A 72,089-nucleotide genomic window follows, 5' to 3' on the forward strand; every position below is an offset into this window, starting at 1 on the left:
GGAGGTATAAGGTCGATGGATTTCAAAGTAAAACAAATTCAGTTTACGAATTTCATGGATGTTACTATACGGGGGTTTAAACTGTTATCCTACACTACGACACGTGTCCCTAGATTCTACCTCTAAGCAAGGTACATCGCTACAAGATCGGTATGAAAACACCACCACAAAAATAGCATTTCTTAAAAAATTAAATCTGAATGTCATTGAAATGTGGGAATGTGAATGGGACCACATGGTAAAAAATGACAAAAAATTACAACAGTTTATTCAAACACAGTGTCATGATCTTGTTGATCATTTGGTACCTAAAGATAGTTTTCATGGTGGGCGTACAGAATGTTTTAATGCCTTGTACAAATGTACCAGCGAAGAGTTTGTGTCATATTATGATGTTACCAGTCTTTACCCCTGGGTGATGGCACGTAAGCCATTGCCTATAGGTAAACCTATAATATACAAGGGACCTGACTTTCCAGAAGTGCAAAGTATTCATGGATTAGTTAAATGTAGTATCTTACCTCCCAAAGACTTATATTTTCAAATTTTACCATATACATGTAATGAACGCCTTTTGTTTGAGTTATGTCGTACGTGTATGGAACAAAGTGACAACAATTGCATGCATAATGATGCCGAGCGTGTCCTTACTGGTACATACTGTACTCCTGAACTTCATGTAGCTTTAGATCTCGGATACAAAATTCTACAAATTATCGAGATTTCGGAATTCAAATTATCTGGATCAGAAGATAATCTGTTTAAAGATTATGTCAATTCCTTCTTAAAAATGAAACAGGAGTCTTCAGGATTTCCTAACTGGTGTAAAACTAAACAAGATCAAGAGAAATATATTGCAGACTATTATGTTCATGAATGCATTCAGTTAACGGAAAATAACATTGAATCAAATCCTGGTCTAAGATATATTTCCAAAATATTTCTCAATTCCTTATACGGTAAATGGGGACAGCGAACACATTTATCTCAATCTGTAATTGTAGATATTCCAGAAAAATATTTAAGTTATCTATGGGCACCACAATATGAGGTACAAACTGTATTGCCTATTGGAGAGCAACATCTCAATGTATCATATAAAAACAATGAGAACAAAAACAAACCATGGAAATTTTCCAATGTTGTCCTTGCAGCCTTCATCACCTCGTGGGCGCGTCTAAAACTTAACGAGTTACTAACAGCTATAGATCCTGATCGTGTATTGTATTGTGACACAGACAGTATTATGTTTGTACAACAACGTAATGAAAAGCCTCCACTTTTTTGGGTTCCTATTTGGGTCAGTTAACTAATGAAGTTCCTGATGGGTGAGAAATTGATGCATTTATAGGCTTAGGGCCAAAAAATTATGCCTATAGAATGAAAGAAGTTCAAACAGGTAAAGTAGATTATGTATTTAAAATTAGAGGAATAACTTCAAATCATCGTACACAACAAGAAATTAACTTTGATCATTTTTATCAACTAGTTCGGGATAAAGCTGAGAAAAAACAGTTACACAATCCAGGAAGAATTGTTCGTAAGCCAGGGTTTGTCATCGTATCCAAGTCTGAAACTAAAACACATCAGAAAGTTCAAAATAAAAGACGACGATTAAATCATAACACTATTACTGACTATAGAACATTGCCATATGGTTATCAAAGTATTAAGTGTGTTAAATGATTGGTATTCTGTATAAATAGAAGTAAATATGTAAATAGTAGACTGTCTAAAGGTGTCATGATGGAGTAACATGGTCATAATATCCTCAAATATGTCCATAAGTTTTCACAAGACCTATCTGTTGATACTTCTACGTATATATAATGCAAATATGGGAATAAGTTATGAAGAATATTCTAAGTGTAGTAAATATCTTATTTAAATATATCTATATATGTATATAAATATGCCAATATTATCAGTAGAATATTGTAGACTATATAAATACAATAAAGCGTTACAATTTACAATAATATGTTTTATTCCTATGAGTATATCCAAACAAATATTTATATATTACGAAGTATCTGTATTCTATATAAGATAAAGGAAGAATACGTATGCTTCATATAAGGTTATTTATACATATTTATCATATTTTATGTTCCTACAATAAATCATCCTAAGTTGGAAACCATATTGACGCTGTAATGTCTTCTACAAGGTAAACAAGCATCTTAGAAGTAAGTAAAGGTATCAATAAATGTCATTACAATACTGTAGTGAAAAGATATCTATAAGTAAATGGCTTATACCACAATGATATCCTTTGTGCTTCAAATACCACTAGGACATGTCTAACAAGCATCTACGTACGTAAAAATCACAATATATTCATCCTAACATGGTATTCAAGGTAATCTAAAACACTTATATACATAAGGAGTCACAATATAAGTCTACAATATAATCCAATATTAATATAATACAATCAGTTCAGGCGTTTGCATTCACCTAGCATATCACCAAAACAAAATATACAGCTCTACATTACGATAAAATAAGGCTACAATCCAATATTAATACAATACAACCAAGAGGTACAAGCTATCCATACTGCCATAGCGCTTAAAGCCACGCAACTAACAACACATGCTTAAAACACTTACATGAAAACAAAAGATAATATGTCTACAATATGATACATATATTCCTGTCCAGATATCAAAACCAATATACATACATACATGTACCCATTTAAAAACTAATCACATATTCATATATACATGTAATTTGTCATTCGTCTAAGCTTCGTACACCATTAGACCCATACAGTATCCAAAAGATGATATTCTATGTTAAAATCCCATATCAGCTACACATACATGTACCCACTTACAAACTAATCACATATTCATATATACATGTAATTTGTTATTCGTCTAAGCTTCGTACACCATTAGACCCATACAGTATCCAAAAGATGATATTCTATGCTAAAATCCCATATCAGCTACTGAAAATACCATATCAATACATAAAATACGTTTCTTAGAGTTGCGCCCATTTCCTCCCACATTATCTCATACATTTATGTACAATATGTACTGCTCTATATTACATATATCCCAATATACCTCTAAAACATACGCAAAACACAAAAAATCATTCTTTCTAACCCCTTTCGTTACCACCTCATTAATATTCATTACCATCTCATTAATATTCATAAATAATTAATTCAATAATCTAGTTTTTAAAAGGATAAAATCATTTATGCGGAAATACCTTAAAGAAATCTTGTTTGAAGACTTCTTCCAAAAAACAAAAAGGGAAAGTTGTCTTGCGTAAAAATTTCATTCAGTCTTTTTCCCCTTTCAAACTCAGGTAAGAAGGGTCACTCTTTCTTTCCCTCTATGTGGCAAGGTCCTTAAAAATGCGTAACAAGTCGCACGCCAATTTAAAAAAGTGGTCCTTTGCTCAAAAGGAGACCACAGCTCCCCTCCAATCTTATGTCTGCTCCAACAGTAGGGGCAATACAATAACTTTTTACAAAATGACATGTAACATTTAACCCGATGTTTCTTAAAATCTCTGTCCTTCAGAATAATGAGTTCTATTTCTTTTTTTTCACATATTTTCAGTCTTCATAGGGTAGAAGTCTCAGCCCAAATTAAACAAGGTCTTTTATTCCAAAGGAGAGCACACTTCGCCTCCCCAACACCCTGGGCCACACACACACACACACACACACACACACACACATACAAGCAGGTGCCTCTCTCTCCTTTCTTTACTTCCCACCAAAGGATTTTCTCCATCTTTTGACTCTTAGCTAACATTTAGCTGTGCTTTTAACAATTGTTCTTTATCGACATTTCCCATGTTTTCTAAATACATAAAAACTAAGTTATTTGACATGTCTGTCTGACTTCCTGCTGTTAGACTATTCTCATACACCTATATGTCACTTTTAAGTGACACTTCTTCTTTTGTAATAATGACAGAAGGTTCAAATTATATCAGTGTTACACAAAAAGCCTCTGTTACACATTCTAACCTTTCCTATTGTGTCTTCCTCTCCTCGTTTTGGTTACAAATTCCAATAAGTCTACTTTTTAACCTTTGTTTTCCCCTTCCCCCTTTAGTTACCTCATGTTACAACTTTCCATTCTTTCATTATGTGTGTCTTCTTTCTATAGAATTAGTTTCTTGAAGACCAAGACCAACTGTGTTCAAGATTAACAAAAAAGACCTCTGTGAACATGTTCTGAAGTTCCTTCAGTTATTTTTTCACCACTTGAGCGAGGAGTAAGAAAGGAAGAAACAAGTTTCTTAAAGGCTTCGGGAAAAACGATAAGTAATCAGCATAAATTGAATAAATCAACATAAATTGTATTAAAATATATGATAAAACATATGAAAGGAAATTTACACCTATTTTTATGAGAAATTTGCACTGTTGACCAATTTTTTTTTTGTGAAAATGAAGGAAATTTGTACCAGTTTTCGTGAGAATTTTACACTATACACTAATTCTCGTGAAAAATGAGGGGAATTTGAAGCAATTCTGGTGAGATTTTGGGTATCTCTGTAAATTTTGGTATAAAATGGCGGATTTTAGGCCCATTTTGGTGAGATTTCCGGTCTCTGGGTGAATTTTGGTACAAAATGGCGGATTTTAGGCCCATTTTGGTGAGAAATTCGGAGCAAGTTGGTGAGATCTACGTGCTATACTACTAGCTACGGATACGATCTTGTCCACCGCAAACTTATTTGGCCAGGGATCGAAACAATAAGGACCCCACGCGCCAAAGTAAGAGGTCTACCATTAGCCACCGCGCCCAAGAAGAACAAGAAAATTGGAAGTTACTAGGAAACATTTTAAAAAGCAATATCTTTCAATGGTAAAGACCACTGCCCGATGATCGTCTTTTAATAACTTCATGAGGAGAAAGCCTTGATAAGTCCCTCTCCTATATTGTCTTTTTCAAACCACATACTTTATCTGGATATTATCCTTTATTCGTCATCCGGATGTAATCAGTTACCCGAATGTTCTATTATCCAGATATTATCCGTTATCTTAATTTTGTAAATTATCCGGATAAATCCATTATCCGGACATTATCCGACATCCGGATAACATCCCTTATCCGGATCTTATCCGTCATCCGTTATCCATCATGCGGATAGTATCCGTTATCTATATTATCCGTCATTCGCTATCCGGATATTATCCGTCATCCATTATCCTGATATTATCCGTTATCCGTCATCCGTTTTGTTGTCCGTCAACCGGATATTGCAAATCCGGATAAGTTTCTATCCGATATCAGTATAAAAATTATCCAGATGTTACAATCCTTAATCACCATCGCAGGAGCATACACGAGCTAAATATCTTCAAAGTCTGCTTCACAAGAGCGGGGGCGGATCCAGTGGGCGATCATGGCGATTGCCTCCCAGAAAGGGAATATTTGTTATTTTATATATAAATAAAACCCATTCCAGAGTTTGGAGCTCTTAAAAGTAGCTCTAAATAGGAGTAATACCAACCACCGAGCCCCCAGAAGTCCATCGTAGATCCACCTCTGGACAAGAGAATGGGAAACATTTATTATTCACACTCAGTTTGCGCATCTCAACAAATAAACAATATTTTCTTTCACTTCTGCATTCTACTACTGCATTCAACTGAACTGTACTGCCTTTCATGTTTAAAAATAATTATTCATTTTTCAATAATTGTCAATAAGTTCAGTAATTCACCATAAATAGAGTCAACTAGAAGTGTTTTTGTAACGAAGAAATAACAACATGAGCTGTGAAATATCTTCTCACAAACTGTCGAGAGTTGAGAGTCAACAAACTTTGCTCTTTCGTTTACCGATTACCTCGAAACCGCGGTAGCCAGAATTAGCCCAGGATAGGGGACTTATATTAAGATAATGAAAATCTTAGGAAAATGCAGAAGTCTTTTAGTCTGAGGAAAAAAGGAATGAAATCTTTAATTTCTAGTTCTGTTAGTCTTGTAGCTCTTAGACCGTACCAAAGTACTGATAGAAATATGGCCAATGAATTACGACTATTTTTTAGAACATTCCACTTTAATATCGCAGGAAATTCATCTTCCGGCTTGCTTGGTTGTGAAAAGTTATAGAGTGTATTGGTATACTATGTAAAGTATGTGTACTGTCGCTGATTTGTGATAACAACCAGAAACAAAAGTAAAAGGTAAATTACAGTAATAGTTTTCTGTTAATTTTTGTATTCAAGGGGAGACGGAAAACCTACTTTTATCTTAACATTTGTTTTTCTTAAAATTTCTATTCGGGTTCACACCCTTCCCACTCAACATTGAATACGGAAATGGAGAACAGAAAAGCTAGAGACAACAAATACAATCTCCTTGTGTCTGTTTTTCTTCTTTAAATAATAACCTATTTTGTTAGTGAACGTTAAACCAAACACATTTGCAGAGAAAAGATGGCAATACTTTATATAGAATTCAATATCTAGCTACAGTCTCAATATATCAGTTTGCAATTCCAGTGCAACTAGCTCTTTTATCTTGATCTTTATCTTTTGTTATACATCTGTTAAAAAATTAAATCTTTTTTCCACCTTACTGATACTGACTTTTTGTGACAGACAAAACTAGTTTTCATGCGAATAATTCGATAACTAACTAAATGGAACAGGTGTTCGCTACTGTTCGAGATTTGAGTTCTTGTATTTCACAATAATCAAGCAATTCATGCTGGGATTTGTTTACCCACTTGCTTTAGCACTGTCCATGTGACATTTAATTAATGCAACCTTAACATGATTTATGAATGTAGTATTCAAATAGAAGGTCAGTTTAGTAAATTTAACTACCATGATCATGCAGTAAGTTTCCAACAATAAATATGTATTTTAAATAATACCGTTATGAACATTTTGCCACTCACAGTTAGAAACAGCAGTGTCGTTATCGTTCATGTGAAGCATGGGCAAAATTTCGAGAAATTAGTCCCTTGACATACAGAGAAATTGGATAATTAATTTGCAAATTAGGATCTCCAATAATCACATAGAAACGGTTTATGCAGAAGATATGAATGAATAGTCTTGAAATAATTTTGAACGCGCCCACACCGAAAAAGAAAAGAAAGGAAGAAAAATGGAAACATGTCAAGTGCTGAAGTTTCACCATGAGCACTGACACATATGCCGGGTTTTACGCAGAAAACAGACTTTATAGTTTGCTGAATATTTTCAGTCCCCCAAAGTTTAAATCTGTGTCCACACGGCGCAACCTTTTCCAAATACGTGGAACCACTACTTCCTCAACACCAGCGGATTCACTACCTCCACACTCTGATACGCCACTTTATTCGTCAGTGTCGTAAGCATCCGGATCAGAAACGTACACAATTTTCACGATTCTATCTTCACTTAGCGTCAATATCCACAAATTACATTGTTTCTGCACGATAATTTTAATTGTTGAAGGAACATTTATTTCTAATATCCCAAAATTACCAAAGAAAAATACGAGAAACAACTCGATCGCGGCATCATGAAAACTGATAGCGCCCTCAAACATCACATATGAACAATATACATACTCACAAGAAGAACAAAAATAAGAGTAGAAATTGGAGTTTTTATTTGTCATATTTCTTCATGAGAACGTGATCTGACTGTGCATACACACACACACACACACACACACACACACACACACAAAATTAGAACGCATTTCGCTTACATGACGAAAATTGAAGACTAAACAGAACACATAGACATATTGGGCCTTATGCAGAGTCGTTTTGACGTGTGATTAGTGACATGCTAAAGAGTTCGACTAACATATGTTTCCTGCAGTAGTCAGGCCTTTAGTATGACACTAATCATATGTCAAAACGACTCTGCATAAGGCGGATTGTTGCTTCTTTACGACTCAGAAAGAAAACAGAAAGCGATTACAAGTCGAGCTGGCTTCAAGGCCGTCACGAACTTTCCCCCTTTAATTTTTAAAGGTCTCGTTATATATATGACGATCGGATTCAACGCCATTTAAAAGTTGTCATAAATACACCGTATATTTCAATTAGATCGAACATGTTAAAATTGAATTCTAGGGAAAATGTAACTTCAATTTTAGATATACAGTACTTGTCAATACGAATTGAATGACACACAATTCGTCCTAGTTCACAACTCTCCCACCCAGGGGCGGATCCAGGACGGACTTCTAGGGGGGCGGTGGGTTGTAATATTGCTACTTAGAGCTACTTTTAAGAGCGTCAAAAAATAAACTATATATTTGATTTATATATAAAATAAAAAAGTATGCTCTTCTGGGGGGGCGTTCGCCCCGATCGCCCCCTGGATCCGCCACTGCCCCTCCTTGCTCGAAATCTCGAACTTTTAATAATTTTCTTCGTTAAAATTGAATTTTCGAGAAATGTTATATCAATTTTTGATCTATTATTTAATGAGATTCGCCCCAGTCGAAACGAGGTCAACATTGACCAAAATCCCGAAATTCTATTAAAAGTTCGAAAAAAAAGTAATATCAACTTTTGGTGTATTCGTCAATACAAACTGAATGCATCCAATTCTTTTCAGTCGACAATTGGTCCGCGTTTCCCAAAATATCGGATTCTTATTAATTTTCTGAGTTAAAATTGAACTAGCGGAAAAATGCCATGCCGATTCTTGATTCTCTTGTTAACAAATCGAAAGATCATTTCGTCCCAGTAGGAAGCTGGTCCGCTTTGCCGAAGAAGTCCCTACATCGCAGCCAAGTAGAGAAAATGGTCTTTCTCTCGGATTTTATGATATGCACACTTCTTCTGCAACTTCTCTCCTTGCATTCTAGAACCGTTAACCATAATTAACTATTTTAAATGCAAATATTGTTTATTATATTTTTCGATGTATGAAATAGCAAAATAAGCACCTTCAGTACAACGTACTTCGGACGTCAACTCGATTTCAAATTCGCCTGCCACCTAGCGATAAAGTCCAATACTATTGTTCAATGTTCAAGTGGTAGACGAAGTATACAATTTTGTGCACTGTTTAAATAAGTTTAAATTTTATTGTGGAAGTGAAACTTAGGACTTAATATACAGCAGAGCGACCTTCTAAGAATTTCTGCTTATGTAAAGTACAACATTGATTTAGATGTTATTCAAAGATCTTTAGAGGGACTCATAAAATGTTTAAAACATTGTTACTTTCTTGTAACGAAATTGTATTAAACTGGAGTTGTATTTCAACTCTAAATTACTGTAGCTTCAAAAGGTTTTGTCAAGAAAACTATGGAGAAGACCAAAGAAAACATTACCGAGAAACACACACGAGAGAAAACGGATGAAGAATCAACATGAAGGAAATACTTGAAATCGGAAAGTTTTTGTTGTCTTGTACAAAGTAAAAATGTTTTCCATCAAGAAAAGTAAGTATTAATATAATGCCAATGTTGTTAAGAGGTAAATATTTAATATGTACCTTCGTTTTCCCACATTTAGATATCCATAGGGGCAGTTCTATTTGCTACTTTATGAAATATTTTTAGAGTTCCTTCGTGGCTATGCTGTAGGCTTACGGGCGTTTGGTGCGTGATGTCCGATTCAAAGTGAGAGATCATATGCGGATTCTTCATTAAGCTATAAATCAATGTCTCGTATAGCATCGGTGTTGAAAGGGACGGTGAACTCGTATCACCTTTCTGCAGCACTACTATTAATGAGCAAATGTAAAGTACGAGATATATATTTTAAGTATGCTGACAGAAAGAACTATGTTTATGCACATTGTATGATGGAACCTAGATTCTTAATCTGTACCGTATTCTTTGTTGATTGAGTGATAATATCCACGATATTCACATCCTTTCGAGGAAGGAGGCTAGCGATGTCCTTTACGCAGGGTTGCCCAAATTAGTAGAACGCGATGTACGGGTAAATTTTAACAAACTTAGGATAAAATATTGAACGAGAATGGAATGAACCAGTAGTTTTAATTGATAATAGGTATTAAAATTGTTTTACAGCATAAGAATTTTTTCAAAACAATGCTGTCAAGAATAATTGATTTTTGGAACTCATTGTGAGGGAATAACAAAAGTTGTTTTCGTAAACGATAAATAAAGTTACACGTATATTTACAATCTTCTACAAATAAATAGAACCTCTAGTTTATTTCACTTATATCGTATGTGCAGTACGTTCTCAGCAAATAATTTTACTCATTATGATCAATGGATGACACGAAAATTAAGATTAATTTCGAAATAGGTTTCAGGGATAATTAGAGATATTTTTCGTTACGGTGTGCTTGTAATGCGCCAGAGAGTGAATTGAGATTGCTTTGTTTATATTATACGAGTTAATCGAATTATAATCATTAGTTTTCTAAAATAGAGATAGTTGAAACAATAATGTCTTGTGTGGACAACCCTGCGGAGAAATAGTTCCTGACATCTGTCGGGATATTGTGGATAAGATCGCCAACGTACGGTGGCTGTCTGCAGCAAAGGCGGTAGGAGGTAAGCGTTTAATGTCGAGAAACTCATAATATTTTAAATATGTCCATGATTTAACCTGTGAACGGTTTTGTAAATCAGAAGTCGTAGTTCTATTATCCAAATAAAAAGGAGATTTAAAATCTAAGAGGTAAGTTTATAGTGAGGGAAATCCATTCTTTCTGGTACTGGCAACGATGATTCTAGTTGATAGTGTACACAGATTTAGGCCTAACTGTCATTAGGTTGGTAGGAGGTAAGTGTGAAGAAATCTTGATTAACAACACTTGTGAAATGTGGAATAGTGCACTCTTTTGAGATGCAAGTGTTTTGTCTTTAGTATTTCTTAAATTAATGATATACATCTATGGTTGATATATTTTTTACGTGCATTGTCTGTATTCTATGATGGTGGAACTGGAAATAGTTGGTTCACACTTGGTGGAAATAATTCTCTCATGTCTTTTGCATTATTATTGTTATTATTTTACTAACACTATGATCCTTTTCATCACCTATAGCATACGTGAGTCTAAACTTTAAGAAGGGGTCCGAACCACAATGATGTAGGAAATGCTTTTATGATGCTCTCCTACCGGAAATCAGACCTGGGACGGTATGGAGAAAAAGCACAGTCGCTAGCTAGCTGCGTGACAAGCGCGAAGGGACTACATCCTTTCATTGTGCGTGCATGCATATACTCCACTTGAAACAGGCAAAGTTGAGCACCGCCAGAAATAATGGCATTAGTGCTCTATCGCCGGACTACACGAAAAATCGAAAAAAAGTCCCAAATTAGATTAGATTAGGTTAGACCTTTACAACAGAGGCTGTAAACTTTAACAAAAAATCTAAAATGAGATATTCAGTGTCTCTCCAAGTTACTTGCTAGTGCCTCTGGCTTCGGAGTCATCGATGGGGGCGAGGACTTGAATTCCGCTGTACAGAATCACTTCAGGACGACTTCAACGTACCTTACGCAATAAGAACTATTGTGCAAAAGACACTAACAAACTAATGCTAGGTGACGCTGTCTGAGGCAGGGCAGGAGCACAGCATGGAGACGGGGTGAGTCCGTATGAAGCAGGCGTGCCGGTGACGGTGGGTATACACATAAAGATAGCGCAAAACATAGTATATGGCATAAAACACCTCATGTATGGATTTGGGGATATACTAATATTTCTTCTACGGTGAACATTTAAACAAAAGGGTTAACTGTTGCAAATGACATCCCCGAAATACAAAATATACGGAAAAATTAACCGAATCAGTCGACATATTGTCATGAGAGTAGCAAAAAGTAATGAAGATCCTCAATGTAGGATGATTAATTAAAACCTACTTAAGTTCTGGAACTAAGAGTTTCCGTATTCATGCAATGTTAGGTAAACAAGCAATGGAGCGTAGAGCATGTGGCAGTGTTTTCATCTCACTATCTCATTAACTAGCCTTGATCGTATATGCTGCAGTAATGGACGGAGTACAGAAAGGAAGAACAAGAGCTAATAAAAGGGTAGTTGTATCTGAAACAAATGTGGTGAAATTGATTTAAAATTTTGGTGTTATTCCTTTTTATGTGGTTGTAAAGTTATAAAATACAGTGTGTGATCATAGAAGTGTCTCAAAGCTGTGCCAAATAGAAGTCGTGTGTTTTATGCCGTATAAAGTATATTTGCACTATCCTCGTTTATGTGTATTATCACCATCGCTGTCGTGCTTTCTGCGCTCCTACCCGAACTCGGTTAGGTGTCATTTGTGCATTTTGGTGGCCACCTAGCACAGATGGTTTGTTTTTAAGTTAGTTTTTGCTGTATGCACTGCAGTTATGAGCCTGTGTCTTGTGTCCACAGGCCGTACTTGCTTTAGCCCTCCTAAAGTTAATCTGCAACCATTAATGCAATTCTTCCCTCAAAAAGTACTTTCGAAGCGTTGAGGGTGCATTTCCTCCTAAGGTAAGGTTTACTTGTGTGACTACCTGGTAGAGGAGAGAATGCTTTAGTAGAGTGGTGTTTATAGTACTGGTGGCATTGGTGCTGTATCGCCGGACCACATATATATATATATATTTGGTTTCTCTCCCAAATTAATATGTTGTGACCCTAGCTCACTTGTTAGTGAAAATACAGTGTGGACATATCGCATAAATACTACTTCATAAAACGAAACAGCGTGTACTAGTTGCCCACTAAAAAGCACGAATGCTATCTAAAGGAATCAGGGCAGGAGCGCAGCACGGAGGCCCGAGCGATAAGTAGGGTCTACTTTCGTAGGGAGCAGGCGCGCCAGCGGTGGTGGGTATATGCATAAACAAGGTTAGTGCAAAAACACACTATATGGCGTAAAATGCATGGTTTATGTGCTGCACAGCTTTCGGAGTGATACTGAATGCCATCCGAAAAATTATCAAAATGTACTAATTTAGGTTTCTGTTTTCTGTAATTTTAATTTGTTTCAACACTTATGACAAATTGTTCGCCTGTTTAGTAGATCGTACGTTTCACACAATTTCAAGCTCGTTACTTTAGTATAACTCAATGACTCAAACACAACATGTCCCAATCTTGTCATGTACGCACTGCCTTTCCTGCCAGTAAAGCATGACAAGTGTATATCTCCGCCAAATTGTCCCTTCCGCCTTAGCATATAGTGCAGTTTGCATCATCGTGAACTATTTTCTTAACTTGAAATATTCTCGCCTGCTTTCATTTACTCCTCTTCAAAAAGCAATTCACCCGGTAAATTTCCTAAAGTTGGTTCGGCGATACAGCACTTAACCCGTGCTGGTAATGTAATGATTGTTTTCGTTATTTCAGAGTATTACGTACTTTACGACACTTATCAGTGCGAAGATATTAATTTTGCTCAGTAATATCATACAGATGAAGCGTATCTAATGAAAAGCAAAGGAAGCATGAGAGTAAGGAATATTTGTGATTTATAGTTAAGGGTGAACGATAGGAATGAAAGAAGAGTAATTCTTGGTACGGTATATTAAAATAACAACAGGTAAACAGTAATACTACTTTGAGACCAGCTTCATGGGGGGGGTCTAACCGGGACCGTCCATCTGCGGTACATTTGCCTCACAAACTGTTATTTGTAACCTCATCACGACTGCTTTCAGAAGATTAATGTTCTTAAACTGCGTATTTGTTGAATAACATTGACTATACAAAAACTGATGTACTTCCTAGTAATATTAAAAAAAAAAAAAAAAAAAAATATTCTTGCACTTCTGTTTCGTATTCTGGCTAAGTTTCTGTTAATGGGTTCCTATAAGTTTCCGTTGATGGGTTCCTATAATCGGAGAAACGCAAGACTGTTTTGAACGTTACTGTGTTCCTAATTACCTTTGGTTATGTTAATATACTTTAATCACAATTGATACTTCAGTTGTAATTGTATTACACAAATAAGTGTTAATGTGTTACTTTTATTATTATTATCACCACCTACGTAAGCATCCATATTGTGTCACTGCGTAAAAATAATACCTTTCCAACTGTTCAGTGTTGCAAACAGTCATATTGAGAAATAACGAAAACAGTGTTTCTGTGATGATGTAATGACATAAAAATACAGTGCATTAAACACGAACCAACTTGTGATAGGTGATCACTAGAAGACGATAGTAACTTCTTTACACGTGACTTTTCCTTTATGAACTGATTTTATTTTACTGGCAAGCTTATAAAACAATCCTGTATTCTTAATCAGTGCTTTTTCCGGTTCCTAGTTGGGTGAAGCTGGTGGGCACGGTTGATCGGTTGTTTAGGAGTTTAGCCGAGGCATATCACACGTGGACCCTACAGCATGTCGTGGGATCCGAATCACATGAGCACCTACTGGGAATCGAACCCAGGTCTCCCGCGCCGGAGACGCATATGTATACCATATAGCCATGAGGGAGTTCTATACGCCGGAATATGTACATATCTATCTTGTAGTGAGCTCGTAACACCGGTTGGTGAGTATTTATTGCACGAGTACCAGGGTTGGCTGGTTTAAACCAAAAAACGAAAAATGTTCATAAAAGTGTAAGTGTTCGTAAAATCTTGATGAATGTACATTTGTGGATTATCACGTTTCACTCCCGTATATTATTCGTATTATTCAGACCTATATTCCCCATTCAGTACTCAAAGAGATTATACTACCAAAGCAAGTTTATTTTTTTTTTAAGTTTAGGAACGTTTCTTTCGTGATTTTTTTTATATTTTATTATTGTTATGCAATTGCAATCAAAGAATAAATTCTAAATATTGTATCGTTTTAATAATGTTTACTATTGATAAAATACATAAAAATGCCGTACTTTTTTTGGGGGAAGGATCATACAACCACACGAGAGGCATTTATTGAAATCAGAAGTATCTTTGGTATCTATTTATGTATAAATGGGTCAGAGCTAAAGTGTACGCAGATAATTTGTATCTTTATTCTCTTTTCTTACTGATATGCAAATAAGGTCGTTGTATTTCTTTAACTTGGACTAATAAAAATCGTAGTGAACTAACTTGGACTAAATTAGTACTTCTGTACTATTTTGAAGTTGTCCGTGTGTAATTCTGTATAATGGTTTCACTTGTGCAACTTTTATCCTTCTGAAATGACTCTTGACAATTATATTAACAAGTAAGTAAAGATCAGTACAACGTATTTTTTATCAAGAGTCCTTCGTGAGTGAGTCGGCAGACGTATCGCATGTGTTGCCAATTAATCCCGGTTTCGAGTTCAAATGGAGGACAATTTCTCTCGGATGTAAACCATAAGCGGTTAGGATTCCGTTTTAAGCTTATGTGACCCCTTCCAGCATAACCCAGTTGTTTCATAGTAACACCAAGTCGAAACAAACTTATTTCTCTTCATATGTGATATAAATACATAGACGAAATTATTTAAATTATTTTTTTTTTTTTTTTTTCAATGGAGACCATAGTTTTTGCCAACCCTGACGAGTACTCATTTTTATGGCATATCAGTTTGCTGCCACTTTATAAATCTCTACGCAAATACTGGGCATGCACGAGGACAGTAAGTGTGTGGGATGCACTAGGATCTTGAAGAAAGGAAAAAAAAAAAAAAAAAGAGATGTGTACGTGCTTGATTTAATGTTTTTATATTATTCCTTATTTTAGTTGATTAGAAAAAAAATATACATTACTTATGTATCATCTTTGTTATATTTTCTTGGCCTTCTTTTTCCATCAACATGAGCAAGTCTCTATGGCAAATTTGATATCGGGGAAAGTTTTTTAAAAAGATTTTCACGAAAACCGAGAAAGTTCGGTAATTTTCTTCTTTTTTTTTTCGCTACCCTGTAAACGAACTCAAATATAAAAGACGGTGACCGATTACTGCCTATTTTACAAATTGATCTCGCTTCACTTGAACCAGATATACTGAATTTAGATTTTGAATTGTGCAACAAAATTTCTAGTACCACGCTGAAGTTAGAAAGTTAAATTTTGAACACGTTGAATTGGGCGCTCATATGAACTTAGTTGACGCACGGGATGGTAAGTGATGAACGCGATAATTACATCTTAACTTCTCATTTCAACTAGCCACCATTTATTGCTTGGAGAGCACGATGAATGGTATCGAAACAGGACCTGGAAGAAAATCAAGGCTGTATAACAAAAATCCATGCAAAGAACGTAAAGAGTATTTCTGGAGAGATTGAAAAATACACAACATATTGTAACGTTTTGGACAGTGAAGGGTGGAATATAATTTTCGTTCATATTTAAGAGGGTACAAGCAATATGAAAGACGTGTGGTGGTATATATGAAGTACCTCAAAATCGCGAGGAGTAGGGGACTGACAGTAAAAAGCGGGAGTGAGAACTTAAATACAGAGTTGTGGTGCACGTTAATAATACCGATAACTTGCTTAGAAAATTTGCAGGTAGTTCATTAATTCACAATGGAATAGTGATGTTTAACTAACTTATTTATGTAATCCTCAAATATGTAAGTCATGTGGGAACGTAGTGTACAAAATTGTTGTTGATTACTATACAATTGTAGTGCTAAACTTGCTCGTAGTGACTACATGTTTTCCTCATTAGTCACCGTTTACGCACATACTCACCACCATTAACGCCTCCTTCGTACAGATGTAATCTGCATGTTGCGCGGGCCACCTGCCTTCACCTCCCTGGGCCGGAATAGATGTAAAACTAATAAACAAATGGTGAGGCTCTTTCCAGTGATAATTTTCCTAGTTTTAGTGATTGATATTGGTTCGTTATGGGCCCATCTTTAATTGAACACCACTTCTCCTTGCACTTGATTCCTCATATAATCATTATCGAGGGTTGATTCCATGGAAAATTGAGGGAAACAGCATCATATATATAATTAAAACAAGCAACTAGCTTGTCTATTATTCGCTAGGTCGTTTTCCTTTTCTTTCGTAGAAAGTTTCTTTTGGGGAAGTCGTTACTGATGTTTCGCAAGCTCATCTATCTGAGTAATGAAAGAGCGTGTCCGTCCCTTTTAACAGATTCCTGTGTGTTTTCCTTACTGACATAATGACCGCTAAGTTTTTCTTAACTGAACTTGCGCGAAACGACGGTTAGTTCTGATTTTTTTTTTTTTCTTTTACTACTGAGTATTTTGAGATTCCACATTAAACAGGCAGAGTAAAATTCCTGAGAACTCAGTTCCTCTAGTGAAGAGCACCAAAGATGATGCATTAACTCACTTTGTGTTCCTTACTATTTTTTATATAAGTTATTAGGTATGTTATTATATGCAAATATGTGTGTAATTGTTATGCATTTTTTTATCATGGTATACTAGCGCTGGTAGTTTATCTAATTTTGGTAATTACTTTTATATTTATTCATCATAGATGTGGATTGCTTTTGTATAATCTGTGCATATTTAATTAGATGCTTACATTTACAGGACTGTAAAGAACTCCAGTTGTGCGAATACTTTTTCTTTACTTTCTTAGAATTTGCAACGCTAACCATTTCAACTGAAGATGGATGCTTCGTTGTATTTTCTTTTTTCTTTTTTATATAGGTTATTTTCTGTACCACTCTCTTCTTTTTCTTGGAGAGGGTGCTTCGGCTCGTATATATATATATATATATATAAAATATAGGTGTTTCGCAACAACACCGACAACGTTTGGAGCTGATTCCTGACATCGACATAAGGCAAAACGTATAGACCATCCTGGTGCACAAATGCTTCCTTTTGGAGTTATAGGCTGCTGAAAACATGAAAAAAATTGAATTTAAAGGTCCGTAGCTACAAAACTATGGGACATATCGTAATTGGGTCAAGACTTCACTTGGGAACTAATATATGGGCTATCCAAAAATACATGTTTCAGAATCCTAAGGTACTTAAATAATTTTTATAGAGGGAGTTTGGCTACGTGCATAATATTTGATGGAACCTACCAAGTACCTCTATAAAAATTGTTGCGGAAGTGCCGCAGGATTCTGAAACTAGGATGTTTGGATAGGGCACATAGTAGTTCCTAAGTATAGTCTTAACCCGACTACGGTAGGTCCAATAGTTTTAGAGCTATGGACCTTCAAAGTTTTTTCATGTTTTCGGCCGGGACAGGACGTTTGGGCGCGGACGTTTTGGCGCTGCCGTTTGGGCGCAAAGCCGTTTAGGCGCCAGACGTTTGGGCGCGAGGTACATAGTAAAAATCACAATTTACGACATATAAAGTAAGCTAGGCACTGAAAACTAAGCGCCAATCAAGATATATACATTTCCTACACTTCTATCTTTATCTCACCTCATTTATCTGTATATTTTCTATCTCTATCTTATTTATTCATCTAAATTAAATAGTTTAATGCGTTTGTGGCATTTGTTGCCTAACCTCGTCATGGATTGATTTTTCGCTTGTTCACGATTCTTGTACTTCTGATCTAATTTTTGTATTATATAAGAAAGCTAGGAAATAAAGGAATCAGACGAACTGTTAATTTTCTTAATGTTAATTAAAACATATTGATTTAATTTTTGTATTTTTTTAAAGAAAGTTAATAATTACATATTTATGAATATTAAAATTTGTTTTCTTTCGTATTACGTTTGCCAAACTCTTCTCTTCCTTAAGTCCAATAAAGAACTACCAATAAAAGATTGCAGCATAGTCGCTAACACTCTCGCCTTCGGTGCGATCGGTCCCGGGTTTGATTCCCGGTGGGGGCACTCGGTCGAAAAAGTGTAACACGCTCTTTCAGGCCAGCCACCCTGAATGAGGTTTTCCTGGGTTTTCTTCATTCACATCAGGCAAATGCCGGGGTGGTACCTAATTTATAGGTCCAGGCCGCTTCCTTCCTTCCCCAATCCTTTCTTCCTTCCCTTTCCCCGGATAGTGTGCTCCCTCAAACGTGACGGGCTAAATGGCCTTAGATGCCGAGAGCCCAGAAATCTAAAAATCCTATATCCTAATCGAGTTGAGGGAAAGATATTTTGCATACATGGTGTGTAAGACATATTTTGCATACAGGATGTCTAACACATTGAGTTTAGGAACTGTAGTATGCCGTATTTCTGGTATCACTTTTTTTTTTTTTTTTATTAACATTCCAATATAAAAATCAAAACTTAACACACATTTTTTTCGTCCCATTGTAAGCATTTAATCTGCATTAAAGAAAGTGGCGAAAGAAAAAAAAACAACGATTTCAAAGTGAAAAATAATAGTTAAGTGTACATATATTGGTCATTTAGCCACTAGAAATGTGTTTGACATTCACACTTATTGCGTAACTACAGCAGAAGGCCTGCTTTAAGTTTTTTAATGGAATAGGCTCACTATGTATGTAATGCAGTCAATCATATGTAGTCTGGTCGACTTACATTTGGCTTGAAAAGTTATCAAATAAAAAGCACACTTTCGTTGAAACTTAAATTTACAAAATTTAATTGTTAATTCAGTTTTTATAATTTTGAAATTCCAGTATTTCTAGTATGTAAAACAAAATCCAGTATAATTCAAGGACTTCCACTACAGTAGACACCTTGTGATATCTTGATTCGAACTTTGTACTCAGCGCCTAACATAACGACTTTTTAACTCGCGCCCAAACGTCTGGCGCCCAAACGTCCAGTGCCCAAACGGCGGCGCCCAAACGTCACGTACCGGTTTTCGGCAGCCTATAACTCCGAAAGGAAGCATTTGTGCACCCAGGATAGTCTATACTTTTTCTTATCTTGGTGTCAGGAATCACCTCCCAAACGTGTTCGGTGTTGTTTTGAAACACTCTGTATATATGAGGCCGCTCGAGTAGGAGGCAGGCAGAAGGGAATATTACTTGATGGAAGCATGTAGGCTTCTTTTCGAAAGATATTTTAGGTTGGAGTATTCTAGCTCCATGTTATGTGATTTGATTCCGCTTAGGGCCCTGTTTACAGTTTCGTTTTTGAGCTGGGTTCCGGTGATCTGGAAAATTTAGTATCAGCTTATAATATTGGCTGGGAAATAGGCCTTAAATTTCAGTTTTATTTCGGGAAAGGTAATTTCGATTATATGACTAAAGTTTTATTTTCAGAATCAAGGTTAAATGAGACAGCCCCCTGGATAGAGAAGTTAGGTGTTTTTTCATGAATTAAGAGAAAAATTAATAGAGAGAATTAAGAGTTTGGTGGCCACGTCCAAGTTGGGCAAATTTTGGTACATTAATTCATCCTTTAATTTTTGGTTAGGACATGATGTACAGGCGCAGTTCCTCTTAAATTTGCAGGATTGGGACTGGGATTTAGATTTCTGGGCTTTCGGCATCTATGACCATGTTAGCCCGTCACGTCTAAGGGATGACGTCCCTCTGCGAGCACACTATCCTGGTAAAGCGAAGGAAGGATGCAGCCTAGTACTTATATGGTAGGCACCACCCCGGCATTTGCCTGGTGTGAATGAGGAAAACCTAATTCAGGATGGCTAGCTTTTTACATTTTTTTTCGACCGAGTGCCCCTAACTGAAATCGAATCCGGGACAGCGTAGCCGAGAGCGTTACGCGGGGACACTCTTAAATTTGCAATATATGTTGAGTAACACTTGGTTGACATCCATTTGACATTTTTTATGTCTCATTATGTTGTAAAACAAATAAATCCTACGTCAGCAATGTGATTTCAGTATGGTTTGTTTTGCCGCATACTCTGCTTTCATAATTCTTCACAAAATCCTCATCCAGTAGAATCCGAACCTTGTAGCTATGATTACGAGAAGATTCCACTTCAAATACCTCGTATCATCAGAATCAGAAACGTATGTGTAAAAGACTTTTCCATATTTGACAACAGGCTGGCGTTCCAAAATCCAACCACAAAGGTCAAATATGTTCTAATATTTTATTAGTTGTGATTTTTTTACAATGTCATTTGTGTCCCGTGCCTAGCATGTATGTTGGAAACTTAGCTTTCCTTTCGATCCGCGTCAACAATCGTCGCTGCTGCGATAATGCCCACACCTTCCTCACGTGTTCCAAATCACACAGCTCATTGTATTACATGTATTTACAGAATCGTTTGCCTGACATTCCCGCATCTCCTTGAAGATTGAGACACTTCATTCTATCTGCAAACTTCACTGATCTTGATCACGTGTACCATACCTACCATACTCTGTTTTATCCGTCTCTTACAGATCTAGTTCTAATTTTACTATTATGTTAGCATTTTATCGTTTTAATTACGTTTTATTTAATTTATTATTGTTGCTTACTTTTCGTTTATGGTTTATTAATCTCTCGTAATTTGTGTGTTCTATTTTTATGTAGTGTCTGTGGAAACATGAGTACCACTTCGGTGGACCAGGCTCTGCTGCGGTTGAATTGTTACTTGGACCGGGTTCTCGAAACATCTGAAAGGACGAAGGTGGGTTTTTAATGCCTGTTTCCCTAGTGGGAAGTAGCTCTATATAGTTACATTTTACTCAATAATTTTGTTGTGTTTCTTTATTACTTTAAGTAACTGTACGATGGCACAATTAGAAAGAAATTGTCTTAGTCAGCGACTAAAGCTTTTTTTAAAGACTACCGTCGAAACACTTTGTCTAGTAGGAATGATAGAAAAACGACTGAAAACATTAGTAATTTCCGCGTAATTCAAACCCAGGACCTGTCGATCGGATGAACGTGATTTTCAAACTAGTGAACTTTTCAACTAGTTTTAGTTTATTTGAGACTAAACATAACATAGCAGAAATTAAATTCGTTCAAATCGATTGAAGTTTAGCATCCCTTTCAGCACCAAGGCTTTATAAGACGTGGATCTACACTTCAAATTGGAATCCAGAAAGTAAATTGAAACTTTGGTATAGCAAGTAGAAGTAGAAAAAAATTCAAATTGATCAAAAAGGTTAAGAGTGGGGATTATCTATCTACTACCGTATTGCCTTTCATCGGCCGCACCCTAGACAAGCTCAGAAGAATACTTGCCAGACATGGTATATAAGAGTTATTCGTAAACCTCCAGCCAAGATCAGATCATTAAGCGTGTCTCAGACGGGACTGAACTAAGGCTGCGATTCACGAGCTAAAATTCACGACCTTACTTAACGATCGTGTGAGAAGAAACTTGCCCCTAGTTCAGGTTGAGATTTTCTGTTGTCCTTATTTGGATCCTAACTTGGAAGAAATAGAAGCGGTTTCTATTTTCTTCTGGACTTTTATACAACTACCAATCAGAAAAGAGTAGCGCCTGACGACATTCAACTTTATTTCTCGCTGTAATTTCAAAACAATGCTGTCTGGACAAGAGAAGCATTAATAATATTAATAGAGTCGTATGGAAAATATGATTTTTTGTATAACATGAAGCACGATTTATATTATTTTTTAAAAAAATGCAAGAATAAAGACCTTAGAGAAGGTATGCAATGTAATTATCCACCCGAACACTACATGTGTGAACAAGTATCTTTTAAAAGAATAAAAATAGGTGATTTGAGTATATTGTGCAATTTGTATACCAAAAAGATGTAACGTTAAAAAAAGCGTGCAGATTTACTTTTGGCGCACCACTCGAAATAATTGTTCAAAAATTAGAATTCTTTCACAAATTACCTTCTTATTGTTTTCTAAATGATTTCTGCTGGGCGACAAGAAAATATCCACATGGCATAGTTAAAATGCAAGGGGGTATCATAAGCAATTATTCAAAATTAATTCTTTTACGATTTGCCTATAAATACAGCGTCCGGATTGCATGCTTAAAAACTACAGCCCAAAAAACACAAAACAACCTGCACTAGGTCGCCACTAAAAAGCGCAAATACTATCTAACTGAGTCATAGCAGAGCGAAGCTGTAGGGCCCGAGCGTTAGCGAGGGGTCGCGTCTGATGGGAACAGCCACGTCAGCGAAGGTGGGTATCCGCGTAAGTGAGGGTAGTGAAAACGAATGGGTTTTAACAATGATTCGAGTTTCAATAGCATTTATCATGGTTTCGCACTAGTAGCGTTCCACTTGTAAACAAAATACATCTTCTGTAAACTGTGCAGAAATTCACCGCCTGTGGAAAATAGTTTCTATACGGGCATCTTTCACATCAACTCATTTTATTCGTCGTAAAGCACTTGCAATAATTTTAGACTAGTAATCCTCCACTTGCAAACATAAAATTCAGGTGTGATGCGCCAAAAGTAAACCAGCGCCAAAAACAGAAACAATGAGAGTTAAATGTCATCAGTGTTACGTGGCTTTAGGAAACAGTTCTACAATGCTAATACAATACAAAAATAGCGGGTGTAGTGCATGAGATGCGTTCCCGGCGCGTAATAAGTTTACTTTATGGGCTATGTGGGCATTTTGTGTGGGTACTGAGCTAAACGGATGCACTCAGTACCTATACTAGAAAGTTGCCCTTTCTTCTTTAATTTAGCTTTCCGCACCTGATAACTGCCCTCATTTACATATTTGGACAAGTCATTTGATTTTCAGTTCTACAATCTGGTGGATCCAAGGATCTACAGACCATTTTTCAGCTGATACAGACTCCCCCGTGTTCGTATCTCGCTGCTGAATTTTCGGAGCTACTAATCTCAATAACGTATGGAATTCTGAATAATCCATTCTGTAGATTTTTTTTTTTTTGTGTGTGTGTGTGTGTGTGTGTAGGAACGGGATCTTCTGTAAGTAGTTCATTATTCACCATTGAAAATACCGTGCTTCCCTGTGCATTATTGCGGCGAAGAATTCACTTCCTGGTCCACCAGCTCCTCTTTACTCTTTTTCTTTTTCTTTTTTTTTTGGAGGGGAGAGGAGGGCGGATTTTGTGTCAGCAACAGAGCAGATATTGCTGCTATGGCTATTTCATCCTCTTCGGATGAACTCATATTGTGAAATAGAAAAACAATATTTACAATTACGACAGTTGATTGCCCTGTGCGTAACACATTCTTCAATGTTTTTCGTCTGTTTAATACAGCGACCACGAGAGGCTCTGCTGGTAAAAACCTACCTAGTTTTAAGGATCATCTGAGACCCCTACATCACCTCAGAATAAAAGAAATTGCATGGAAGTTTGAGTTAAGCAACACTGTTAAGTTGTAGCCTGGGTTGAGGCCTTAGTTCAGATCCGTGTGAGACGGGCTTTATACAAACCAGTGAAAGACGACCTTCACCTGTTCACTCCTGGTGTATACCATGTGAATGTGCGGACTTTACATAGGATAGACTAAATGTACAATAGAGCAACGATGCAAAGAACACAACAGCTACATAAGATTTCAGCAACCTGAAAAGTCAGGACTACCAGAGCTTAGCCTAGAGCTTGGATACAGAATTGATTTTACGGATACCACCATAGTAGCCAAGTCCAGCAACTTTTGGGACAGAACAATAAAGGTAGGCATAACTATCTCACGGGAGAGGAGCAGTCTCAATAGAAACAGTGGGTTTCAACTCAGCCCTATCTGGTCGGCCCTTTTCAGGGACAAAAACAAACATTCAGCAAAGCCATTTCTCGTAGCTATAACAACAGCCAATCAGAAACCAGCATTTCCCTCAGCCAATCACAAGCCCCCATTCCTAGCCCTGCCCCTAAGTAGTCACCATATATACATGTTCACGTCCCCGGTCTCTTCATTACAATCCCTGAAGATGAATGCGATGTCTGCATTCGAAAAATCGGATGTCATAACTTCACCTGGCTGAGAGCCCGAGAAGACATTAAAATCACGTTGCCAAGAAAAATAGAAGTAAAAAGTGTGTGCACTCTCCTTAATCCATAGCGTCAGTCGCGTTAGTCTTGCATTCAAACGGACACTCCAGCGTTTGTAATTCACAGTAACGCCTCCTTTATTAAATAAACGCTATAGGTCTCCAAACTTGATAACAACAGGCTCACATCTCAGAATTGAGCCAAAACTGAGGTTAACGGTTAGAGCAGTGTTAGTGCTTTGGCACATACAGCTCTTCACATAAGAACATGGATCAGCCAGCTTCATTCTACAGATCCGCCTTGTTCAAATCAGCTAAATCAACATGTGAACCACACACTCTTTGTTAGAAGTCATTAGTCCCGCACAAATTGGCGTTAATGTTTGTGTGCTTAAGCTAAATACGGTCTGAAAGAGGTTAAAAATAGTCATTACTTGGACACTACTATCTGAATGCCAGCAGGCTCACATCGCCTCCAAAATGAGTTTAACTGTTCGAGTAACGTTGCTACAATCAGTATTAATGCCAATACTTTCATTTGACGTTTTTTAAACGAAAGAACAAGATCTGATCTGACACTCGAAATTGGATTTCTTATTTTTACAGAAAATAAGATTTTTAGCAAAAATTAAGTAGCATTTTAAAATTGGATTGAAGTAGGTCGATCTTATTTTATATAACTAAAAAAATTACTCTTATGACTTTTAAAGAATCACAGTTATTTAAAGAATTAAATTAATTTATTTTGTTAGGTAATATAAGAAGTAATGCATTTTTCTAAATTAAAAATTTATCTCGGTGACCTTATTTAATACTCGTATTATTGAAATGAAATCAGCAACTCTGCTATTTTTATTTATTCCTGGTGTTCGACATGCACGCTGGAACAACGTCAACCAGGGTCCCCATGCTGATCAAACCATCTTGTAATCACATAGCTTCTCACGTTTTTTTTTTTTTTTTTTTTTTTTTTCATTTCTGTTCTTTTTTCTTTTTTAACACACACATTGTATCCAATTTCCTTTCGACTATTTCCCAATCCTTTACCTTTGTGTCCTAATTTCCGCGTTCTCTGCTATTTCACTTCGCAGCCTTTCATTTTTACCTTGTTTCCAATGGCTTTCGAGGGCTGCTGCCCCTCTTTCAAGTGTGTTTAAGTCTCCCTTAATAAACTACTCAAACTTCGACCTGGTCGCATGTTTTTCCGTCAATACTATTTAAGCACATTCAGATAAGACTGACGGTGCTACAAGACTTTATCTGTGATATTCCTTTTTATATTTCTCCATTTTGCCGTCAATCCTCTACCCTCTATATTTTAATGAAAGTGGCAATAAAAACTAAACTACTAAGTATTAGGGTGTATCGAAAAGAACTTTTTTTTTCGAAATCCGGTTACGGCTAGTGCGGATTTTTGGCGAAATGGCATCAATAAAACATGTAAAAAAATCTCAACTCGATCAGACAACTCCTTCTGCTGCCGAGTAGAGCCCAAATATTAGAAAGATCAACAAAAGATTCACTTTTCAACTGATTTTCCAAAAAATATTTTTTACATATTTCCTATATTTTTCGGTCTTTTAAATTATTGAAATAACATTGGAAACGAGAAATAAATACACAAAACAAATTTATTACGGTTATTTCTGTACACCACAAGCATAAAAACCTAGTTAACTATTTGTAAAAATGCACTGATTTTCTGACGTATCGTACAATTAACTTTTAATATAAAATTATTGAAGTCTCTTGAATAACGAAGAAAACACTTTAGTGCTAAATTCTAAGAGCAGTAATAGTATAAATAATTTGCTCCCAATGCCGTATGCATCTGCTTATCACACTAGATCACCTGCCGCCCACCTCTCCCCGAACGCCTCTTCTCTTGTACTTGCCCAGCTGAAAGGATCTGTCGTATCAGTCGCCAGTAGTCAACCAGCTGTGTCGAACATGATTGTCGCTGCTTGAGTTATTTATTAGTGCTGTAGGAAATTTTAACTAAATAATTTGTTTTCGTGTGAAGTGCACTATGCAGAAGTGAGAACAGTGTTTCAGTTGTGTTTAATACTTCTTATTAGGAAGAGAGTGACAGATACGCTGACGTTATGGCATCGACAAGTTTGTTACGGTCTGACGTTAGGAATAGCATTATTGGCACACCCAAGGAATTGGGTAGAACACAGATACCAACCGTTGAAATGTATTGAGACAATACCTGTGGGAGCGAGAAGAAAAAATGAGGATTTCGGGATCCCGGAAAGAGCCTTCAACAAAGGATTTATCTTCTATCGTCGCCAAAAAGATTGTAGAAAATTGAGATTACGCCTCAATCTTGTGGTTCTTTGATCTAGAAGAAAAGGCACCTCTAGCACTGTCACTTTTCTTCCTTCTTCGCAGTTGCAGGCAAGAGGATCGGAACACTTAAAAAAGGACTATATCAAATGAAATATTTTTGGCAGACTGTTGAAAATCAGCAATTCGTTTCGCAGAAGTTTGGAAACCGGACTTTGCTGAGTTTTGCGAGTCACGGACAATATTATGGTACTTCAATATCATTGCAACAATCCTTCTGACACTGAAAATTGCTTCGCCTCTGATTGAGGCGTAATCTCAATTTTCTACAATCTTTCTGGCGACGATAGAAGATAAATCCTTTGTTGAAGGCGACGATAGAAGATAAATCCTTTGTTTTTTTCCGGGATCCCGAAATTCTCATTTTTTCTTCTTGCTCCCATAGGTATTGTCTTAATACATTTCAATGGTTGGTATCTGTGTTCTACCCAATTCCTTGGGTGTGCCAATAATGCTATTCCTAACGTCAGACCGTAACAAACTTGTCGATGCCATAACGTCAGCGTATCTGTCACTCTCTTCCTAATAAAAAGTACTTAACACAACTGAAACACTGTTCTCACTTCTGCATACTGCACTTCACACGAAAACAAATTATTTAGTTAAAATTTCCTACAGCACTAATAAATAACTCAAGCAGCAACAATCATGTTCGACACAGCTGGTTGACTACTGGCGACTGATAAGACAGATCCTTTCAGCTGGGCAAGTACAAGAGAAGAGGCATTCGGGGAGAGGTGGGCGGCAGGTGATCTAGTGTGATAAGCAGATGCATACGGCATTGGGAGCAAATTATTTATACTATTACTGCTCTTAGAATTTAGCACTAAAGTGTTTTCTTCGTTATTCAAGAGACTTCAATAATTTTATATTAAAAGTTAATTGTACGATACGCCAGAAAATTAGTGCATTTTTACAAATAATTAACTAGGTTTTTATGCGTATGGTGTACAGAAATAACCGTAATAAATTTGTTTTGTGTATTTATTTCTCGTTTCCAATGCTATTTCAATAATTTAAAAGACCGAAAAATATAGGAAATATTTAAAAAAATATTTTTTTGGAAAATCAGTTGAAAAGTGAATCTTTTGTTGATTTTTCTAATATTTGGGCTCTACTCGGCAGCAGAAGGAGTTATCTGATCGAGTTGAGATTTTTTACACGTTTTATTGATGCCATTTGGCCAAAAATCCACACTAGCCGTTAACCGGATTTCGAAAAAAAAGTTTTTTTCGATACACCCTACTAAGTATGTTCCTAAATTCATTTCAAACGAGTCAGTTTTTTTTTTTTTTCGTGATCCAATCACAAATAATAATGCTCTTTTTCATGTGGCGGAAAGAAATATAGAAAAATGACCCCTTTCTCCCTTAAAAAGGAATTTTGAGAACCGGTCCGCTTACTTTTAATGAAGAGTGTGTATATACCGAGTTTCATGACCTCATGAGAGACTAAATTTTTCACATAAATATTGACCCTTTTCATATGCCCCGTAGTACATACATTTTAATCAGGGGGCCGCCGTGGCTCAGTGGTAGAGTGTTCACCTCTGGTGCATAGGTTCCTTGGTTCGATCCCAACTCACGCCAAGTGAGCTTTGTGGTGAACAAACACCGTGCGCGTGAGTTTTCTCAGGGTTCTTGTGTTTCCTCCTACTTTCATCATTCCACCATTTCATTCATTTTCTCATCCATCACCGTTCACTTTACCCTATCCGGCATAACCGTGGGACATAAACTTAATTTCATTTGATTTTTCTGCCTTTGGTGCGAGCGGTCGCGGGTTCGATTCCCGGCGGGGATACTCGGTCGAAAAGTGTAAAAAGCTTTTTCAGGTCAGCCGTCCTGAGTGAGGTTTTCCTGGGTTTTCCTCATTCACACGAGGCAGATGCCGGGATCGTATCTAACATACTGCTCTAAGGCCGCTTCCTTCCTTCCCTTTCCCCGGAAGTGTGCTCGCCGAGGAACGTCATCCCTCATACGTGACGGGCTAGCATGGCCATAGATACCGAAGGCCCAGAAATCTATATCCTAAATCCTTCATTTGCATTTTAATCAAAATGACACGATAAAAACCTAGTTCGAGATAGGTGATAACTATTTCAAACACTTAAACCGTTTTCCCGTGATTCCATCCTACATGAGATCAGTTTTCTTTCTATGTATTAGATAGCTTCATGTTTTGACAAATGTCCCTGTTCTTGACCCTTCTTCTGTAATTTCATGCTTGGAAGGAGAGCACGAAGAGTTTCGAAAATTTTGATCATTTAAGTACGGTGGACACAAGAGAGCGTGTAAGATCAGTTATAGCATAGTTTGGTAATATAATATTCTATTGTGTGGAATTTCCTTGTGGACCTTTTTTGTCTTGGCTCTGTGCAACTTAGTGCAAATGTTCGAACACATTTTGTTATTCATTTTTGTTTGTGTTACTGGGATTCCAGGACTTGAAATTCTTACGCTGTCCACATCATCGTCATCGTGGACCGCGCCACAATGATCCGAGCGACCCGGCCACCCAGCCACCCATCCACCGTTCCCCGCTTCGGGTCATCAATTTCCGGTAAAGGTTTAAAGGTAAGTTCATATTACTTCTTTATCTAAATACTAGCAAATGCTCTCATGTGTTACTGCGGGCCATATTTTGCTTTGTTCCTTCTGCACCTTTCGTATAGAATTAGTCTGAACTCAATGTTGCACAAAATGCGAATGCCTCGTATGGGCATCTTAGAGAAGACACCACCCCTTTTTATTCTTTTCTAATGTAAGATATCCCAGACAGAAAATACAAGTGGTTTACAGGCGCCTGTGAAACATGCACGAACAGGCGTATTTTACAGGCGCCTGTACATGCGCCTGAAAATGGAACACTTTTAAACGCATGAGACAGGTATCGATTTTTTTCACGATCATTGCATGTTCATTTGACGGAAACAGGTAGGTCTCATGTTGATAGGGTTGCAACCTTGCAACGTAAAAAATGCGTGTAAACAACATGTAGAGAGTGAAAAGACATGTACATAACCGGCATATTCCATGTAGTTGACATATACGTTACCTCATGAGGATCTGACGACAGCTGCTTTTCATTTGATAAAAATGTAATTGACATGTTAAATACATGTGAAATACAGGTGTTAGCGAATTAGTGGGCGTGTTAGCGAATTATACATGTAAAGTACATCGCATTAAGTGTACATGAAATTTGCGTGTAACAGGTGTTGGACACGCATAAGACATGTACGTTCCATGTATATACGGCAGAAGAGACATGTAGGTAACATGTACATGGGAGCTACATGTAACATGCATGTTAAACGTTGATCATATGTACTTGTAACATACATGACACCTGCGTGTTACAGGCGAATTACTTCTACCTGTGACATATGTGGGAAATGTATGTTACAGGTGGATTACATGTACCTGTAACATACGTGTTACAGGCGGCTTACACTTAACAGTTACAGACATGGGACATGTCTGCTGCAGTGGATTGCATGCACCTCTAACATACATGGGACATGCATGTAACAGGTGGACTACATGTCCCTTTCACACATGTCGAACATTTATGCAATGAGCAGTGAATGTCCATTGCACGCATATGGCATCATGCATGTTACGTGTGTATTACACATGCACGTAATCAAGTTGTATCATGAATTTTGCGTGCTTTGCAATGGAGATGCAGTGCTCATGTCATATATATGTCCAACGTATGTAACAGGTGCGTGTAATCCACCTGTAACACACTGTCCAACGTATGTTACACGCACATTGCACGTAGTAATAACGTTGACTTCAGATGAATCCAGTTTGCACGTTCCACTGATATTTGCCCTCTCTTCCAAAAGAATTGCATATGCCACATGCAGTGGACATTAAAGGGCATTAACGCAAAACAAACTTCCATGTACCGTACATGGGCATGTTCGACTTCTAAACAGAAGGCCAACACAGAACGTGCAAGGGTGTATTCATGTGAAAGTAACATGTAGTTCAATAGTTCACCTTATATATATATATATATATATATATATATATATATATATATATATATATATACAGGGTGAGTCAAAATAAGTGTTACAAGCCAATATCTCGCGAACTATACATCATATAAGAAAACTATTAAGAGACAATGTACAATACAGAGGGGCCTAAGAAATGAGTCAAACATTAGGTTTCCCCCGCCCCCCAGTTTGAGGGAAGGGGGGTGAACGTGACATTTTCAAATGGGAACATAGGTCGAGTGATACCTCGTTCGAAAGAGCTTGAAAAATTGAACAATTTTTGTAGGAAACAATTTTTGATATGGGACACCGTTTTCAAGATAGACCCCAAAATTGGTCCTGTATCAGATAAAATTTCCAGTACTTATAAATCGGAAACGTATGAGTAGGAAACGATTAAACAAAAAATGAAAAACGAAAACATCATAGACAATGTGGAATGATGTTGTCGTGGTGTCCCCAGGGCCCTAATCATGGGGCCCCGGGACCAATTTCAAAATTTCAAATGGGAATATAGTCGAGTGATACCTTGTTTGATAGATCGTGGAAAGCCAAACAGCTTCGTACAACATTTGTTTTCATTTTGGGCAAGCCTGTTTCAAAATGGTTCCACATTCAGATAGAAAGTGCAGTGTTCAAATTGAGTATTACACGCCAATATCAAGCGAACTACGCATCAAATAAGAAAAGTGTTAAGAGTCAATGTACAATACAGAAAGCCTGAAATTTGTGTTAAAGAAGTTCCCTCGCCCCGCTTTTGTATGGAGGGGTGTACATGGAATTTTCAAATCGCAACATAGGGCGAGTGATACCTCTTTGATAGATCGTGAAATACCAAACAGCTTACTACAAAAGTTGTTTTGATTTCAGGCAAGCCTGTCACAATAGCATTACTACAACCTAATATCCTGTAAAGTAGTAGAATAATGTTTAGTAATTCTACGGGTATGTGCGATGTTAAAAATTGTAATTTCTATCACTGTAAAGCAAATAATTTCAACACTTACCATGTTACAAATGATGCTCGATATGTCCTCCATCCTGCTCCACACACCTCCGTAAGCGGCGGCATAGGGATGTTCGTACATCATGTAGCATCTCTGAAGTGATAGATGCACACACATCTTGGATACGCGCCTTCATATCATCAGTAGTTGTTGGTGCGTTGGACATTACCCGATCCTTAACATAACCCCAGAGGAAAAAATCAAGTGGGGTTAGGTCAGGAGATCGTGAAAGCCAGTGAATAGGACCTCGACGCCCAATCCATTTATTCGCCATACGGTAGTCCAATAAGGCTCTGACCTGGCGTGCGTTGTGTGCTGGAGTACCATCATGTTGATACCACATTCTTATACGTTCAGCGAAAGGAATATTCTCTAACAACTCCGGGTATAGTACCTCACTGATAAATGCGGCATAGGTATCACCAGTAAGACGTCCATCAAAAAAATATGGCCCAATGATATGGTTACCAAGGATACCACACCATACATTAAGAGACCACCAATGCTGATGAGCAACTTCTCTCTGCCATAGTGGATTTTCCCTAGCCCAATAATGCATATTATGTCGGTTTATGTGTCCTGTGTTTGTAAATGTAGCTTCATCGCTAAGCAAGATGGTGGATATGAAGTTGCTCTGTCTGTTTTCCATACCTTCCAACCATAGACAAAATTGCAATCTGGCATGAAAATCATTTCCAGATAGTTCCTAATGTAAGATGATATGATACGGATGAAACATATACTCGTGCAAAATACGCACTACAGATCTTTGGCTAACTCCACTGGCCTGAGCGAGGTGTCTCGTGGTAACATGTGGGTCTACATGCATTGCTGCTAATATTCCTGTTGCATGTTCTTCATTGGTTGCAGAGTGGTAACGATCCATACCTCGTCCCCGGACAAGACTACCATGTTGCCGCAAACGTCTCTCCAATCGCAGAAATGCCATGTGAAACGTTTGTTGGCGTTGGGGATAGCGCATTGCATACATTCGGGCCACGTTACGATAGTTTCTTCTACATTGGCCCAACACCAGCAACATATCTACACAATGATCAAACACCGCCATTGCTCTATTCAAACGCTACCCAAACTAATAATATTAATGCGATAATGTTTGTTTCCTTGTACGGAAAACTTATCACCAAAGTTGATAACCCGTTCTTTCTACGCTTTTGAACCGTTCAACACACAACTACAGCCTCTACCTACAATATCCACACTGCCACTTCCCTTTAAGTCACTAACGCTCTCACTAACAACTAGGCAATGTAACATCAATGATGATTTTACGTTGAACACTACTACTCAACAAGAAAAAAATAATACCATACTATTCACACTGCATGAACAAACAACACACAGGTACATTCAAATGTTCTCAGTAGAACAATGAAAATCACATTCCCCGTCCCCTGTGTGAATGCAATATACAACGTTATCGTTGTACTATGTTCCGAAGGCCATCGGTTCCATTCCCCAGGCAATGACGTTGACGGGCTTTCCTTACTCTAACTGGGCACATGTTGTGAGATGTTGCCTACAAGTAGGGCCTAATAGGTACCTTCCTATCCCTTTCTCATAGGACTGTAGTGATTGAGGAACGACGTCTCTGTGCATACGTATTAGTATTATTCATTGTCTTATTATTTTCATTCATATTATTATTATTATTACTAGTTTTATTATTATTTTTCGTAGTAGTATCCTTATTATTATTAGTATTATTATTATTACGTTAACCCTTGTAGGTCGATTTTGCCCCCGAACATTTTACTTGTTATTCACTTACAGTATGGTGATGTAACCTCCTGTTTGACATATTTTTAGGCCTGTCTGTATTGTACATTGACTCTTAACACTTTTTATTTGATGCAATAATTTGCGGGATATTGGCTTGTAACACTCAGTTTGAACACTGCACTTTCTATCTGAATGTGGAACCATTTTCGGCGGCCATTTTGCAACAGGCTTGCCCGAAATCAAAACAATTTTTTTTACTAAGCTGTTTGGTTTTCCATAATCTATCAAACAAGGTATCACTCGACCTATATTCAGATTTGAAATTTTAAAATTGGTCCCGGGGCCCAATGATGGGGCCCTGGGGCACCACGACATCATCATTCCACGTTGTCTATGGCGTTTACCTTTTTCATTTTTTGTTTCATGTTTTTCTACTTAGCCGTTTCCGATTTATAAGTACTGGAAATTTTATCTGCTACAGGACCAATTTTGGGGTCTATCTTGAAAACGGTGCCCCATATAAAAAATTGTTTCCTACAAAAATTTTTCAATTTTTCAAGCTCTTTCGAACGAGGTATCACTCGACCTATGTTCCCATTTGAAAATTTCACGTTCACCCCCTCCCCCCAAAATGGGGGGCGGGGGAAACCTAATGTTTGACTCTTTTCTTAGGCCCCTCTGTATTGTACATTGTCTCTTAATATTTTTCTTATATGATGTATAGTTCGCGAGATATTGGCTTGTAACACTTATTTTAACTCACCCTGTATATGTCTTGTCGCACAAACGCATTGTCAAGCAACTAAGTCAACTTATAACGAACCTATTACATTTCTTTCCCTACAAATTTAAATATTAATCAATTTGTAAACAGCTAACAAATAAACAATTTAAAGGAATTGTCGTTTACCATATTTATTCTTTACAGGTTTGCTCCTGTGATAATACTGCTCCTGTGATAATAATATAATACTGTCAAGAAGAAATGTGATTTTTTGTTTATTCTTTTGTACACAAAATACAAAAATATAAAATTACATATTTATGTACTTGTTACAATAATTTTTTGACCCATCTGGTAATTCCAATAAACAGTGGTTTTCCGATTGCTTAATCTCGCGGAAGTGATTCTGCACGTGAAAAATAAAAAACAGATGTCCTTACAATACATAGTTTCTGACGGAGCGATTGGAAACGTCCAGGCGCTATACAGAAAGAAATTTTCAAAATAATTTTAGCTGCTACCACCCTTACCTATCTTGAACGAAGTAGATTGCAAGTTTGGTCGAGAGATAACTTTTTAAAATATATAATCACACTTCGAAATTACACCAATCTAAAAAGCCCTGTTTACGTCCCTTTAACTATTGTCTATATACTAATACAAAAAAAAAAAAAAAAAAAAAAGCATTATACTCAATATTGTACGGTCAAACTAACCGCAATCATTACAATTTTAAAAAATAAGTAATAGCAAGCAGAACAAAATTCCATGCCTGTTATAAACAGTATTTTAAGTACGAAACATTTACCATTCATTCAAATAAAGAAAACTTGACTAGATTACATCAGCACACACACATGAAAATATGAATGAGGAAGCTTATTTCCTAAATTGAAAACGTTATTCTAAAGAAATTGTGAAATACAGTTATGATGAGATCTTCCTAAAGTTTGGAATTGAACTACTGAGATCAGAACAGGAACCTGTTAACATTGTTTAACTGCATAGTAAAAATACCATGAGAGTAGAAGCAGTTACATGTTGATGAGAAAAGTTAAATACAACACTTAATTCTTGCCTAAATTTGATTAACATTGAATAGTAGGTACAGTCACGAACATAAATAAATGGAGGTTTGAGCCATAAGAAATAATGGCTCCAACTTCCATTTATTTATGTCCGTGACTGTACAAAAGTAGAAGTAATTTCACAACTAAATAGAGTTAATGCAGGTGGAAGTACATTTCAAGTTTGTTTTTACCTTCAGTACCCACTCTAAATTGTTTAGGCACAAATCTACCATGTGTGGTCAGAGAGTTTCTTTTAATTGGAATTTTATGACAAAATTTCAGACTCATTCTTTTCGCTACTCACTGCTGTTGTAATTATAAACCTGCTAATATGAAAATTTTGAGAAAAAACTTTTCTCTTCTATAGTTAAGCATATAAGTTTCTTATGTAGCAGCTCATTTGTTAATATTACAAAATCTTCAATAACAGTACTGTTATCAGATTGGAATACATGTGTAATTGGTTGACCAGACCATTGTTCTCTAAACGCAGTATAAACTTGTTTTTTCTTAACAGAAAAAAAAAATATGTTCTTTGGAACAAGATTCACAATTAGCGACATAGATATCGGAAATCTGACACGCGTAAGGCACCCCATCATAAATAAGAAGAAAGTAACTGTCATCATGCTTCCTATTAATGCAATGATTAGATGTGCAAAATATTACTTTTCCCGTTTTTTTTTATTGCCAATTCGAGAACATTTATGTATGTTAACTACTTCCTGTTTCTGAAAGCAATGTTTTGTGATAGGAATACCTTGGGCTTTGCGAATAATAGTTTCAGGTTCACAATCAATACGTTCAACCTTTGAAAATGTAACAGATTTAGAACTTAATACAAATTCATCGTTTACTGCAAGTTCAGCAAACGAATCATCATTAAAAATTATATTTTCTACAGTAAATCCAGATACAATTTGGGCAGCTATTTCCTGTGCACCGTGCATGTGATGTTTTAAGGTTCCATTTAAAGATTCAAATGGGTAGCAAGAGAATGACTGCATTTCTGACGCAATCTGTAAGATGAAGCAGGTCGTGGATGTTCGATGGCATATAGTTTTCTCCATATAAATGCTGCATTTGGAATACAAACGAATGAAAGCATTTCTCCATCGACTCCATATTTCTCACATTGACAGATCTTAAAAAATCTGCTATAGGTGTAACAATCTGCAGAATGTGATTGAAATATATATCGTTGATAAACATATCAGAAAAAATTGGAAAGTATAGTAAAAAGAGGTACTCAAATTCTATAGCTTTCCAATTTCTACGTTCTTTCATGGACCGTGGAGTATGTGAAATACTAGATGGAGTTTTAATTTGTGCTAAGCGATCATTCAGTACATGAATCTTCCGTCCTAAGTACCAGACCTCATCCTTTATTTTTCGAATCTAACCAAATCATTGTAAGGCACCTAAAAACACCTAAGCATATGCAGTGCATATAATCTATCATAGTGCTGTCAATGAGTTGATAGGAATTAAGATTAGAAAAAACAGACTTCCCTTTGGCACCAAATACCTTTTCCTTGGCATATTGCAGATGTTCATCATAAGCCTTGGTGGACCTTTCGGTTCATTCTTATTATAAGGATAAATACGTAGCCCCTGGTGTAAGTATTTTCCAGGTTGTAAACACTTACTACATGCATATTTCCCGTTGAACTGTACAGTTGCTGCACTGCACACTTTGCTGGTTGGAGCCGCGTTGGCTCAGTGGTAGAGCGTCCAACTCTGGTGCTAGGGGTCCCGGGTTCGATCCCAGCCCCCGCCAAGTGAACTTTGTGGTGGACAAACACCGTGTGCGTGGGTTTTCTCGGGGTTCTCCCGTTTCCTCCCACTTTCTTCATTCCACCATTTCATTCATTACTCACCATTACCGTCTCCTTTAGCCTAACAGGCATAACCGTGGGACGTAAAACTCAAAGATTTCATTTTTTACTTTGCTGGTTTATCAAATGTGCCAAGTATGGCATGAAGACTAACTGTTTTTATTACATTTTCACCAATTACGAATTGTTTTCCCAATTGAATTCCCGCTTCAAACTTTTTTAATTTTGCAACAACACAAGCATAAAATATACTGTGTAACAACTCGTTTTTTTTTTTTTTTTTTCATACAATGTTCCGATAAACCATTGAAACTAAACAAACCTAGGAAAATAATATTTTCTGGTCTCCATCTAGTGGGTTCATTAACTTCTAAAATAGAAAAATAGAATGGCCAAAACGAAACACTGGAACTTTTAAAGCAACTAACACCATCTACATTAATAATTCCTGTCAATGACAGAATACCATTCTGGTCTAAAAACGGATGCTGTTCTCTAAATTTGCTATATATTTTACCATCTCTAACACTTTCCAAACTGTTTTCATGTGTTGACTGCGAAGTTGAAAGTTTAGCCAGAAAGCCAGGTCGGGAAAACATATTTTCAAGTTGTTTTAAAATATCTAAGATAAAAAATACGAGTGTTTAGTGCATGCACAATGAAGAGACGCCGATGGTGAATCATACATAAATGCACACTGACAGCAAAAGTAGTGTTTCTGAACCTGCAGTAATCCTGAATTATTAAAAATTTTGAAAAGCCTATACTTTGAATTTGGAACTTGTTTTTCATTGATAGAATGTAATAATTGAAGATGATCTGAAACAGCAACTTTGGTAAGCTTATGTTTCTTCACAAACTTCATTACCTTTAAAACACTGTTATCTTCTACTCTTTCCTCTCCGATCGACTCAGAGTCCACGCTCACTTGCGTACATACTGACGGTTCACCACATATTGATACAGTCTCGACTGAAACTTCAGAAGAGCACACTGAACGAGAAGAATGCGTTTCATTCGTCGTGTTACCCAGGTCAACAGCAAATGATGAAAGATAATCGTCTCTGCAGTCCCTTTCTGGGAGGCTTTCCGTACTTGATTGTCCACTGACGTTGTGAGAGGAAAGTGTGTTATGTTCCATGTCGAATTTATCAGTATTACTACAAGTGACATTCATTTCAGAAGTACCATTTCTGCTCTCATAGTAACTATTATTCGTATTTTGTGTTCCCTTTGTCGAAAAAACAGTACTATTTTGGTGCTCACCAAAAATATCTTCCCGCTTATTCCATCTATGTAGAGTTGTTCGTGGCATTTTTAGAGCAGATATATTTGAAATATCAGATGAAATATATTGCTTGTACTGCCGTTTCATGTCAGCAACAGTGAGAGAGTTCAAAGGCTAGAATTACAACACTTTTAAAAAATCCTTCTTTTGTTACTACGTTGCCTCCACCACACAAGGAAACACGTTAATGCTTTTTACATAGAAGATAAAACTTAGTCAGAAGCGAAGATCCCCATTGCTAATTAAGCTTAAAACTATAACGCCAAAACTCCAAATAACAAGGCAAATAAAGTAAACACCATTATTATTACAATAGTTAAATAAACGTTTAACACACAGTGCTTTAATAATAATAAGAATTCTACACACATTTGTGGAAGACTCAAAAGATAGCTCCAATATTTATAAAAACAAGTACTTAATCTTGCACTTTTCAGTAAGATGTTCAATCTCCTTTGTATCCTATTCCAATAAATTCCCTTCTGCTCTCTTTTTCATCGATTTACGAGCCTCAGCATGTATAGTAGACGGTTTGCATTGCGGGAATTTCATGAGGACATAATCTGTTGAAAATAATACACTGCGTTAATTTGGAACAGCATGCTTTTATAATGCGCACGTTCATTTTATTATTAATCATCGTTAACATCAAACTATAGTGGTTATTAATTTACTTTGAATATTCAATTGAATGAATTGAATAGAACATCCTACCTAACTACATCCTATAAACAACACCTTGTTATGTTGATCAACATATATCCGGAACAGAATTGTTCCGAGTTCAAGTTTTTGCATTCGCGAAGAAATAGAAACTGTGAAGGTAAGTAAGGCATGGAATAACTTATTTCCATCTATTTTCTCTTGATTGTGTCCTTACCTCTCTTCTAGTTTCTATACTGCGCAAGTGCGAAAATCTTAAGATAGAACAGCCCAGTTCCGAATATATGTTAATTAGCATTATATACAAGAAGATGTTCTTTTACACATGTAGTACACGTTCTTCTAATTTAATTTCGACTTGTAGGTAGTATTTACTGAAACGTAACCTAACAAACAAACAAAAAAGCATTAACCTACGAAGGTGGAGAGTGGGAAGTCCATTATTAACCTAGAGAGTAGTTTGCCTTTCGCGAAACTGAGATGGAGCAAGGAGTGCGGAAGCCACGAGTAAAATGAACCTTGTATATTAAATTTTTAATTCGTTATCCCGCTTCGCTCCACCTCCCTCGCTCGTAACTCAATTCCACTACAGTAAGGCACACAGCTTTTTCGCAGTAAATAATGGATTTCCAACTTTTACCTTTGTATATCTCTTTACTCTCAGTTTTACGTCTCACGTATATGCCGAGTAGGCTAAAGGAGACAGTGGTGAGAATGAATGAAATGATCGAATGAAGAAAGTGGGAGGACCCGAGAAAACCCACTCACACTGTGTTTGTCCACCATAAAGCCCACTTAGGCTCCCAGGATCGAACCAGGGACCACACGTACCAAAGCTGAACGCTCTACCACTGAGCCACCGCGGTCCCTTACCTTTGTATTATTATCGGTTGAAATTACATAATTTTGTATTAATACTTAATTGTTGTTTGGTACGTAAATATTAACACGTATTACATTACTATTTCCATGTAAGCGAAATGCTCTTTTCACATACAAAAATAAGAAGCAATTTTCTACATGTGTAGGAAGCATGTAAGATATATACATACCCTTTATTGCTGCAATTACGTCGGGAGACAACTGTTTTTTTATTTGTCCATGACCAGTAATGAAGCTGGAACTCATCTCATTATCAGTAAAAAAAAAAAAAAAAAAAAAAAAAACTGACATTAAATTCCTTGTCAATTTCGTACCCGATTGACCTGCACTAGCAAGGCATCGTACCAAATGTGTCTTTATTACAACAGTTGGATATTCTGCGCTCAGAACAACATCGGCGCTTTCTCTGCACGATAAGTCAGTATCCTGCTAACAGAGAACATACAAATTAAATCAATTCCAATCTTTGAAAGAAAAATGCAAGTAACACACTTTCATACAAGTACGAAACAAAAATACATTTCGGGGTGAGTAGAAAAACTTTAAAATTTTATGGGCCGCCGTAATATGTAACCACTATCGCTACACACTATTTCAGAAAAAATATTCATGTTTGTATGTACTCTTATCATTTTCAATATCATTAAATTTGTTTATCCCCTCATAGGGTAAAGTAACATGCAGAAAGAGGCTATTACCGTGTATCTTATATATCAAATATAAAATCAATACTGAAAAGCAGACCGAAAAAAAGAAAAAATGTTACGAACAGGATTGACAATTTTAGTCACAATTTCCAAAACAAAATGCATACTTCATTTGTAAATTTTCTTTCATTTTGACATTCAATAGAATGAACAACTTAGATAACTTAGAGCAAATTTCCTGAAGGGCAGTACTAACATATGAAAAGATCGAACATGGTCGAAGAACCGATTTATATTAAAATACCTTCTTTCACCATAAAATATTAATGAATTGACAAAAGAAAATTGGGCAGGTTATAAAACAGCCTTCTTCTTAACGTGCCATAGTGTCAACCTGTACGCCAGCAACTCCCGTTTTCGAGACCGCGTCAGAACTTTCACCTGTCAATGTTAATGTAGGCTGCGTAGTATAGTTGTTAAAGCTACGGCACGGTAAGCCAAAGAGGGTTTCATTCCCAGTCCATTTTTTGCTCTTCGATTTTCATGAGACGGGGAAAAAAAGAAACCATTGTAACGAAAGAAAAAAATGCAATTAAAATAATATGTGAACTCTCACTTTCTATTCGATAAGTTTGTAGTTAGGAAAAATGTTGCAGCTACTTCCTTTACTTTTTTTTTTTTTTTTTAACAATTTTAAACACACTAAAAATTATAATATTCCAGATGCGCATATGTATTAAATTTATGAATTACAGTAACAACTGTCACTAAATTTCTTGTGCATCCAATTATATTATCTATGGTTTTAACGCCAATCTTCAATCGTCCACAGTTTCATCACGGTCACCATTCCACAAAAATAATAACTTATCTTTGTAGAATGGCGAGCCTAATGAACCTCTGGAATTAGAGTACAAGAAAAAAAAAAAAAGCGTTTGAAAAACACACATGATATAATTAGAAGCACAAGAAATTTGGGGAGAGTAGCTACTGTACTTAATAAATTTACAATAATCCTGTTTCGTAAATACTATACTTACCCTGGTTTTCGTACTAACGGAAGACAATTCACTTTCGGAAGGTTCATCATCAACTTCTGCATCTAATAGTTGGAAAAGAAATTGTTTCATACAACGTGGAACTTTTAAGTTTTCGGCTGTTTTCGCGATCCCTAGAAGCACATTCTTTTTTCAAAGCATCCACCATGCATTGCTCTTCTTTTAATTTACAGCTCAATTCTGTGACTTTTCTTTGCAACTGATCACAATTGTTACATCGTTTGAAACTTGTAGTTGTGTTACTGACTTCAAGGCTATCACTGCAGCTGTTAGCATTTCTTTGTTCAATACTGTGGTTAGAATGTGTCTTTTCTGTTAATACATGTTCATAGTTTCTCTCAAATATATTTTGCAAATTATCTATTTCCACTGAAGATTGATCCTCTTCGCTCGGAATATCAGTCTCATCGGATGATTCAGTTCCTTTTATATGTATACTAGGAACAGCAACATCTTTCTCATCATTCTGAATACATTTGTCAATCTCACTTTCACAATCAGATTTGGTGCCTGTTAAGAAAACATAATAAATATGCTTACTGATTAACCTATATTTACAGACAAAACCTGCTTAGTATTAGTATGATAGAATTCCTGTATAAGGTGCTTGTACTTTACGATAAAAAGCGAAATATTAATAACATTAAGTATTAATCAATTATATACTTTTAAGTAGTTACAAATATATTTTAATGATTTAAGCATCAAATCAGAGATTTCATGCAAATATCTCAAGTGTCCACAACCGGTGCATTCACGTTATTTAACGTTGGTCGAACTCCCTGTATCAATTTATGCTGCATTAAGCAGAAAGGATCTAGTGTAACCCAAATCTCACCGAAGCCTTGCTGTGCAAATCTAGAACTTGCACATATCAAGCAAATGCATTTGCAAGTAACATCTTTACCGAATCCTTTATTAAACTATAGGTGCGACTAGAAGGTGGCAGCCGGTGGAAGTGCATATCTGAGAGTGGGAGCGAGTGAAGCGAGACGATGCACAGAAATCCGCAATTCTGGAAGTAAAACGTCTTGGCAATCTGTGCCTTTTGTTCGAAATGAACTGCGCGCTCGCCGAAGCTCACTTACATGGTATATAAATAAACTAGCTGAACGTACCCGCTTCGCTGCGTCAGACCAACAATTGAGCCCCTTCCACTCTAATAATCGGAAATTTTACAAACCCTCAGACACGTGTCTGCATACTTTCCCGTTTATTACACGCAAGGGGAAACGTGTGTACTTTTCTGAGTAATTTCACCGGGTTATCATAAGAGTGGGGTAGTAGTTATAGTTCATTCCTTTGTTTACCTTGCTATTTTATATGATTGTTGAAGTTTTCAACTTTCTCAGCTTAAGGGATTCGGAGATATGGTCATTTAATTAAAATAATTCCCGTCCCCTTCCCGTCGAATTTCTAAAAACCCTTAAATACGTGTCTAATTAGTTTAGATGAGAAGTCCTGATTTCATGTTTCTAATCTTCAAATGTTCCGACATATCAACATCATCTTATAATAATTCTAAACTGCGTGGGAGAAACAATGTAAGTTTAAAAAAAAAAAAAAAAAAACTTTTTCAGGAGGCGATTATTTAACTCACGTTTAGAATTGACTTATATCAAGTTAACCGGAGGTGGAGCATGACACATAGATCTCAAATTTTGACATCTCATTTTTGCCAATTTCTGACTTACATTGTTTTTCCCCCGCAGTCTAGAATTGCAAACCCATCCTTTTTTCCTCTCCTCCCCTCCCCCGGTGAATTTCCAAAAACCCTGAAATATTTTGTCTAATTATTTTAAATGAAAAGTCCAAATACAAAACTTCAAGTTTCTAAGCTTAAGGGATTCGGAGATATGGCACTCCTATTAAAATATTTCCAACCCCTTTCCCCCCAAGCCGTCTAATTTCCACAAATCCTTCCTTAGTGGTACCCTAAGTCTCAAACTCTTTATACTGTCCGAACTTCAAATTTCTAACTTACGCGGTTTGGCTTGTGCGAGGATCAGTCAGTTACTCAGTACTTTGAATTTTATAGATAGAAGATATATGTACAAAAAGGAAATAGAAATGGTTATCAGCCTTCGTCCATTTCACATCTACGTTCCATGGATCCGAAACCCGTACTGCAATTATGATAAAGGTGGAAAAAACCGAGCCCCGTGAAGCCACTAACCCGTCCTACTACTACTACGTTGACTCGTAACGCAAGTAAATCACTTTTTTTTTTTAAATCAGTCAAGTGACTCAAAATTACTACCGAACAAGACTGGGGGAGATACTAAAAGTTAGCCGCATCATCTTCACCATAATGGTTGGGTAAATTAGTGTAAAGTCAAGATGTGCAAGGTGGCTGAATAATTTTAAATACATATTTCGCACCAAATCATGTGGACCTAGGATTGCCGACCCTGGAAAATAAAATTAACAGTACCCCCTCACAAGCTGTCTGTGATATAGGTTTGCCTTAATCAAACTAGCAGCAAAATCTCCTGTCTTACCGGTGAAATACCGGCCAGTTGGCAACATCATGCAGGCCTAAAATAGGACAGAACCCTAAGGGTGCAGTTGGTGCTGAAAGAAGTTATTATATCATGAATGTAGTAATGCGGCCATGAACTAGGATAGTAAGTGAATTATGCCCCACGGGCAGAGTTCTAGACCACTGGTCACACAGTGAATATAGAAAGAAATCAGCGTGCCCTGCAGGACTTCTAACCCGCCTTCACTCGCTATCGCTTGCCCGGCAGTACTGTGTGAGTTAAGTATTGAGCTGTGGTACAGAAAGGATCCAACCTAGCTACTAATATATATCTGGGGACCAGCGTTCTAAAACCTTCCCTGTATCACGTAATGCATTTACTCTCTTACGATACACTTTATGACGCAAACAGCATTTAGTGCTAAAAAAAAAAAGTAAGAATTTCTTGAAAGTAAGAATGTAGGCCTACAATACAGTATGAACAATTTGTACAAATGTAATAACGAAATAATTGCATGTTCACAATAGTACACGTAACATAGGCCTACATTATGGTCGAAGCCTAGTCGTAATTACGTTATTTTTTTTAAAAAAAATAGTAATATAATTTACATTGATTTTAGAACTTTATTCTCGAGACCAACAAAAATAAACTTCTCAATCTCTACAACAAAAGGTTATTATAAATACTAATAACCTAATATTCTCTGGAATAAATCATCGCACACTCTGTAGGAGCTTCAGGCACAATAGCCCCCCCCCCCTCTGTAATTTTCAGCTAATTATTTTCTTTTCCATATATGTTCAACGTCTGGGACATTATAACAATCTGGTTAAATTTTTTTGGTGGTTGCAGCAAGAATGTTTGCTAGCAGTATCTTACCCTGGTATTTTCAACTTACCAGCAAAATTGTTTGCTTCCGCTGCAAACACCTGTACATTGTCTGTACACTGCATGTAGGTGAGTTCACACCTCGCATGTGCACGGTGATAATACAGGCAATGTATTCCATTCTACTTCCATATACTATACATGCATAGGCGTGCACAGGTTCTCTCGTTTCCTCCCACTTTCTTCATTCCACCATTTCATTCATTTCTCATAATCACCGTCTCCTTTAGTCTAGCCAGAATAACCGTGGGAAATAAACTTAAAGATTTCATTTCATTTTTTAAGATTGGGAGAAGAGTAAAATTAACATTAATTATTCACTCCAATCAACCTTATTCATTGCATGCACGTGTTTAACCAATTTATTGGCAATCATGATCATTGCATTTTCCGTTTACCTGCACATTGCCTGTACATTGCATATAGATGGGTTCACACTTCGCATGTACACGGAGATAATACAGGAATTGTATTCGGTTGTAATCCCATGTATTATACATGTGTCAGGACTTTGCATAGCAAAAGTCGAATTGGAGACTTGTGCCTGAATATTGCATGTCTGCTATGCCTATAACGTGAATGTTTAGCTCCAATCCACCTTGTTCACCACACGCATCTGTTTAATCCATTTATTGGCAATCATGATCATTGCATGTTCCCGTTCATCTTTACATTGCCTGTACACTACAAGTAGGGGAGTTACACACTTCGCATGTACACGAAAATGATAAATGTAAAATAACATATCTTACATCATGCGTTTTCCATGCTACACGCTAATACATGGTATTTACATGTAATGCGAATGTCACACATGTATATTACATGTTGATAAACAGGCACCTTCCTTGTACTTTTCATTCTTACTCTATTGCGGATGTTACCAGCAATCCATTCAAGGTACTTTACATGCACATATTCCCTCCATTTACTTGCATGTGAGTGACTACGTGTACATCGCATGTTCTTATTTTAATGTACACTCTCTGTACAACGCATGTATCCGTGCAACATTTCCAACAGAAGTTCAATGCTTTTTTGACATGCATATCACCTGAAGACAATGTGCCTGTAATATTTTTTTTACATGTGTTTTCGCCGAAACAGGCGCCTGTATAATGCCTGTCAAAATCGGACAGGCTTTTACAGGCAGTTCCATGTACAAAACATTGCATGTTTCCCCCAAAATTTTCATAATAGTAAGCTGTAGGTCCAGAGCCTCGTTGCTGAGAGGGACGCTAAACTCAGAATCAAATCAAATCTAAATATTCGTCCTGTATTATACACAAATACAACTTACAGTCCTTTCATGCCAGCAGCTTTTAAATCGCCAGGAGCTTATTTCAGATGCTCCCGGAAGGGATTGCTGCGATTAAAATTTGCAGTCTCGATGTCCACTGCATGAGACCCCCAGAGCAAAGTGTACGGGCACACCATCATGGGGAAAAAGGTGAGAAATTCAGCTTTCTGAACCAATAGGGATGGAAACACATGTCCTTGCATAAGAAGGCAAAATGCTGGTCCCGTTCCGTCAACGAGAATGAGACCCATAATTCGCTTGTTCATGTACTACACCACACATCACTTTTACCCACCTACACCTTTAATGGGGTATGCCTAAATTGAGTTTCAATCCTACCAATCGCGGTGTTTTTTTCTTATACATGTCTCCATGCATATACTATCTGTATTTCAACAATAAATAAAGCTTGTCAAGGGAACTGTGGATTCCATTTATACTCTTGCAGAGTCCACTGGGAAAACTGTACCCGCTTGTCAGGATTATCTTATGTGAAGTGCTCTTGTAACTAGATTTCATATGCGTTCTGGGCATGACCTTTGACTGGCTTCAGAATCTCTCGAGCCCTCCGCGGTAGTAGTTAGCGCGCATGCCTTTGGTGCATGTAGTCCCAGGTTCGATTCCCGATGATAAAAGATTGAACGCATTACAGTGGTTTGAATTTTACCTTAAACTGTAGTTCCATGTCTCATATAGCTTCGATTCTGGAGTTCAACAAACAACAACAATTGTAATATAATGGCCTGCCGACTCAAATTTCGGTTTGGGAGTTTAGGGCGAAACCTTAAGTTTTAGAATTGTCAAAAAATATATAATTTGGTATTTATTGTATAGGACTAGAGTACATACCTGTAAAAGTCAGAGACAAGGAAGGGAAAAATTTCATTGATATGAATATTTGAAGGTCAAGTGGTTATTATATATAGTATACTGTGTACGGAAGTATGTATAAGGTGGTAAATTCAGAGTACATCTGCTAATGTATTAACATTTACTCCAATATCGATGTTTATGCTATAATAGTGTTACGTCAAATACAAGTTTCAATACTTTTTTCCATAATACTACATTACATGGATAATTTACATTACCCTTTATTTTATGAACAACGTGAAATGTGTAGCAACGAAATGTGTCTCATTTAACGGTATTTACAAGGGATGATCGAAAAATAAAAGTTTACAAAACCTATAATGGCTTGTGTGAGACAGCTGGAAGATCAACACAGCTTATGATAGACGGCATTCAACAATAGTCCTCGATGTAATCACAGTTTTTGTTCAACCGCTTATCACAACGGCAGAAGTTTTCATACCATTTGCGTAGGAATCGACATTAAGTTCTCGCAGCCACCGTGAGGCAGCGGTTTTGACATAATCACATGTCAGATAATGGTGGCCAGACATTTTTTTTACTTTAGAACAGGAGAAAGGTGAAAGTGGAGCTAGGTCAGGGCTTTAGAAGGCGTGCTCTAGTTGTTCCAGGCGTAACATCAGTGGTTGAAGTACTGGGTATATCGCTGTGTCCAAGGTTGTCATTAACAATATTGGTTCACCTTTCTTTGAAGGCGCGACACCACTTCCCTACATATTACTTTGAAATTGAGCCCTCCCCTTACACCTCCACAATCTACCTATGAATGTAAGAAAGTGTAGTGTTCTTGGCCCACAGGAACCGTACCACTGTCCTCACTTCTATTCTTAACCAATTTTCCAGACGAGTCATCGTTTTTAATGTCTGCTTCGCGGGTATATATGGTCAGAATCCAAAGTCTTCAAATCTGCACCAAGACAGATATATTATTAATCTACAAATAAATTTTCATTAAGTTACACTGAATAACATAAAAGTTTTACGCTTTGTAATCTTTTTTTGATCGCCCCTCGTACTATAGCATGGATATTCTAAATTCACTACGTAATGTAGTGTAGTTAAAACAAGCGGAGGTGAACCAAACTTAAAAAAACTTCTGGCGTGCAAAGCTGTGGAATACAGCCTCTGTTGTGGAGTCGAGCCTGTCCGTGGCCAAGCCCGGCAATCAAATGTAGCAATCTCCAGTTCTTAGGCTATGGACTACTTGCCCAGCCAATTTCGTTCAGATCTGGCGATTAGTTACCGAAATATAAAGTAACCCCCACACACATATACACCTGAAGTGAAAATATAAGCTTCCGTATACTTACACCTAGAACTACAAAGCTGTATATTTGGTTCATATACAGCTGATTCATATTTGGTTATCAGTTCATAGCAGTGAATGAGTGCGTGATGGGAAATATTTTAGTACTCTCAATTTACTGTTTACTTTGTCATTTAGTTTTGTAATCGATCATAGTGATAGTTGGGGGGGAGGGTGGAATTAGTGAAATGTCATTTTTTTATATATATACCGCGGAAATAATACCCACAAGTACACACAATATTACACTTCATTGCAGTGATGTAATGCTAATTTTTTAGGTGGGTATACGCTTCATCCCTTGTCACACACACACACACACACACACACACACATATATATATATATATACAGGGTGGTTCAGTAATGTTGGACAGCCCTGAATAAATCGGAAATCAGAAGAGATATTAGCAAGAGTGTGGTGGATCCAGATACTTCTGGAAGGGGGACGTCTTTTGAGGTACCACACAATGTTACCAGGTCAACAGTGTTGCCAGCTCAGTACAAAGTTGTATTTTTTTAAATGGAACATATAGAAGTTTATGCCATCTAAAGAATTAGTACAGAATGTGAATACCAACAAGCGAAAGCGCATCTGTCAGTGTTGCCAAATAAGGAAGTTATAAAGCTTCAAAGAACAAGAAATTAAAGTGTCCGTAGGGCAAAACTAGCAAAAAGGCAAGAAAAATAATATTACGGAATGAAAAGGAGTAACAGAAAGAGTAAACCAAAGAACGCACAGCATCCAGTGAGTAACAGGGTTGCCAAAGCAAAGGGAGAAAAAATTGAAAATTTTGCAGTTGCTATAGGAGGAAAAGTGCCCATATGACATAATGCTGGAAACACCATAGAAAGTCTATGTAAGAGTCAGGAATCCTAATCGCGTTTGTTCGAAAGCGATATCTCTAACCGTTTTCGAGATACACCAAAGGTGTGCGGGGTTTGCAACACTGCATAATTGATTTGACGATTAGACCCGTGTAGTTCTTACATTTTGTTGGGCGTATCATTTTCATTACTCGTTCCTGTAGTTTGGAGAGCGAGGGAATTATTATGCAGTGTTGCAAACTCCGCACAGCTTTGGTGTATCTCGGAAACGGTTAGAGATATTGCTTTCGAACAAACGCTATTAGGATTCCTGAATCTTACATAGACTTTCTATGGTGTTTCCAGCATTATGTCATATGGGCACTTTTCCTCCTATAGCAACTGCAAAATTTTCAATTTTTTCCCCCTTTGCTGTGGCAACCCTGTTACTCACTGGATGCTGTGCGTTCTTTGGTTTACTCTTTCGGTTACTTCTTTTCATTCCGTAGTATTATTTTTCTTGCCTTTTTGCTAGTTTTGCTCTACGGACACTTTAATTTCTTGATCTTTGAAGCTTCATAACTTCCTTATTTGGCAACACTGACAGGTGCGGTTTCGCTTGTTGGTATTCATATTCTGTACTAATTCTTTTGATGGCATAAACTTTTGTATGTTCTATTTAAAAAAATACAACTTTGTACTGAGCTGGCAACACTGTTGACCTGGTAACATTGTGTGGTACCTCAAAGGACGTCCCCCTTCCACAAGTATCTGGATCCACCAAATTCTTGCTAATATCTCTTCTGGTTTCCGATTTATTCAGGGCTGTCCAACATTACTGAACCACCCTGTATATATATATATATATATATATATATATATATATATATATATATATATATATATATATTATTAGACTTTTCACTATTAAGATTTAAAGTTCAAAGTTCATAAAAAAGTTATTGTGAAATATCCTTGCTTATAGGCAACTCACACTGGCTCTCTGCGCGTATCGGTTACATAACACGCAGGATATGTATATGAAGTAGCAAGAGAAGTCTGAATGGAAAGTTATGTTTTGGAGAACGGTTACCGAACCACTTAACCTATCAACCAGAGACTAAGAAAAAGATTACCTATAATGTTATAGATTAATATAAAACCTTATTTAGCTCTCTGCGTTAAGTAGATCAGGCTCTAGAAGTGGTTGTACTTGTACGACTGATAATTATAAGAAGAAAAAAATGACTTGGACCAATGTTGTTTGCGCCACCTTGCTCATTCCTTTGGTCCTATCTATCACTGTGACACTTTCAAAAGATGTATTTAATGTACACAGAAATACACATATCTCGTTTGAGTAAAATGTTGAGTACATTTGGAGTAATTTAAGATTGAAATTTTGAATTTTAACATTGTAAATCGGTCGCGAACCACAGCCTACTGGCTGCTGTAATAATCAGGGCCATAACCAAGAAGAGATGTTTAGTTGTTGTTCTTTTGCTCGGAAAATGAATTGAGCTCTCTTTTGTCGGATCATAATTGCATTAAAATAGAAAAAGCTTAATTGTGGTTTCATTGCCATATGACCGTTTTAGAATTGATAGATTGAGTAATCCTCTATCCTAAGTACCAAGAGCAATAATGTCGAAATTAGTATCCGTATTGATACTAATATCGGGCTTATTGCTGTTGGTACTTAGGCTACTGTGTCACTCAACTATTCAATTAAAACAATGACAGCTATGTCCCAATGAGCAAATAATGACCTGAAGCGTTAATAGCTAAGTATAAAGAATAGACAAACAATACAATAATACGAAGACAAGCTATTCTCATGAACTACCACACCTAGAACTTAGAATTCTAGATGTCTCGGAAAAGCAGAAATAAACTTATTTTATACTACTGTAATAAGTTCAAATCTAGTCTTTGTTGCGATCTTCAGATACAGAGCTTTCTTTTGCTGCTTTAAATGCATTAGTAGTACCGGTATATCCATCTAAAACTTTAATCCAATTTTTTTTTCCTGTCAGGAGTGATTTTTTAAAATCACAAATGACAATCTTTCCGAGAGAAGTAGCTCAAGTGGTAGAGCGTGGCCTCGCATTCGATAGGTCGTGGATTCGAATCCCTCTCAAACCATCCTGATTGGTTTTCCTCAGTTCTACCATGCAAATGCCGGGATAGTACCTACTAAACAGGCCCTGGCCGATACCTTTCCAAACCCTTTCTATTATTGTTGTTGTTGTTAGATATGCAGTATAAAATGGCCTCTGAGGTGTATCTGGTGATTATTAAATAAATAAAATAAATACGCACCCTGGGAAAAAAAGGAAAAATAGATAAAGACAACAAATTCTCTCCTCCTAAAAGTATTTCCTAAAAGAACCGGGTTCAGGTAGGTATCAAAAAAAAACAAAACAAAAAAGAGAAAAATATCCAAAGGTGCACATAATCCGTATGCAAAATTTTAATCTTGATATCTTGAAAACTAAGGATGTTTTTTTTAATTTCCCTCACCCCTCCACCCCACTTGACCACCAAGTTTACCATTCGGTTCCGAAACGCATCTGGGGTGCTCTTTGGTCCATGCTTGACTTGATCAATAAAAAATCCGGGTTCAATACGTGTTATATGAGCTTAATAAGCGTTTAAACACAACACTATTCCATGGTACCGATTCGTACCATAAATTCCCAGAGGACTAACCACTACTAAGCAAATATTTTCGAAGTGACGGCTGATCGAAATGATTAAAGATTAGTGTGACATGCTCATACGATACAAGTCTTTCCTAACTTTTGTTTTCTATCCCTTACTGTTCACAAATTTTCTTCAATTCTCTTTTTTATCTGAAAGAAAATGAAATAACGAAAAAAAATGTTTATTTTTACCCCGCCCATTTTTTTGTTCAGTAGGTTGAGGAAAAACTACTACTAGTACTAGCTGCTGAGTATTTATGGAAATCAGTCGCTCCTTTCTTTGATGTCAGCTGCGGCTACAAATGAACAGTACTAATCCTAGGTTCCCTGTTGTATTGGTAGTATTGGGTAAATTGTATCCAATCGACAGACTTTGAATTGAATTTGGAATTTGGAAGGTAGGACTACTATTGTGACATCTTGAGGAAAAATCACTGCATGTTCAGAGCGCTGTTTTCCATTATAGAAGAGATTCTCAGAAAATTTGATTCCCACACCCCGAAAACGCAAATATTTTAAAATAATTTAGATATCATTGGCGGTAACAACCTGACGACCAGCTGTTTAGTGAGATATTTTTGTTTTGAGAAGTACATGAAAAGCAGTTGTTGTTTGTTCCAATGAAGTGAGTATACTATTGATCGAATGTAGCGTATATCTGCGTACTTCCTAAATTTTAGGTGCCTATACGATAGTTTCCAAAAATTAGAGGTAGGTATACGCCGTATACCCGCGTATACCCTCCATTACACCCCTGCTTCATTGTGGAAAAAAAAATATAGTGCGTATTTTGCCAATTTTCCGCTTTTAGATCATTGTTTTCGATTTCACGTCTTTTCTTTTTGTCACTTTTACTAAGTTTCTGAGATTTTTTCGTCATTTTTAATAAGTTTCGGTATTTTTTTTTTCCTTGATTCTATGTTGTCAAGATGATAGTGATGTAGTGGAACCGTATTTAAAGTGGAAAAAAATTGGAATTTTTAGTTTCATTATATATATTTCTAGAATTTGCGCACGTAATATTTTAAAAATCATTTCTGACATTTCATTTGTTACTTTTTCGACAGGACTCTTATTTGGTGCGAACAGGCAGTGTGCCTATGAAGTTTTCCTCCCTCCCAATGTATCCCTGATTTTCACTTTCCGACTTTTCATATATATAATGTCCTTAATTCTAAACAATAATTAAAAAATTTACGTGGAGGCGTTAATTTCTTGATTTTTTTCCAGTGACGTGCAAGATACGGAAACACACCATCCTACGTAGTAGAATCAGGGTTCCTACTGGTCAGGGAAAAAGACTGGAAATCCGGGAAATTTTATAAAATATATTTTTTCTAACATTAATTGTACACCAATTTCAGCTTAGCCAACCATTAATGATCACAGTATGGAACGTTACTCAATTTTTTAGTGTGGTAAGTGGAATGTACGTATGAGCAGTTGATTATTATTTGTCTCTGTAGAATAAATGTTCTCATATATTCACTGTTATTTATTCCTTATTTATATATCGTCATCCGATACCTGACATGAAAGTCAGGAAGTTTCCTGCTAAAGGTCAGGGAGGGTCAGAGAAATATATTTCTCCAGATCAGTAGAAACCCTGAGATTGAGATGCAGAAATTAGTGCATTTCACGCTGTATAATTTCCTGTATTTATCTTATTCATTAAATTGTTAAAATTTATATTTATTTGATTAATTTCATTTAAAATCAAACTTACGTATTTTAACTGAAGAAACTACGTGATTTTTTTCTCGTATCGTGGACACGATACCCATCATTTTGTATGTTTGTTGTATTCTTTTAAAGCTATCGTCATTTTTCACAATGTTTAAATCATTTTTTCATATTTTTTGGCCATTTTATATATCATATTTCTATATTTTTTTGTAGGACCTGATTTTCGTCCTCTGATGACAAGTCCTTCACCTATTAGGGAAAGAAGACTGAAGTAAAATAATGTTAAACTGGTGATATGTGATCTTTGTATCTGTGATAATGTTTTAATACAATTATGCTTGTGTTTTGAAGAAATGTTATTTATTTATAAAAACCGTACGTAAATAAATACAGTGCAGCCCACTTATAACGAATTTCAAGGTACCAATACAATGAGTTATGTATATCCGAACTTCGTTATAAACAAACTCATGATTTTTTTCCGAATTATAGGAAAAACAAAGGATTAGATAACAAGCAGATACGTTTAAAAAAGAATATACAGCAGTCATTACATCTGAAGATAATTTTATTAAGGTTGGTGTAAAGGGACAAGTTTCGCCGATAGATGTCACAACAGTCTTCGTATCTCATGTATTGTTTACCTTTTACGAAAATTTATAATTTCTCTTACAAATCTCAACCTAGAGATTTCAAATTTTTAGAGAAGGAACTTTATAATCTATCGAAGGCAACAATCCGTGCCGATTTTTTATTTAGAATTTTCTTCATTGTTGAAATGGCTTAATTGTTGAAATTAGATATCCAGATCTTTAACAATATACTGTTTCAACAATGAAGAAAATTATAAATAAAAATTCGGCACGGATTGTTGCCTTCGATAGGTTATGAAGTTTCTTTTCTAAACGTCTGTAGGTTGAAATTTGTAAGAGAAATCGTGAATTTTCGTAAAGGGTAAAAAAAATACATGAGAGATATACGAAGACTGTAGTGACATTATCGGCAAAACTTGCCCCTTTAAACCAACCTTAATTGGGTTGTTATCTAGGCAATCGTACATATTGCAGTTCTTCCTATCTGTTCAAGTACGCCTCAAGGAGTTTGTAATCATCTGCAAACCCAAAGACTGCATCAGGATAATGATTCCATTCATGTAGTTCATGTGGTTATCCTTTTCAGCAAAGCACAACACTTCGATGTTTCGTCAAGCTCCATACTCTCCGGGTATAGCCTCGTCAAACTTTTCTCTGTTCGCGAAAACCAAATAGTACCAGATAGAAACTCGGTTTCGCACCCGATAGGAGATTAGTGTAACACGCCGCCTGCTGTCGTAGCACGTCCCGATGAGAGGTTTCAGGCGTCTTTCGAGCAGTGGAAAGACTAACCAACTCGGTGCGTAGAAGCAGGAAGGAACTGGTTTGAAGGGGATTAGGACGACGAAAATGCCAGGTGAGCGTTGTTTTTGTTGTTTTTTTTTTTTGGGGGGGGGGCATGGTCAGATACTTTTCCGACAGGCCTTGTATACGAAGGAAACATTGGAAATTTGGTATCGAAATACGCGAACAGGAAACTTCTCTCTCTCTTTCTTCCTATATAAATCAGGAAATAAGCCCTATCAACAATGAGAAAAATAAAGGATCAGTCATTGGAAGTCTGGTAAATTCAAAGAGCAGATGTTCAAATTCACTATAGGAACAAATTTTGGCTACCTACCCTCTCCCTTGGATACTGGCTCCTAGAATAGTCCTAAAGAAACAGGTAATAACAACTTGGTTCAGAGTTCACATCCTGTTCAAGCGCAAATTTATAACAATAGAAAACAAGTGATGTGAGATGGGTAGCCTCAGTGGTTCGGAAATCCAGGTTTAATTGTATTTTACTTTTACACACATGTATGCACATATACGACTGGCAAGTTGACGATTCCATAAGTATTCGTAGACACAGAAATAAAAAAATTACCTTAAACGAATTCCTATTTATTGAATGTATGCGTATATATATGTAGTAAAAGAAAGGATACTGATAGCACAAAATGTCCACTTGATAAAGCTGGGCAAACAATACTACGCACATACTTCAGAATATGAAACACACAGTACGACAGGAAAAAAAAAAGTATATGTATGGCAAATGAAGGAACTTAGAATATAGTCCTTATGGTTATTCCTTTTGTCACATGGACTAAAACACTGTTTAAGTCGAAGTTAAACTTTCACTGTAAAACAGGAGAAATAAGTATGGGGTTTAGGTAAAGCACCAATTTCCAGCGGGGTCTTGTTGTTTCAAGAATGACACACTTTATAAAATTATAGAGAATACATTTTGTTCACTTTCTCTGTTAACGCTGTGGTTGTGATCTCTCAAAAAATTCATACTTAGTCGAAGTTATATACGTACTAGAATATAGGTAAGTTAGTCCAACGGAGGCTTTTACGTGCCTTACTGTATGAACACCAAGCGCGAACTCCTCACTTCTTCTAACACACGGGGAGATCCCGTCATAATGTCTTGGGTTGGCAGTGTCTTTTAAGATTTTCTATGGAAAATTTACAAGTTTTATATTCATAATTAATGCAAAAATAGTTATATATTGAGTAGTTCTTGCAGCACGTCTTTTGGTCCCGTGGGAAACGAAGAACTCGAGCTTGCAATTAAATAAATGTTGCAGTCACACTGCTTTCTGTTCTCGCCTTTCCCAGGCAGTATCACACTCCCACCCTGATCCCTCTCCCTCCATTCGTTCCTCTATTGTCCACTATCCTTATCCTAAATGGTGGACTAGGGAATGTCAGCAATGGATTTTCCGACGGCGTCAAGCCCTTAAAACATACCTCGCCACTCGCTCCTATTCCAATTTCCTAGTATATCAACAAACCCAAGCCACTACGACCCGTATTCTTCAACAAACCCGTCGTAATGCCTGGCGACAATATTGTTCCAACCTACTTTATGGTTCCTCTTTATCCTCCATTTGGAAATTTTACCGGTCCCTTCGTAACAAGTCGTCTTCCCTCTGGTGAATCTATTTCCTCTCCCTGGCTCCATCAATTCCATTCCCAGTTAGCACCATCCACGTGTCTCTTCCCTCCTCTTTGGCTCTCGCCTCTATATTCTCCAGAACCATCTACCCCTATCCATCTTCCTTTCACTATGTCTGAACTTTCTCCCATCTTATCCCGTCTACCCAACTCTTCATCTGGCAAAGATGGCATACATTACCGACACCTGCAACATCTTCCTCCACTGTATCAGAACTTCCTACTCGCCTTATTTAACTCTGTCTGGTCTTCTGAACGCATTGCCCCTCTGTGGAAAGATTGTTATTATTCCCATCCTCAAACTCACAAAACAACCTGGTATCGCTGAACATTACCGCCCTATTGCCCTCTCCTCATGTCTTTTAAAGGTCTTCGAACATCTCCTGAAACAACGCCTTCAATGGTTCTCTGAACACCACCTTTTATTTTACAAACAACAATACGGTTGTCGACTTGGTTCCAGTGTTTGACTGTCTGTTCTTATCTCTGATATTTGGCTTGCTTTTTTCCGTACCCAGTTTGTTTTTGCCGTCTTTATTGACCTTTCTCAGGCTTATGACTGTGTTCCCCTTTATGATCTCATAGATATACTTTGGCAACACGGCATCACTTCGAAATATCTCCGTATTATTTACAACCTTCTGGTCGAACGCACATTGTATATTCGCCTTGGTTCCCCCTCTTGGGAACACCACTTCCCAAGGACTTCCTCAAGGTTCTGTATTATCTCCTCTTTTGTTCAATCTCTTTCTGGCCCCTATTCTTCGCCAAACCAGTGACACTGTACGGGTTCTTTCCTATTGTGATGATTTAGCTTTCTATATTACTTCTCCCTCCCCTCAACTTGCTATACCCCAACTCATTTCAGCTCTCAGCACATTCTCCACCTGGTGTTCCCAACATGACCTAAGAATAAACTGGAACAAAACCTCCTTCCTAGTCTTTACTCGCAAACGCACTCCCGCTCTACCCTTTCTTACTTTTACCGGTATTACTCTTCCTCGCCGTCCTTCTGTTAAATACCTCGGAATCGTCTTAGACTCTTCTTTACGTTGGACCCCCCATTATCACCTTCTACATAAAAAACATCATCCTTTTTACGCTTAGTTCGTTCTATTTCCACTTCTACTTGGTCTACAGATTTCCGTGTTATCCTCCTGTTATATAAACAGGTTTACTTACCTATTTTAACGTATGGTGTTTTTTTTTCTATCTTCTCCTCCTTCTAGAGTCTTTAAAAAATTCCAATCCCTTCAATATACTACTCTCTGCCGTACTCTTAGCCTTCCATCCACCACTGCTGCTACTGCGCTTTATTCTGAGACCCGAGTTCCACCTTTAGCAATTCAGTTGAAACACCTTTCTGACAAATTCTGTCTTCAACGTTTCCAATTTACACGATCCTCTCTCCCTAAACACACTCTGCTCCGACACATTCATACAGGCCGCAAACGTTCTCCATATCTCGCATCTCTCCCTTTTATGTACACCAGCTATCTAGATGTTGTACCACATCTGTTACACATCCAGCGCACGCACACACCCTTGCTACAGCTCACAAATGACGAGAAGAACCCTAAAACAGGGGCAGCGGGGAAAGGTCAATGACACGGTCAAGTCCATTTTCGGTTTTTGAGGTGTGGTCTATACTTAGATGTCGTCTGCCACTCTGGGTAAAGTTATATGTGTGCTATCCATTTGAAACCCCCGTGCGAAAAGTGGATGAGCCCATACCTACGTCACAGTATTTCTGCTAGGGTTCTTCTCGTCATCTGTGAGCTACTTGCACGACTATCCAGTTTTTTTCCCAATCTTTTTCTATAATTTTCCCTAATACCCTCCCGCGCACCTTTTCCCTCCCGTATCTTACCAACATTGTTTTTCCTCATCCATTCCTCCTGTCCCACAGCACACTGTTTATTTGTACTGCGATGGTTCTGGCCAGGGCTTGCATCTTGGATCAGCCTTCTACGATTCCTCTCTTCAGCTTTAAACTGCCTCATTATATCATTACTTTTCTCACTGAAGCTTATGCCTTGTTAGAGACTCTTCTTCATTCTCTACAGCATCAGTATACATCTATCTGTATCGCCACTGATTCTAAATCTCTCCTCCAATCTCTACAATCTTCCCCTTGGACTTCCAAATCATCCTGGCTTCTTTATGAAATCCGTTTTCTTCTATACCGTCGGACTTCCCTCAACTATACTACTTGCTTAATTTGGTCCAAAGGCCATGTGAACATCTTTGGGAATTCTCTAGCCGATGCCGCAGCCCGTTTCGGAGCCCTGCACGGCACTCTCATAGATCTTTCAGTCTCGCCTATTGACCTTTTCCCACGACTTATTACATTTCATTATCAATGCTGGACTGCTTATAATGCCTCATGTACAAAGGTACGTTGGTACTGGGGCCATCCTTGTTCTCTCCGCTCTCCATCTTGGTTCATTCAACATACTTTCTCTCCCTCCTACCTCCATTTTCTGCTTCGTAACAGACTTCACATTCTGTATACTCCCCAACGTTTATATTTTCTCCGAAAACGCACTACTCCACTTTGTAACTGTGGTCTCGATACCGGCTCCATCGGTCATCTCATTTTCTCTTGCCCTCTCTATCAACAATATCGCCCGCCATTTCTCTCTATTCTTTATAAATTTCACGGTTCTGGTCCTTTTAATGTAGATTCGCTCATTTTCACCTTATCACCATCTGTTCTTACTGCCTATTATCTTTATTTACAAAGATCTACGTTATTTAGCATCTTATAAGCATCTTTAAAGATTCATCTCAAGTCATCATTTTTTCTTTTGATAACACCGTCTATAATTGCCGGGAGAGCGATCTTCGCTAAGGCAAGTTGCAACCGCAGAAGAAGAAGAAGAAATGTTGCAGACCAACTTTAAGAATTCAGTCTAGAACTAATGAATATCTCATATGATAGTCCAATATAAAACAGTTTAATATAAAAGAGTACAGATTGGCAATCGTGTAGATTGACAATTCTGTCTGCAATTCACACAGATTACATGCGCAGTTCCCACCGTATTCGAGATAATAAAGCGTCGGTGTGTGAGTTTCGCACCTGATCTGCAATGTAACAATTTCATATTTAAAAAGGTTTCCAAGCGTTTATAATCATTTATATGAAAAATATGCACAAAATAGTCTGAGTAGCCAAAATCATGAGTTGGTAACTTCACTCAAGAAAAGAAAAAAAATACTGTTTAGAAGCACTCTGCTAATCAGATAAACAATTAGTTCAATAAAGAATGGTTTCTTTGAATTATTGACAAAGCCAGCCTACCTAGAGAACACCTGTGTGCAGAGAGAAGTAGTTTCTCACCGGCTCTAAAGCGTTCAGAGCAAAGCAAGAATATAACTTTTTCTTTTACTTGAACAAAATAATAACTTTGCATGATGATTAAAAAACGGCGAAAGTATACAGTTTGTCCAATGAGTGAGTTGTTATGGCCGAGATGATGATCATATTTTCTTAAATGAAATTTTAGAAAAAAAGTAGTAGTAGCCGCTCCACTTCTACAGAAGGGAAGTCATATCGGCAATGGTGACGAAACCAGCTTTTAAACCCTCGCAAGATGAATCCCCGGCTTCGGGACATCTAGTGTTTTTTTTACTTCGAAAGCATTTTTTAAATTCTGATGTGAGGTAAAAATATTACAGAAACAACTAATGTGACATTGCATAATCATACGAGGATGATTCAAAAAGTAATGCTTCCAAGGTGATGTGTTTGACAGATAGCAGTCAGTGGAAAGCTTGCAATGTCAGCTACCAATGGTGGCATCATTTTTCAACATAGTCTCCATTACGGGCAACATACTTGCGCCAACGCGAAACAAGGTTGTTCATGCCGTCGTGGAAGAATTGTGGTGTTTGCTGTCGACACCATTGTCGAACTGCTGCTTCCACTGCTGCGTTGGCCCTTAAGGTGATCCTTAAGTTTGGGGAAGAGCCAAAAGTCGCAGAGCGCAAGATCCGGACTATAAGCAGCATGAGGCAGGATGTCAAGAACACTTTGCTAGCAGATGGGACAATTTTGAATTTTTTTGGTGGAGGAGAGGACGTGTTGCGGTTCTGCATTGACTGACGCTTCGTTTCCGGGTCGTAATGGTGTATGCATGACTCGTCGCCGGTGATTGAATGTTCTTGGGCTCACAGCCTGCCGCAAACTGTGAAGGTCCTAGGTGAGCGAAGGTCCTAGAACATACAGAATTAACTTAGTATTAAATATTTTACTGGGCACTAAGAATTCAAGGTATTCAAGGAGTGAAAAATAATTTATATTGCTAACACAGCTCAAACTATTTCTTCATCTTGAATTTCTTAATCCATTCTGTAAAAAAATCATTTGTTTACATAATTATTAACGGTGTTATTTGAAACTTATACAGAAAACTAGGAGATGATGAAAAGTTACTTAGCCTCTTATATTTGTAATATTAATTTGTAAAATAAAGACAGGATAATATTTTCATGATGTATTGAAATTCAAGTTTGCATTCGATTTCGATCGTTGGTAATCAAATATGTAATTCATTCGACCATCAATTTTCAGCAGCAAGACGTAGATCTAATGTTTTACATAGAATTTGAATCGCACGTGCTCCTACCAGGCATCGAACCGTGCTATCCCATATGGAAAACACGTTTGCTACGCATATATCCCAGAGGAAACTCTAAAATATGCATGAAATTTCACAAGTCTAGGGGGACTGAATTTACTGAATCCCTCATAAGTGTTCTTCGCCTTAAACTTTCTCTACATTACTTGACAACTCTACCCTACTTACTGGTATTTTATTATTATTTCTAATGAAATCTTTGTTTAACATCCCACGATTTATGCCCTTTAGGCTAAGGAAGACTATGATTTAGGCAAGTGGATGATGGAAGAATTGGGAGAATAAGAATGTGGGAGGAAACGGGAGTACCCCGAGAAAATCCACGGACACGATGTGCACCACGAACGTACTTGGCCTGGAATGGAACCAGGCACCCCATTCACCAGAGCCATCGTGCCCAAATTATTTATTTGAATTTCAGGTCTCACGCTGCTTATATATTCGTTTTTTGACTTCGCATACCTTCTTTCACAGTAACCTTTCAGAGGTAAATCAGTTCAAGAATAGAAAAGAGCCGTTCTCTAAATGCTTACAAAAAGAAAAAGTAACACATCACGTGTCATTAAATTCTGAAATTGTAATATGCACTAAGAAAATATATTTTCTCCTTGATTAAAATGTAAAATATTGATTGATTTGCAAAGTTTTACATTTCTGCCTATACTTTAATATAATAAACAAAGATATAATTGTTTACTGAAACTGTTTATGAAAATCAGTTATATGCTTATTTATGTAAATCATAATTGACTCATGAATGTTTTTTTCAAGATTCTTAGAAATTTAAGATACACAAATTGAAATATTAAAATGATGATGAATTAACTGAAAACGTAGCATTCTATTCTGAAACTGCAATATAACGAATAAATGCTATTATTACATATTATTGTAATTCTCTAACATTGGATAAAATGAAATATTCGTTATACGTCCCACGTTATGTCGGGTAGCCTGAAGGAGACGGTGATGGTGAGAAATGAATGAAATGGTGGAATGAAGAAAGTGGGAGGAAACGGAAGAGCCCCGAGACAAAAACACGCATACGATGTTTGTCCACCATAAAGTTCACTTGGCGCGAGCTGGGATTGAAGCAGGACCCCACGCACCAGAGGTGAACTCTCTTCCACTGAGCCACCGCGACCCCTTGATAATATTGAAGTAACTAACCATAATATATAATTCTGGGAAAATCTCCACTATTTTTGTGTGTGTGTAACGAAGTGCAAGTATGACAAGCTACTGAAGAAACATAAGAATTGCTATCGAAAATGTACGAATACAACATGATAATAAAGTTATAGGAAAAATTCGAAATTTACACATTTAAATTTTTTCAAGAATAAAACAACAAATAATTGTATACGTCAAAGTTTTTATTCAGGTACTCTTCTTCTTCTTTAACTGAAAAAGAATAACACAACGAGCATACGAAAATCCTTGTCTACGTAAATTTGGTAAAATACACATGTTAAATTGTTTTTGTATTTGAAAATGAAGGATAAGCGGAAAAAAGAAGGAATGTCACAAAACTGCATTGTCGAGAAAACTGCGATTTAATATTGAAAACCGCGTAAGAAGAATAGGGTTAGTTACATCTTTTGCCCCTTTTTACATGGACATTTTTACATCTACGTATGCATGGCATATACAGTCAAATAGTAACAAGAGTCACCAACAGATAGGACAAAGCACCCGAAAAAGCACATACATGGACATTCCTTGTTTTTTCCCCTTACCCTTCAAATGAGGTTAAAGGTGTGTATGATTGGGAGTTTCCGCAGTTTCGCGGTTCACTTTTGCTTAGCTCTCCTTTGTTCCTTCCCTTCTTCAAGCATTCCTGAGTTTTGAATTTTTTTAAATTAAACATTTAATAATTTACGTACCTTTTGACGTTTCTTGGAACGCTGGTTGTTGAACTGTCTTCTAGGGTATGCTGCAATAGAAATTTCTAACAAAAGGAATTATCGAAAGGGTTTAACATTAACCTTTCTTCACTTTTTTATTTTTAAATAACGTAATTTGAATCCGCTAGAAACGTTTATCATTGCTGTCTTAAGATGTTCATCTGACCATTCCGAAATTCTGCAACGATAATATATGAACCTCCCAATTTTCGTTAAAAAAAAAAAAAAAAAAAAAAAAAAAAAAAAAAAAAAAAAAAAAAATCCAAACTAGAATAATGCACAATTTTTGTAGAATGAATATCAAATCTTTAACACAATTGTAGAATGAATATAAAATCTGTGCTAAGTGCCTAAAGTGGAAAAGTTCGGTTTAAAGTGAAAATGTGTCCTATGCCTAACACTACTCAGTGAAAAACCGGCTATCTAGTATTCACTGTGGAAGTAGTTCAAATAATCTCCAGAAGAATGCGCGTGCCTATATGTCCCATCAGTTCTGAAGTAACATCTGGGCTGTTTACTCAATATTCTCGTTTTGGCACTTAGCACAGATTTTATATTCAGTCTACAAGTATGTTTCACTATAGGCCCCGAACCATTTTCCTTGACATTTTCAGGTTTATTAGAAATGTGTATTTCTGGATAAATTAAAGGTAATGATTTCTCGTGTGTCATGAGATAATAAGGGACGTCCTTTAATTTAACGATGCCTTCTTCAGGTAAATGTTTACTAGCCATGGAGAACCATGTCGTCTAGGTTTCTCAAGTAGGATTCCAAATTCTAATCCTGACTACGAAATTAAAACCTATGCTTGAATTAGAGGAGAGGCGTCAGGACGGACACAAAATGCTTCTTCCAAACCATGTCATGGAACTGTGGCAACATTTTCGTGACACACCATTTTGTTGCTCGAGACTTCTATTGAATTTGGAGGTGGCTACACGAAGTATTAGTGTGTTATTTTTTGTTCACATTTGTGTAAGTTCCATTTGTTTATTATATTGTTTTCGGGAGTAATAGATTCGTTCTTCATCTTTTTCTTTTGATTATTTATTAGATACACTCATGTCCAAAATAATTGTCACATATCTATGTCTTCTTGTAAGAATATAATTTGATAATGATTTTGCAGGGTACTTTGGAAATAATTATAAATAGGAAAATTAGAATGAGTAAAACAAAATGTTGCTAAATGGACAAGAAAGGTTTATTTTCGTTTTATTGTTCTTATTTTCTGCTCTTTTGACATAAAATTTGCCACATACATGTCTTTGCCGATTATACACATACTTACATTGTAAGAAATACCGGGCAAATTCGTTATGAAATTATATTCCTACAACAACGTATTTATAGACATGCGACAATAATTTTGGACATGAGTGTACATCAAAATCTAATAGAAGACTATAGTGCGTCCAGTAAGAGAACGTCTCTGACAGCTCGCAGTGACATTGCCACTACTCGCGTCTCAAGGTTTTTTTCGGTGCAATTGTAGTGGCAATTTAATTAATGGTATAAGACAGAGTGATCGTGGTTGGTAACACTGGTATCAAAGCAGGGGCTGCAATGTCCCACCGCATGTGGTAAGAAACGTCAGAGACCATCTCTTGTTGGCCGTGCTATAGTATATCTTCAAAAATATTTGTGAATTTGCTCTTCAAATTATGTAATTTGATCATCTTTGAGAACGCATTTATTTATTGGATCAAAAGATCCAATATATTTCAGGCAAAAAATTTCTTGTACGCCTTATATCTGGAGAAATAATACATATAGTGTAGCCAAACCTAAATTATCACTTAGTATGATGTCCTTATTAGGTAAAAAAAAAAAAAAAAAAAAAAAACTCGATTTAGGGGCCGTTCAAAAATGTTGTGGCCCCTGATCCAAAAACTAATTCTTGACCATGATCGCAATCTTTTGATCCATTTTTTCGATCATTCAGAAAATTCTTGTTTATTTTATATCACTCCAAGAGTACTGTAATTCCAGTACATTAATAAATTTGTTTAAATCTTGGATAAAATATTTCTGTCTTATTTAACGATGTTTTTTTTCTTTCTTTTTCGGGGATTGTTTAATTTCTGATTTTCAGTATTATCTGAATTCAAACGAATAAAACGCATATTGTTTAATGTCATTTCTTCAACTGACGTTCGAAGTCAAGAAAATGCAATATAATTTCATTGCTGACATGTATGCATTTAGTTAAGTAACAACATAATATTCATTTCGTTTTAATTATCATGAGTCCTGTCGATTAATGCAAACTTGTGTCCTGCCGAGTGGTGCTGTTAAAATTCGAATATTTGAATAGTGGATTCTTCGAATACAGTAGACTCCCGAGTATCCGGTTCGCGGCTAACCGGCCAGCCTCCATACTGTCTGGCCTATTTTTCTTTTATCGTAAATAAATGAGAAAGGTAAGGCGTTGCATTGGCAACATTGCCAAGGCATTCAAGCGGGCGTCTGCTACGATCCTCCTACGTGTTGTGTGCAAAATACAAGCTGTAACAGGAAAAGAGCAATATTCAGCTCCTTGTTCATTGTTTCGTCAGTGTGTAACGGACCTCAATACAGTACGCTTGCCGCTGTTCCTTATTATAACTGTACAGTACTGTATTCATAAATTGTTCTTGGGGTGTGCTTAATGTTTTTTTTAAGTGTACTGTAGTGAAGATTTGAAAATGGGTGATAAACGGAAAAAAAAGAAAAAAAAGTTGTACTGACTATGGAGGAGACTATTCATAGAACTCCGGCCTATCCGGCTTTTTTTTTTTTTTTTTTTTTTTTTTTTTTTTTGTTATTCGGCCTCCCCTTCCGCCACATTAAGCCGACTGTATTCGTTGTTCGAGTAATTGTTCCAACATTGAACAGAATATTCAAATAATAGAAGAAAATATACTAAAGTAATTTTAACAGCACCACTACGAGCGTCAACCTATTATTTTTGGCGCAATGACAAGCGTAATACACATATATAGCTATTTTTTTACCCTCAACAAGAATAAACCAAGAACTACAGAAATGATGAATTTATTAAGATCTTTTGTTGCTTATAGGACATGGAATATGAGTGAGACAATCCATGTGCTAAAAGATACATAATGTTTCGAATATTTAACCATCTGTTCTTATACTTTTCAGTCTTAGTAGAAAGAAAGAGGGAAGATTTAAGAAATAAGATTTAATGGATTTAAGAAGAAAAGCTGCTTAATAGTTGCTGTCATTGTAATTGTGCATATTTTACTTAAAAATTATAATAATAATAATAATAATAATAAGACAGCGCCAGTCTAAGAGTCAAATGATGTGTGTGCAAGAGAGTAAGTGTTGGCATCCCTCACAGTGGCGAATTTGAAATACCCTCAAGCAAATGCGAGAGATCAGGGAGCCTGCTCCAAATTTATTAAAGCCAACACACGAAATTAGCATTTTAAATCTATTTGAAGCTAAAAGCTAATGTCAAATAATACCTTAAAGCTCCATTTCTTAGATACTAATATTATTCCGATATACAAGTATAAAATGCCTACTATTTGTTCCTTTGAACTGACTGTTTCAATGAATCAAAAAAGAAAGGTAATCTAATAATTCTCAAATCAAATAAGTAATCGACTACAAAATCTAACTTATCACTAGAAACTGGATGTTTAGGCATTAACAACCTGGAAAATAGGCACTTAAAATTTAAAAAAAAAAATAAACAGTAAAATAGCCACTGAATACAATAAAAAAATAAATTCAAGTCATAGATAATATTCAAAGAATGTAGAAACATACGTGTTTGTTAATATCTTCTTTTACTCTATATATACAAACGAAACTTGACATGTATTTCATGTATATTTGGTAAATACATTTTCTACAGCGCTTTATCTTTACACATAACAGTTCAGCTTTTATACAGATATCAGTACACACAGCAGTCCAAAGTTTTACAGCACTTTATCAGTACACACAGCAGTCCAAGGTTTTACGACATATTATCACTACAAACAACACTTATATTTCTCGGAAGAGTCAGAATTCTTTCTTGAAATACTAAATTATATATATATATATATATATATATATATATATATATATATATATATATATATATATATATATCTTTCCCCAATAAAGTATTATTTTGAAGAATAAGCAACATTAGGCATTAAAGCAATTATTTAGGCAGGAATGGGCGAAATGGGCAAAATAAAATTGTCTTAAATTGCAACTATTACCCCCATATAAACTTTAAAACGTTATTTTTTATCATTTCTGTAATATTAAAGAATAGGCACTTTCCCTAACACCCGGTCTCTACTTATTACTAATGTGTTCTTAATAGCTTTAAAGTATTTTTTCTTTAATCAAACTGAAATTCAGTCACAGCTCACTGTAACACACGTAGTATTGAAAATAAAGCAAATAAATCACATACCAATCTCTTAGTATAACATTTATTACATGTTTCAAAATAATAGTTATGTAAAATAATCTAATTATGTAGAAAATAAACTAAACAGTTGAAAATGTGATCGTACGTATTATTTGTTTTAGTTTACGGGATAGTAACAGCAATACATACACTTATTTCAGTAAATAGCACATTTGTAAGTAGAGAATATTCACAAAATGTTAGTTAGACCTAGAAACTATATTTTAAAAAATGCTTTAGTATTACAAAAATATTCCATGAAATAAGGAGAATTATGACAATAATGTTCAGAAATTTGTGCGTAAAAAAAAATATATATATTTAATGCAAATTTGCACTAAGATTACTGGCTACTAGTCTACACTGTTCAATACTCGCTACTAAGACTCCTAACTGAAACTGACAGGGTCAGATGAATAGAATGATTACAACAGAGTAACCCAACCTCAATCATATTAGAACCTAGTCATCTGGGCTAATGGGAGGGTTCTCATGTCTTACCCATAACACAAAATTGTACTTTATAAACAACATCAAGCCAGGTATGCCGAAAACACCCAGAACTTCTCATTCAGGACTTCCCCTTAGATCCGACTTTCAATCAATTTACTTTTTCCAGTTAGTTTCCGAAAGTGCAGAAAATGTCTTTTATAGTACACTTTGCTTGCTTTAATTGTAGAAAATGTATCAGTTTCATTATAATCTAGTAAAGATGAACTGTCATTTTCAATAGGTAATATTGCAAGGTGGTTGAGACTTTCTTGTAACATAGTTGATCTAACATAAGTCTTTATCAATTCCAACTTGCAATAACTTTTTTCTTCAGAAGCCACGAAGATCGGGAGCGTCAAAAGAACTGTTAAAGTAGTGGTGGGTAAACTACGGCCTGCGTGTCACATGTAGACCCGTTAAAGATTGATAGAGGGTATTTAATATCAATTTCTCAGAATCAGTGTATTCAAGTTTCAATCAAATTATGAGAAACATCAATCATTAATAGGGCTTATGATTACAAGCATTACGTAAAATGTACCAGTGTTGTTTCTAATAAATTATGCTGTCCCACCTAAATATATATATATATATATATTGTCCTTCTCCTAAAAAAGTTTGGCCATCACTGTAAGGGAACCCCCTGGCAGCATGGACCAATACAATACTTTTTTTTACTGTGCCTTCATGACAGTGTTGGGTAAGTTACTTGTAAAAATGTAACGCGTTACAAGTTACTTTACTTTCTCTTAAAATGTAACGCGTTACTTGCCCCCAAAAAGTAACTAGGTCCGAAACTTTAAAAATGTGAAAAAAATTATGACTTCAATTTTCCGTACTACTATTACTACCGCTATTATTATTATTATTATTATTATTATTATTATTATTATTATTATTATTATTATTATTATTATTATTAATTATTATTATTAATTATAATAACACTGTGTATAAAAGGCAAGGTAGGCGGTTTGTATTTGAATACTAAAAAGATAGTTGATTGCCAACCTCGGTAGTCGTGAAGTGTAGGAGTCAAAGACATTGTTCACGAGCTTCTGAATTTGGGTTGAGGGTCTAGGTTGAGTATTCGGGCTCGAGCCGAACACTGTTAAAAGTTATAGGGCACTGGCCAAATATCTTCAAAACTGCTCGGCCCGGGTTTAGAATTGTCAACGACTCGAGCAGCTCGGCTCACAGCTCATTCACTATCGACCAGAACCGAGAAGTAAGCCGAGCCAACAGCTCACCCGACTCGGCTAGAGCCCTCGGCTCATTGAGCCGAACCGAGCAAATGGCTCATCCCTACCAAGCCGAGCCAGCTCGAGCCATCTTCTCAGTTGAGCTGAGCTGAGCTTGTTATAAAAAATCTCTTGTGGTCTCGTTATCGAGACGAGACGAGATGCAAGTAGTGTCCCATCTCGTGAGCAACACTAAAAGTATTCCATATTACTGTTTAGCTTACATTTCTCATGGCTTTCGTTTTCCAGTGTAATCAGGCCATGATTTCAAGACGACTTAAAACGAACGAGCCATTTATCAAACTCGACTGGACTCGAAACTCGACGAAAAAAAAAAAAACTGAATCGGCTCGGAATTCGACTCGAGGATATTACCCTTGACTTGACTCGAAACTCGACTTGAATTCGAGTCGAGTCGAATTTTAGCTTGACTCGTGTTCATCCCTATGCGTTAGAAAAAATGGTTGCTTAAAACTATTCTGCTAAACTAATTATATGATAATAACAATGTTATGCAAAATTAAAAATAAAGAATACAGAGAAACATTACACTACTCTATAATCAACGGGACTCTAGGATAAGCAAACTGATCTGAAAGAACTCCAATATTACTTATCATCAGCAAACTATTGTCTAGTAATAAAGTAGGTCTGCTCATCAAAACAGTTTATTTATATTAACCCCTTACTGTAAATCGTTAATTATGGCACCCTAGTTGTTGATAAATATTTTCTGCTGGGGCACTTCAGACACTTTACTTTTAAATTCTGTCCACCATCATTCTCAGCTCTTAAGAAAAAGAATTCTTTCAAAGGTTCGAACAGTAAAATATTTTCGTTCTCCATCTTCATAAAAACAACACCAATTAAAGTAAAATAGACTACCGGTATCATTGCACTCCTAGTTCACTCACTGAATGCATTGATTTGGAGCTGTCAAAATCTACGACAAAATCTTCCAGGTGCTTGCAATCAGTACACGTGATTTCCCAAAGGCTGTCCTCATCTTCAAAAAAACAGCAAGTGGCACTACAAATTTATCTGTTTCTCTGTGTGTCTGTGACTATCGGTCACTGACATACGTAGTTCATGCTCGATTGTTTCATTCTGAGAAATTCACTTACAGGAAAGAAACATTTGTTTCCGAAAAAAATATACATATATTGTAGTTACTCATCCGAAAAGTAACGCAAACTAGGTACGTTACTTAAAAATTTGTAACGCGTTACCGTTACAGTTACTTTGGAAAAAATGTAACGCGTTACTAGGAAACGTTACTTAAAAAGTAACGCGTTACTAGGAAACGTTACTTAAAAAGTAACGCGTTACTTGCGTTACGTTACTTCCCAACACTGCTTCAAGACAGGACCGGATCTTGAATCCTGTGAACTACGCGTTTGCAGGAGGCGCCAGGTGAAAAGGGCGCCAAACTGAAAAATGACTTTTGTGTTTTAAATGTGAATATTTATTAGAGAAAATGTTATGGTAAAAAAAAATCCGAATAGCTTCAAATAAATATCGTACAGACTGAAATACAAATAAAATACATCAAAAGAACAATAAAGGCGAAACTTTGTGTGGTTGGCTGAAAACACCCCTTCAGAATTGAAATGGACTCGTACATCAATTGACGCAAATGCCATATTCACAAGTGATGCTAATTTGAGGAAAAGTTTCCCGCGGCGCAGAGAGAATTAGGAAAGATTTTTTAAAGAGGGAAAAGGGAGATTTTACGAATATGAGATAAAAAGTGGAGAAATTTAGATTTCAATACCTGTTATACTACGGCAGTACGACTAAAGACAGTGGCATTCTTTCCACAATCCCAACATATGCACAAAATGCATGTGTAACAGACTCTTCATTCCTCTCTCAACAACCCTTCTGAGACCATGCTACAGAATATCATTGCCAAATATGTCTTTGAAATGGGAATGGATCAACAAACAAAAAAGAAAATCAACTGCACGTGTTACATATGGATTGGGTGGCATATCACAATAAAAAGAAATGTTTTCAAAGTGCTCCTCGTTGTCATAAACAGTGTCCTCGCATAGTGCTTCGGTTCAATGACCACAGTTAAGGGTTGAGAAAGTTCAGCGTAAATGAAATGCACAGTATCGAAGTTCAAGCGATTAGGCTTTTGTTGTCCATTGGTTCAGGAAGGGGGCGAATACTAAGAAAAGACGGGCGGTACAAATGGAATTCTTGATCATTTCTGAGGGAAATTTTAACTTAAATTCGTAATATCAGTGGCTCATAGTCGCTACTCTCTGCTTAATGCTCACTTTGTAATGTCTTTTAGTCCATTTGTCATTCATCAACATTTTCGTTTCTATCCTGGGTCGTTTTGTTTTTCTTATTATTTAT

The 72,089-nt window shown here is 36.6% G+C and overlaps 1 long non-coding RNA gene across 2 annotated transcripts; it reads left to right on the top strand.

Annotated features, from left to right (window-relative positions):
- The first annotated feature begins 8,739 nt into the window (after positions 1–8,739).
- Positions 8,740–54,380, top strand: LOC145674357 (uncharacterized). 2 transcript variants are annotated; one of them, XR_014128903.1, is made up of 4 exons: positions 8,740–9,403; positions 21,245–21,341; positions 29,423–29,555; positions 34,673–34,780. It is a non-coding gene; the product is annotated as an uncharacterized LOC145674357 (long non-coding RNA). The 2 variants fall into 2 exon arrangements; XR_014128902.1 differs by lacking the exon at positions 34,673–34,780 and adding an exon at positions 54,179–54,380 and having other exon boundaries at positions 8,753–9,403.
- The last annotated feature ends 17,709 nt before the right edge of the window (positions 54,381–72,089 follow it).

This window comes from Thermobia domestica, chromosome 17 (assembly GCF_964235325.1).
Source record: "Thermobia domestica chromosome 17, izTheDome1.hap1.1, whole genome shotgun sequence".
Classification (NCBI taxonomy): Eukaryota; Metazoa; Arthropoda; class Insecta; order Zygentoma; family Lepismatidae; genus Thermobia; species Thermobia domestica.